We start from the raw sequence: 72,089 nt of genomic DNA on the forward strand, positions 1-72,089 counted from the left end.
GCATATCCAGACACTCCGGGATGATGATGGCATTGAAACAGAGGATGACACGCGTAAAGCTGAAATACTAAACACCTTTTTCCAAAGCTGTTTCACAGAGGAAGACCGCACTGCAGTTCCTTCTCTAAATCCTCGCACAAACGAAAAAATGGCTGACATCGAAATAAGTGTCCAAGGAATAGAAAAGCAACTGGAATCACTCAATAGAGGAAAGTCCACTGGACCTGACGGGATACCAATTCGATTCTACACAGAGTACGCGAAAGAACTTGCCCCCCTTCTAACAGCCGTGTACTGCAAGTCTCTAGAGGAACGGAGAGTTCCAAATGATTGGAAAAGAGCACAGATAGTCCCAGTCTTCAAGAAGGGTCGTCGAGCAGATGCGCAAAACTATAGACCTATATCTCTTACGTCGATCTCTTGTAGAATTTTAGAACATGTTTTTTGCTCACGTATCATGTCATTTCTGGAAACCCAGAATCTACTATGTAGGAATCAACATGGATTCCGGAAACAGCGATCGTGTGAGACCCAACTCGCCTTATTTGTTCATGAGACCCAGAAAATATTAGATACAGGCTCCCAGGTAGATGCTATTTTTCTTGACTTCCGGAAGGCGTTCGATACAGTTCCGCACTGTCGCCTGATAAACAAAGTAAGAGCCTACGGAATATCAGACCAGCTGTGTGGCTGGATTGAAGAGTTTTTAGCAAACAGAACACAGCATGTTGTTATCAATGGAGAGACGCCTACAGACGTTAAAGTAACCTCTGGCGTGCCACAGGGGAGTGTTATGGGACCATTGCTTTTCACAATATATATAAATGACTTAGTAGATAGGGTCGGAAGTTCCATGCGGCTTTTCGCGGATGATGCTGTAGTATACAGAGAAGTTGCAGCATTAGAAAATTGTAGCGAAATGCAGGAAGATCTGCAGCGGATAGGCACTTGGTGCAGGGAGTGGCAACTGACCCTTAACATAGACAAATGTAATGTATTGCGAATACATAGAAAGAAGGATCCTTTATTGTATGATTATATGATAGCGGAACAAACACTGGTAGCAGTTACTTCTGTAAAATATCTGGGAGTATGCGTGCGGAACGATTTGAAGTGGAATGATCATATAAAATTAATTGTTGGTAAGGCGGGTACCAGGTTGAGATTCATTGGGAGAGTGCTTAGAAAATGTAGTCCATCAACAAAGGAGGTGGCTTACAAAACACTCGTTCGACCTATACTTGAGTATTGCTCATCAGTGTGGGATCCGTACCAGATCGGTCTGACGGAGGAGATAGAGAAGATCCAAAGAAGAGCGGCGCGTTTCGTCACAGGGTTATTTGGTAACCGTGATAGCGTTACGGAGATGTTTAATAAACTCAAGTGGCAGACTCTGCAAGAGAGGCGCTCTGCATCGCGGTGTAGCTTGCTCGCCAGGTTTCGAGAGGGTGCGTTTCTGGATGAGGTATCGAATATATTGCTTCCCCCTACTTATACCTCCCGAGGAGATCACGAATGTAAAATTAGAGAGATTAGAGCGCGCACGGAGGCTTTCAGACAGTCGTTCTTCCCGCGAACCATACGCGACTGGAACAGGAAAGGGAGGTAATGACAGTGGCACGTAAAGTGCCCTCCGCCACACACCGTTGGGTGGCTTGCGGAGTATCAATGTAGATGTAGATGTAGATGTCTTCATTGGTAGCTCACTGTCATTAACAACAGAATCATTCGTTCTCGTGCCAACGGCCTTGCCTCGTTGAATAGGCCGATCCTCTCCAGATCAGCGAAGTTAAGCAACGTCGGGCGTGGCCAGTACTGGGATGAGAGACCGCCTGGGCACGCCACGTGGTGTTCGATGCTTCCCTTGTGCATTACGGCAAATGGAAGAAGAGGTTGTGGCGTAAAATCCCTGACTACCAGTTATTGTGCCAATGTTGTAGATTAAATTCCAAACCTCTCTGCAGTCTCATATGAGGTTCGTGCACGTGACACCGGTGGTGATGATTCATCCGTCGGATGGGGGCGTTAATCTCCGTGACCCCCTTGGTGCTATACGAGAGGCGTAGGCTATGTGTTGGCACCAATTTTCACCCTCTCCCTCGTCTCATCATCATCCAACACAAATACGATAACCACACACACACACACACACACACACACACACACACAGAGAGAGAGAGAGAGAGAGAGGGAGGGAGGGAGAGAGAGAGAGAGAGAGAGAGAGAGAGAGAGAGAGAGAGAGACATGCGCGTGCTTGCATCAGTCAACTATCGTTGCCAGATACACTTAAACACAGAACTCTCGCACTTCGTAAAGGATAGGTGCCACTGTGTGCGAATGAGAGGTAAAACTTTTCCAATTAGGCAGCTGAATCTGCCCTTCGGAGTGTCTCAGCCAACCATGCCTTACGATTTTTCTGTTTTTTTATCCATTATCGTCGACATTTAACTACTACAATATAAAGTTTCCGGTCATTTCTCATCCTATAAAGCTGAATATTAGTGAGAACTCAATACGTTTATACTTTATGGTAAATAGGTAACGCTGCACAGCGTCGGTACGAAAGAAAACGAAGCGTGTGCCTCACTTACTGTTCACGATTCATCACCAATGATATCCCATGGGGAACAGAAATTAAGTATTGGTCTACTGTTTTGGAGAAGTAATGACTTTACGGTGTAAGAGCCATTAATGACAAACAAATCAATTAAACATTTCATAGAAGAACTGGTAGCCTTATCTTGCTCCACAAGGTTATTGGTAGAATTACGCTATACATTTTCTACATACACATGGGCCGATGTTTCTTCGTCAGTGGTTGCAGAATGGGCTTTTCTTGGTGTTAATAATCTTCCCCCATTAAAGAAAGAGATGCCATGATGAGACTGATACACAAGTAATGAGTTCTTTTGCGTTTGTTTTAAATTATCTAATAAGATAATTAATTTTTTTATTATGGAACCATGAAAAATGTGTAAGGGAACATTTCTGGCGGAGTAGCAAACGGTGTACAAAATGCAGTGAGTAGAATACATGATTAAATCCGTAGGTGATTTGAGGGAATAGAGGGTACAAAATTTAGTACAGTAACATTTATATTTATTGATGATCCATCACCTAGGTAACTAAATGGGCCTTTTTTATTTACTTTGTTTTATTTTTTGGCCAAACTTTTTTGTTTTGCACAGAGCTGCCACCTATGACTAACAAGGATGGCCATCGAGTTGAACTGAGCTTTGATAACTGGCACAGGTACGCCATTCCACGCTGCTTCAACTGGTACGACAGTTTATCAGTAATAGAGACTGGCTTGCGGTGGTGTGTCTGTTTCTCGGCAACCCATGTTGATATTTTCAGTGGATGAGATACCCGGAGAAATGCTGTTCAGAGCAACAGTTGAATACCATTCGTATTTAGGTAGATCAAGACAACACGGACAATTTGAGGTCTTGCGTTATCTTGTTGGAAGATAATGTTGCGGAGACTTCGATGGCAGGGAACAGGCACCGGTCTCAGCAAGTAGGAAATGTAACGGCTGCTGTCCAAATTACCGGCCGTGCGATCGTTTTGTATACCATCACGCCAGGTGCTGCGCCAGTTCGATGGCGCCGAACGCAATCTAGCAACATTAATTCTCTCCAGACCCTTCGTACACGGTTACGTCCATAGCAAATTCTTAGTCAAAACCGGGACTCCTCGTAAAAGACAATGTGGTGCACCCTGTGTCTTGTATTGTCGCTGGGAGCACCGCTGTCGGCGAGACACTGTGCTAGCGCGTAAGAAAGGTCGCCGCGCTGACAGTTCGTGGTGATCAAGACATCATCGCACTGTCCTTGTGGATAGTTTCCTTGCTACAAACAAGCCCAATTCCTTAGTCGAGGTACGTGATGTGGCGGCTGTAGGATCCTGCATGGTGAAACGTGTGCTAGTCACGTAGAGCCGTTGAGGTGCTGCAGAGCTTTGAGTATGGCCCTGCTGCACTCATCGATTCTCCATGACAGTTGTGGGATCCCGACCGACGCGAGCACCAACATTGCCGAACGATAAACTTGACTTCCTATAGGCCTCGGTCCTGCCGCTATCGGATTCCGACACTTGCTAGTAGACGTTGCTCCTTCTTAAATAAGGCATAACACAATCTTCTTACGAGCAGCCTAAATCCACATACGATTTCTGAATGAGAAACCAAGTTCATAACCTTCCTTTATACACAGGACGTAGATAACCTTACTCTTTCTTACTTTTTGCAGTCATGCTGAAATGCTATTAATTTGCATATCCAAACACGTAATTCACCTCCTGTCAATTGGAGGTTTGTGGCATCCCGCAATTAGAGCGTTCAATTTCAGTGTTCAACAGTGAGCATTACTTGTTCCATGTATCTGCTATAGAGCTGTACGAAATAGGACAGAAATGTGCATAAGACTGTCGGTTTCCTGAATGAACTTCTATTTTGAAAAATACTTATAATATATTAATAACCCCAGACATATATTTAATCTGATAGTAAAACAAATGAGAACATCCCAGTTACAGGATTTGATTGTTATTAACTCGCTTTGGTTATCCAACCGATCTGTTTCCACCTTAAAGGCGCTCTGTTAGGCAATAGAAATGCGCCTCGAGCCATGGTCTTTCTGTTTAGTGTTTGTATTGAGCGTAATAAGATCATGAGTATCTTTTGGGCAGCCTAGACCATTTGACACAGGGCCAAACGTGGACTGCAAAAGTCTAGAAATGGCATGATCTGGAATATGAGGTTTATTAGATCAGGTAATACAAGTACGAAAGCCCTGAAAGCATACGTCCCAAATATATTTGCCACTTCGTCTTCGTTCGCAATAATTAGCTACAGAAATCTTTTAGCATATTTTTATTCGGCGTTAATTCGAATAAGCAATTCTAAGCGCTTCCTGTCAGGCAGCCTCGTCTGCAACTTTTTGAATCAACATATCGCACAGTGGCAAGGACAATGACACAACTAAAAAATGCAACAATTGAAATAAAATCGACTTGCAGAGCTCTGTGAACCTTATATTGAAATAGCATAAGCTTCTTTAAATTTCAGGTAATTACTGTTGGCAGTAAATTCCATTATATTCTATACAACAATAGTATGGGCATGCAGGTCTGTTCTGTCCTATGTGAGGTTTTATCAGGTTATTATTAATTAATTCACTGAGTTATGTCACTTTCCTTGCTTTTCTAAAAACTTTTTTTTGTTATGACCCATCATTTTGACACTCATCCACACCAAATAAAATTTATTCTGCTGCAATAGAATACTCCATTCGAACCTTCGTCTGGAAAAATTAGTGTTTAAGTTTGAACAAAAAATGAAAGACGTGTTGATATTTTTTGTAAGAAAAATATAAAATACAAAATTGTAATTTATGAAACTTAATATAATTTAATAAGGAACATCAATAATGTACAATTCAAGGGACGCAGTTTCAAAAATGGTTGGTTCAAATGGCTCTGAGCACTATGGGACTTAACTTCTGAGGTCATCAGACCCCTAAAACTTAGAACTACTTAAACCTAACTAACCTAAGGACATCACACACATCCATGCCCGAGGCAGGATTCGAACCTGCGACCGTAGCACTCGCGCGGTTCCGGACTGAGCGCCTAGAACCGCTCGGCCACCACGGCCGGCGGGACGCCGTTTACTAAAACTTAGAATCATAAATGGATTTTCTAATGTAGGGATACTTTTCACCGAGTAAAGGGATTCAATATGAACTTTTATTGTACCAGAAATTTCCAGTTTTTTCTTGTGCTCTGCAACGCACAAAATTTCGAAATATTTACAATTGCTGTAATTGTCAATACAGTGTCTGTCCCTTCAGACATATATGAATGTCTGAAGGATATAGTAATGTAAGATACAGACACTGAATAAACATGGGCAATGTACTAACCATTGATATTACAAATTACCTTGTACATGAGAATTGCCAAAACTCAGACTGTGCCGCTCTTCTTGAATTGCTCATGCCCATCTGCGAGTAGCAACGCTGAAGCGACTCTGTTCTTGCCGTGGCGAATCACGAAGTAGGCTACGATAAAACTGACACAACTTCTCTGAAGTGGACAAATTGAGAAATAGAAATGGGACATTTATCTTGCATGTTGGGACTCTGCACACGTATTGTTCAGTGACATAAACAAAAATTTCCGTTTTTTGATTTGTGTCACTTTTCTTCCAAGGATGCGATATGGCAAGCCATGAAGTCCGCAATCCGCTTCTCATTGAAACTAGCGCTGCATAGCGAGGCCATGCGGTTTCGCGATCCACCATTTATATGAATAATATACCCATTTCACGCCCCAAAAATATAAGGGATTAGGGTTTCGCAACAAGAATTTCCCATGAAAGATTTTGATACAGCTTTTGCTGAAGTGCGCCGGCCGTTGTGGCCGAGCGGTTCTAGACGCTTAAGTTCGGAACCGCACTGCTACTACGGTCGCAGGTTCGAATCCTGCCTCGGGCATGGATGTGTGTTATGCCCTTAAGTTAGTTAGATTTAAGTAGTTCTAAGTCTAGGGGACTGATGACCTCAGATGTTAAGTCCCATAGTGCTCAGAGCCATTTGAACCATTTTTAATGAAGTGCACTGAACGGCAAGAACATTATATTACTGTTACGGCCCATGTTCTGCAATAAACTTAACACTTCTTATTCTGGCCACCAGAAAAAAGAAAAACAAAAAACAAAACAAAACAAGACGAAGTGCTGGTTCTCGTGACATATTTCCTAAGCCTGAAAACGTTGGGCAGAAGCTGGACAGGCGTGCCTCGTTAAAGCTCCAATAGTCGCTGACAGTGATGAACTCTGGAAAATAGGCGACCCAGGAGTCGCGGTCAACGAACCTCCATGCCGCTGTGGTGATGGTTCCGATTATTGTTGCTTCTGGTTCACCAGTTCTGTTCTATCTGTAACAGTAGTCGAGGTACGACTGTTGCTGCTGATGTCATATATCTGCTATTGTTGCTACAGCCGTTACTGATGCTGTTTCTCTTTCTGAGACCTTTGCTGCAGCTGCAGCTGCAGCAGATGCTGTCCCCATACATGAAGAGCAACTCGTTGATATCTTGTGGTTTTGAGTACTGCTACTCAAACAAATTAGCCAATCTAACTTCCTTAACTTCCTTAACTGTTACGGCCATTGTTCTGCAATAAACTTAACACTTATTATTCTGGCCACCAGAAAAAAGAAAAACAAAAAACAAAACAAAACAAGACGAAGTGCTTCATATTTGCTCTAAATATTGTGAATTTTTACCCGTTGATTCAGTTGTTGCTGGTCGCGTCTGCTAATTTGAGAGATCGTGTTACGACCATTGGCTATTATTGTAGTGAAAGTTATGACCTCGAAAATACTAATAAAATTCACACTTCGACACTTATGAGAGTTGATTTTACTTAAACTGCATTTTTAATAGAAGTTAGTGAGTGAAATCTGTGACTACTTTAAAGACTATCGTTATCATCCGGAGTGTTTTAATAGATTTTTGGGAGATCGTGCTAGAACGAAACTTTCACTTTTTTCCGCACGGTACTGCTCACCTTGGTTATTGATTAAATAGCTCAGTATTTTCCAATAAACCACAGTGCCAGTACTTAAAACTGGGCCGGATACCAGTACAAACTCGCCTTGGTTATTTCCCTTCGGAAAATGAATAATAACGGTCGCCAGTCCTGAAGAGACAAGTTTTGCGAAAAGTTATTTTAAATAAACTTGTAATAGTTGTTGAATTTTCCTAGAAAGAAGTCAGTATTGCCCTTAGGGGTTAATGAAACTACCAAGATATCAGGTGTCAGTCACTTTTGCATTGAATTTAACAAAGCCTTTAAAATGGCAATGAAATTACTCGTTTTGACTATCCAAACTTAATGCCAAACTCTTCCTAATATTGCTGTCTCTACTATAACATTTAAAAATTGAAGGTCAAAATCTTTCCTTTAAAGGACAGTGCAGTTATGAGTATTGTACAGATTAGCTTTCACACTACCTTCATTTCCCGTATTAAACACAATTTTAGCAAAAATTATTTGTGTCCAACACTACAGTTAATAATAGACGACCATCATTATGAGCACGAACAACCCAATGTCGCACATTACTAACATCGATATATGCATCACCGTACGAAGCTTCCATTCATCTATGGATTTCAATTGGAGTCACGTTTTCTGCGGTTAGAAACTCGATTACAGCACGCTGTTTCTCACGCACCGACATAGTTACGTACACCGCAATGTTACACGCTACAGTTCGGAGCCCTCTAGGGGCACAGGGCTGCAACTTGCCTCAGGGAAGAGGGAAAGTCGAGCGTCTGATATGCATGACATGTATTATATTACTCGTTATTGTGAACAGAGTCAAAAATTCGGTGGCAACTTTTTTCAACACGCCCTCAAACAACGAGCGTATGTTCCAAAAAGGGCTAACGAACATGTTACATCCTCCTTCATGTAACTTGGGAAATGACCATCAGGATAAAATCAGTTAAATCCGAGGTTATATGTGAACAAACTCACAGTCGTTCTTCCAGCATACTTTACCCGAAAGGAACAGGAAAGTGAGGAAATGGCACTAGCAAACAATGTAATGTCCGCTACGCATCGAAAGGTACCTTATGAAGTGCAGATGGGGAAGGAGTTACTTTATGACAGCAGGAACTATACTGACGTGACCGTGTGTAACCATCCTGTTGTCTTAGTCTGTCCTGTGGTTCAACATTATGCACGAAACGCTATTTTTACCTCGTGCTCTTTTGTGCAAAGACCAATTCATCTTCATTTCAATGCAATACACGATATCCCAGGAGGAATAGGCAATATTCAGGGTTGTGACAGGAAAGGTCATTCGAAACGAAGAAGACTAGTAAACATGGGTTCCAAAATGGATATCTTAAGACCTACGAGCCCTTCTTCGTCGTCGATGCTGAGAAACAAAACTCATCCACTACTAGCTCTTTGCTTTCCCTACTTTCAGAAGTGGTAGTATGGACCAAAACAAGAAAAAAAATGTCCAGTAAGCATGGGATCTAAAGTGCATACATCAAGAGCTGTGAGTACATGTTCATTTTCGCTACTGTGTATCACCTGTCTTAGACAGAACAATTCATGCATTGTAGAGGCCATGTGTACTAGTCCTTTTTACTTCGAATGGTCGTTCCGGTAATATCCCTGAAAACAGCCCATTCTTTCTGGGACATCCGTATGAGATCTCGATAAACCTAAAACTGGTGTACAAAATTTAAAATTGATACAACAAATATATATTGAGTATGAAGACCTGCGTGGGCTAGGGACAGGTCATGCAAAAATTAAATCTTTCATCGCACGAAAAGAGTGGATGATTGAAGAGCTTCTTTCTTAGAATCCTAACAAAGGTCCTACGGCTGGATTTTGTTGCGGTGGTTATTGAAGCCCATATGCACCGTTTAGGTAAAAGAGTGTATTTCCATGAACATCTGTATATCTGTGAATTTATGCTTTGATATGAACTGACTGTTCATTCAATTCGTTTTATTACAATATTCAGTTATGCAGTTTTTTCCACCAGTGGTGTTTTTCTGATCTGCAACCCGTTCTGTTAGGTAGGTTACCATTTTTATTTCTACCTTGACTTTTAGCTTACTGGTTTTCTTTCTGTGAAGATAGATAACTTCTACACAGTCCAGGCAACAAAGTCAGGTTGACCATTCTTTCCGAAACTACATTGGTCGATGTACTGAAGGCACATGAAAAATACACACAATTTACGTTTTAAAGGGCGGATAAGCGTACATCATTTACTACACTCCTGGAAATTGAAATAAGAACACCGTGAATTCATTGTCCCAGGAAGGGGAAACTTTGTTGACACATTCCTGGGGTCAGATACATCACATGGTCACATTGACAGAACCACAGGCACATAGACACAGGCAACACAGCATGCACAATGTCGGCACTAGTACAGTGTACATCCACCTTTCGCAGCAATGCAGGCTGCTATTCTCCCATGGAGATGATCGTAGAGATGCTGGATGTAGTCCTGTGGAACGGCTTGCCATGCCATATCCACCTGGCGCCTCAGTTGGACCAGCGTTCGTGCTGGACGTGCAGTCCCAAACATGCTCAATGGGGGACAGATCCGGAGATCTTGCTGGTCAGGGTAGTTGACTTACACCTTCTAGAGCACGTTGGGTGGTACGGGATACATGCGGACGTGCATTGTCCTGTTGGAACAGCAAGTTCCCTTGCCGGTCTAGGAATGGTAGAACGATGGGTTCGATGACGATTTGGATGTACCGTGCACTATTCAGTGTCCCCTCGACGATCACCAGTGGTGTACGGCCAGTGTAGGAGATCGCTCCCCACACCATGATGCCGGGTGTTGGCCCTGTGTGCCTCGGTCGTATGCAGTCCTGATTCTGGCGCTCACCTGCACGGCGCCAAACACGCATACGACCATCATTGGCACCAAGGCAGAAGCGACTCTCATCGCTGAAGACGACACGTCTCCATTCGTCCCTCCATTCACGCCTGTCGCGACACCATTGGAGGCGGGCTGCACGATGTTGGGGCGTGAGCGGAAGACGGCCTAACGGTGTGCGGGACCGTAGCCCAGCTTCATGGAGACGGTTGCGAATGGTCCTCGCCGATATCCCAGGAGCAACAGTGTCCCTAATTTGCTGGGAAGTGGCGGTGCGGTCCCCTACGGCACTGCGTAGGATCCTACGGTCTTGGCGTGCATCCGTGCGTCGCTGCGGTCCGGTCCCAGGTCGACGGGCACGTGCACCTTCAGCCGACCACTGGCGACAACATCGATGTACTGTGGAGACCTCACGCCCCACGTGTTGAGCAATTCGGCGGTACGTCCACCCGGCCTCCCGCATGCCCACTATACGCCCTCGCTCAAAGTCCGTCAACTGCACATACGGTTCACGTCCACGCTGTCGCGGCATGCCACCAGTGTTAAAGACTGCGATGGAGCTCCGTATGCCACGGCAAACTGGCTGACACTGACGGTGGCGGTGCACAAATGCTGCGCAGCTAGCGCCATTCGACGGCCAACACCGCGGTTCCTGGTGTGTCCGCTGTGCCGTGCGTGTGATCATTGCTTGTACAGCCCTCTCGCAGTGTCCGGAGCAAGTATGGTGGGTCTGACACACCGGTGTCAATATGTTCTTTTTTCCAATTCCAGGAGGGTAGATGAGACGCCATACTTGTCAAATGCATCATTCCAAGCCAATAGAGAACGTCGAATCGCAAATGCCACTCCTTGTCATTTGCAACGTTTTAAACAGTCGTGCGAATGAAAATCAAATTTTAAAACCGATTTATTATCTTATTTCTTAAGACTACTGTATTTTTACTGTTGTACCCGCCTGTTTATTACAGACCAGTGATTGCTACAATACCAAATCATTTCTTACTACTTCCACAGTAGAACTGGCGATAGTCCCAGCTCTTCTTAGTTCATACGTGTGAGAAAGAACTGTGAAAGTAAACCAGTTTTTTCAATGAAACTTCGTGGCAGATTAAAGCTTTGTGCCGGACCGAGACTCGTATTCGGGATCTTGGCCTTTTGTGGGCAAGTGTTGTACCAACTGAGCTACCCAAGCACGACACAGGACCCGTCCTATGTCGTGCTTGGGTAGCGCAGTTGGTAGAACACTTGCCCGCAAAAGGCAAATTTCCCGAGTTCGAGTCTCGGTCCGGCACACACTTATAATCTGCTGGAAAGTTTCATATCTGTGCACACTCCGCTGCAGAGCGAAAATTTCATTGGACAGTTTTGTCGATGTTTTCTGGATCTGTTTATGCCAGTATGTGTGTCTCGGTTCATTATCATATTTGTCGATGTTGTTTCTCTACGTTACGACGGTCGAGCTTTTAGTACCGTTATTTTGTTTGTATGTTGAACGGAAAATAAATGACTGCGTTTCCTTCTGGGGATGAAAGGTTATAAATTAGTTGACTGGGATAGATATTTAATACGAGTTGAAGTGGCTGAGCTTCGTTCTTATGGTAAGTCTTGTTTCCCAGACAGGGAGATCAAGAATTTCAGAGCAAATGTGTGAGCTGTAAAGTATCCTGGAAATATGTGTTTGTATTATCCGTCTTATCATCGAGCGAGCAGAAACCTTTATATAAACGTTGTAATTAATAGTCGTATGTCTTCCTATTGGCGCGAGGTTGTTCCGGTGCGATGCCTGCTTGATTTGAATAAAAGGAGAAAGAAGATTCTAAAATCTAAATCTCTGCTAAAATTCATATTTCAAACTAAGATATGAACAGCTTTTTAGAAATCTAAAACTTGCAGTGCATGCACGTGTTATTCCAGAAGTTCTATGTATAACTTTTCTTACTGGTTTGTGATGGATAATCTTACCACAACAATTTCGATAGTGTAAAATATGGGAACAGTCTATACATTTAATACGGTTCATAAGTCAGTGAGCGGAAGTCTGTTTCTGAGTAGAAAAATTCAAAGAGCTATGACTGGTGCATCTAATTTTCTTAAGGCTAGCAAGTTCGTAGGCTTTACCCCTGGTATAATTTGTAATTGATTGTTGGTGATTCGTTGTTGTTGTGTTCGAATCTTCAACTTTTTGCGTTCTTGTTAGTGCTTTTAGACATAGCGATAAGCAGAACTTTTACGGTGATTTTGAGTGTCAGTTCTCATTTGTAGCTTATGTATTTTAATTCGTCTTGTAATAATCTCGTACTGTGTACCGCAGTTGACTCTTTCTGGTAAACCTTTCCGTTACTACAACACACAGCTGAAATATTGGTAATGGTAGCGTTATTTAAAACTTTCGGATATTCTATAAGATCTTAAACTGACCCAGAAGTAAAGCAGTTTCATGAAATGTATCAGCGCGTTTGCCATTCTTTGTTTTTGATGTGAGTCTTAAAGTGGGGGGGATTCTTTATATTCTCCTCTTTCTTGGAGTGATCACACGTTTACTACCGTTGCTGTCACCAGTGGGATCGGAACCTGCGTGAAATATTTGATGTTGACTTTCTTCAGAATAGGACAGGGTATAGAAAAGTAAGTAACATCTGTAATATCAACGATCCGTGAAATTCTCTTTATGGTCCATTCAGAGTTGGTTTTATGGATTTCACAGTGAATGTATAGCTTTCGACATCGGACCCGCATGGGTCATTGGCCGCCGTTTGCTGTTTCACCTTCAGCGAAACTCGCTTATTGATTTACTTTCTGTTTTTGTAAACACGAAAATTATATTCACTATGAAAGAAACCCTTCGTTGGAAACACAGCTGTTGCGTAACATAAAATTTCTCGTGAACTGCCGTATGTCAGTAAGTTGCTCTCACCATACTTCGGCACAGAGTCTTCTGCTATACATCTGAAGATGGCCGAAGACTGCGCCGAAATAGCGTGGCAAGCAGCAAGCTACTGACATCTGGTAGTTCACCCTAAATTTTATGGAACAGTCTATAGGCCGGGAAAGTTTTAAATTTCTCACTATTGTACTGATTATTTTCCGTCTTATTTGTTTTCCAAAAATTATAAAAATCTCAAGTTACATACATACAAATATGTACCATAATCACAATGATTAATGAGGATAGTAAATGAACAGAGGTATACAAGATCTTCATCATATTAACATCATACTTATCTTAAATCTGATCCGGGTACACATATGAAAACTTACATTATTGTTAACAAAAAATGCAGCACTGTGAAAGAAAGAAATTATTCAATTTAATAAGTTAATGAACAGTTTTCTGTCAATGGAGTTAATACTCGTTTCTATCGCCACTTCCAGTGAGGTGAGTTTGAAATCTTCTACTATCAGCTGTGAAAGATTTCAAATAGCTCCTGAGGAACACTCCAGATAGCTTCTGTCTAAGCTTTATGTACTGTTGTATTGGTTATTGGCTCAAATACATGAGCTCTACGAGCTAGCCGCCCACGACGAACTGACAAACATTTATCTTGCGCGGCGTGTCACACGAAATGGAAGATAACTGCTGTTAGGGTACCTACCATGCAGCAAAGACAAAGTTTCGGTGATAGTGACAGCAATACGGTGTGTAGTTGCATATGGAAACGATGGGTTGCTTACGTAACTACATGGATCTGAAAATGATTAACTTTGATCGATACTAATCAGGTCACAAAAATAAGAGGGCTATTCTGAAAGCAAGGTCCGATGGGCCGAGGAATGGAAACGACAGTGAAAATCCGATGCAGCTTTGCACAGATGTGTTGAACAGTGTCTCTAGTCTGCCTGTCGATAGCATCACGTCTATCTTTTCAGTTCTGAGCACACAGCGAACATGAAAAGTTGCCTAGGACAATAGTGTCTACCGCCAAGTATGACTGCCCGCTGCAAGGTTTCGCCTGACTTCAGGCAACCCCACATACGTAACTGTCACGCATTTCCTTGATCATGAAAATTCTTGGCCGCACATTGAAGGGGCAATGAGGATGACGCTGCAACAGTTTCGACGGGAATTTTTTGATCACCCACATACAGCCCGGACTTGTCTCCTTCTGAGGTTCACAACTGCCCTCATGAGCCACTGACTGTGAAGACAACGTTCTGTCACAGACAACGAACTGCAGACCAGCGCAGAGAAGTGGCGGAAAGCACAGACGGCTGCCTTCTGTGAAGAGGATGTCGCAAAGTTGGTAAAACGCTACGACAAATGTCTAAGTCGGAGCGGCGACTATGTAGAGAAGTAGCTGGAAAGTGCAGCAAACTGTTGCAAATAAAACACTTTTGATTTTCACTGAGGCTTCCATTTTGCGACCTATGGGACTTTACTTTCCGAACAGACCTCGTAAATGTTCACCTGAGGTGGCATAGTAAACGATAAATTCTAAACTTAAAAAGTCCTTGTTGTTGTTGTGGTCTTCAGTCCTGAGACTGGTTTGATGCAGCTCTCCATGCTACTCTATCCTGTGCAAGCTTCTTCATCTCCCAGTACCTACTGCAACCTACATCCTTCTGAATCTGTTTGGTGTATTCATCTCTTGGTCTCCCTCTACGATTTTTACCCTCCACGCTGCCCTCCAATACTAAATTGGTGATTCCTTGATGCCTCAGAACATGTCCTACCAACCGATCCCTTCTTCTAGTCAAGTTGTGCCACAAACTTCTCTTCTCCCCAATCCTATTCAATACCATCCCATTAGTTATGTGATCTACCCATCCAATCTTCAGCATTCTTCTGTAGCGCCACATTTCGAAAGCTTCTATTCTCTTCTTGTCTAAACTATTTATCGTCCATGTTTCACTTCCATACATGGCTACACTCCATACAAATACTTTCAGAAACGACTTCCTGACACTTAAATCTATACTCGATGTTAACAAATTTCTCTTCTTCAGAAAGGTTTTCCTTGCCATTGCCAGCCTACATTTTATATCCTCTCTACCTCTACCATCATCAGTTATTTTGCTCCCCAAATAGCAAAACTCCTTTACTACTTTCAGTGTCTCATTTCCTAAACTAATTTCCTCAGCATCACCCGACTTAATTCGACTACATTCCATTATCCTCGTTTTGCTTTTGTTGATGTTCCACACCCTGTGAACTCGTATTTTTTTCCGGAAATAAAGCTACAAGACCTGCCGTAGGGTGTATTAGGCTCCTCAAGTTTCCTGATATGAGGGTTATATAAATCCATAACAGTATTTTTCCTCCGTAATAACGCAGTCACAGCTTAGAACAGTCGACATCACCTACGACTGAAGACCATCGACGTAGGTGTTCCTTCGTAGAGTAGCTGATTAACTCTCTGTGAAAGTTGGTCTCTTTGGAACCTCATGCATATGTGGCAATGAGGGTACAGTTACTTTGGGAAGCTGGATTACTCGCATTTAACATGACGTCACATATACTGAAGAGCCTATAGCACGATTTTTGGTTTAGGTTTAGAGGTATCCAAAGGAGAGAAAAGTGTACCCATCACCAGAAGTGCAAAAGACGCCACCGAACTGCGTAGTAAACTCTGAAGTTCGTCTCAGTCAGTCGGATGAAAGGTGTATCATTTCATACTAACGACCCATTTCGTAAGCCACTGCTGGTTTTACTAGCCGTCCAGTTCTCCTCGTCCTCAGACACGACTCACACGACGCACAGTCGGAACATTATGCCCAATGTGGACTCTAGTTTTAGGATTCGTCAAACTATGTTCACTTAGGTCGATTACTCGACCCGTTTAATCAACTTCAGTTCATATAGTGCGCTTTGGATTCGACAGGGCAGTGTGAACTCCCATGTAAATTATTGCTGCTAGATACCGATACACAACTTCAAGCGCTCTTCTACACACATTTGCACAGTACACATGCTTCACACGTTAGTACAGAAGGTCCATCTTAGCTCACGAACAGGCTAATTCCAAGTATTTACGGGACAAACACTTCCATCATAGTGTTACATCTATTTCAATCAACAGTCCATAACAGACGTAGTATTTTTATCTCATAAAAAATGGTTCAAATGGCTCTGAGCACTATGGGACTTAACTTCTGAGGTCATCAGTCCCCTAGAACTTAGAACTACTGAAACCTAACCAACCTAAGGACATCACACACATCCATGCTCGAGGCAGGATTCGAACCTGAGACCGTAGCGGTCGTGCGGTTCCAGACTGTAGCGCCTAGAACCGCTCGGCCACTCCGGCCGGCTTATCTCATATAGATGTAGAATACTGACATAACAAATACTTAGCAAAGTAACCTGAACTTTCCTTGACGGATGTGAAGTGCATTTACAAGAACAGAGATGATTCTCAAGAGAGGAGTTCTCGGTTCTCTCACGTATATACTTGGTTTGTTGCTGAGAAAATTCGTTTGCTGGGGAATTAATCAAAGCAGCACATTGTACACTCTTCTGAAAGATATTTAGGCGTGAAATTAAATTTATGACTCCCTCGTGGAGTATAAACTACATTGATTTGCTTTAAGAGGTTAAAACTGTGTAAAACGGTGTGCGGGATAATAAGAAATTCTTTACCTCTAAGAATTTGGAGTCTTAAACGCGTGGCCCTAACTTTGAAAGACCTAATTTGTATTATGTTCTTGAGACGTACTTGGCACATGTCACTTCACTAGCATCATTACGAAAAGGAGTTATCTGGAATCAAAGAAAGAAATAATTATCTAAATAAAAATAATTTTTTAATAGACTATGTTTTTGAATCAGACTAAAAGTATAACATAATTTATCCTAGCTCCATACGGGTACATAAACCCAAACAGATAGTCCTGAAAATCTGTGATTGTGAGTTTTTAATTGCTTTGAAAATACTGGTAAGATTTAACACGAAATACGTGGGGCGCATGAGATACTTCATTGATCCATGAATAATTAGCCACCATAATATCACACTCAATACTAACTGATGCATTAACAGTTTACCTCCTTACTATTATATATTTTATTTGCTCTACGTTTTTCGTTTTACATCATATAAGTATTTTCATAGCTGTTAAAAATATTCAAACTCACAAATTTTCAAGAGTAACTATATGGGGTTAAGAACTATTACGGGGCTAGGAGAAGTTCTATTGTACTATTTAGTCTGATTTAAAAATGTGGTATTTCAAAAACTTATTTTTATTTGCATAATCATTTTCTGCTTTTTGCTTTCCGAGTGTGTGAAATTTTTCAGTGGATTTTAAACATGCTGGTGAGGTTATAGCAGACACATGTGTTAAATTTCAGTTTCTACATGTACTCATACGTACATACTCCGCAAGCCACCACATGGTGCGTTGTGGAGGGTACCTTCTACCACTGCTAGGTATTTCCTTTCCTGTTCCACTTGCAAACTGTGCGAGGCATAAATGTCTGTCAATTTGCCTCCGCACGGACCCTAATTTGTCTTATCTTATTTTAATGGTCCTTACGAGAAATCTACGTTGGCGGCAGTAGAATAGTTATGCAGTCAGCTTCAAATGACGGTTCTCTAAGTTCAAATGGTTCAAATGGCTCTGAGTACTATGGGACTCAACTGCTGAGGTCATTAGTCCCCTAGAACTTAGAACTAGTTAAACCTAACTAACCTAAGGACATCACACACATCCATGCCCGAGGCAGGATTCGAACCTGCGACCGTAGCGGTCTTGCGGTTCCAGACTGTAGCGCCTAGAACCGCACGGCCACTTCGGCCGGCCGGTTCTCTAAGTGTTCTCAATAATGTTCCGCAATAATGCGGTCGCAGGTTCGAAACCTGCCTCGGGCATGAATGTGTGTGATGTCCCTAGATTAGTTAGGTTTAAGTAGTTCTAAGTCTAGGGGACTGATGACCTCAGATGTTGAGTCCCATACTGCTTAGAGCCATTTGAACCATTTGAACATTCGCTTCCTCACTACCGTCCTTATGAGCTCGTTCTATTTTATATCGCTTTCTAGCATTACGCCCAGTTATTTAATCGACCTGTCTGTGTCAAACAGCCCACTACTAATGCTGTACTCGAAAATTACGCGACTGATTTTCCTGTTCATCTTCATTAACTTACATTTATCTACGTTTAGAGCTATCTTTCATTCATCACACCAGTTAGAAATTTTGTCTGAGTCATCTTGTATCATGCCATAGTCTGTCAATGACGACACCTTTGCGTACAGCATATCATCACCATCAGCAGCAGCAGGAAACAGTCTTAGATTGTTGCACACCCTATCTGTCAGATCATTCATGTAGGCTATGTAGGAAATAACAGCGATCATATTACGGTTCACTGGAGGCAATCCTGACTATACCCTTGAGTCTGCTGAACACTCGCCATCGACGACAGCGTAGTGGCTTCTATTACTTACGAAGTCCTCGAGGCACTCACATATCTATGTTTGTACCTTCGTTAACAGTCTGTCAACCTTGTCAAACGCTTTCCGGAAATCTAGGATAGTGGAATATGCTGCTAAGTTTGGTACGAGTGATGCTTTCTAAATCCGTGTTGATTTGTGGACACAAGCTCTTCTGTCTCAAGTTAATTTATTATATCCGAATCAGGATATGTTCAAGAGTTCTGCAGTAAACCGATATTGAGGATATTGGTCTGTAATTTTGTGGGTTTGTTCGTTTAACCTTCTTATATACAGGAGTAACATGCGATTTCTTCCAGTCGATTGAGACTCCGCTCTGGGCGAGGGATTCATAATAAATGCGAGCTTTGTAGGGGGCCAATACCGTAAAGTATTCTATATAGAACTGAATTAGGATTCTATCCGGACCTGGCGATTTATGTCTTCACCTCTTTCAACTTCTTCTCCACACCAGGGATTCCTACTACTGTGCACTCTTTACGGGAGCCTGTACGACGGCCAAACGACGATATGCTTGTACGATCGTCCTGTGTAAAGGATTCCTTAAACGCGAGATCTGAAACATCGGCTTTCCTTTTGCTGTCTTCCATTGCCACACCAGACTGGTCAGTGAGTGGCTGGATAGAAACCTCGATCCGCTTAGCGATTTTATATGGAACCAGAATTTCCTCAGGTTTTCGGCAAGATCATTTGCCATAGTATGACGGTGTGGTTGTATGCTTCACGTATCGAACATTTACAGACCCATGAATCTCTACTAACTTTTGTCTATCGTCATTTGCGCGTTCTTTTTTGAACCGACAATGCAACAGTCTCTCTTTCCTCGGAAATTTCGGAATATTGTTATTAAACCATGGTGGGTCCTTTCCGTCCTTAATCTACTTACTGGGCGCATACGTTTAATCTTTGTCCATAATTCTTCTACGGTCATCATATGGGAACTAAATGATCTCCATTCATTTTCTAAGTAGTATGCTAACAACTGCTTATCCGCTCATTCTAGTAAGAATAATCTCCTAGCCGTCTTCATGAGCCTATTAACATTAGTAACCATCGTCACTACGATATTGTGATCCGTCTACCCTATCTCTATACTGACACTGTCGATAAGGTCAGGCCTGTTTGTCGCAACAAAGTCTAAGACATCGCCGTTGCGTGTGGGCTTTCGAACTAACTGCTCAAGACAGTTTTCGGAAAACATGTTCAAAAGTACTTCACAAGACAGGCTGTCCATACCACCTGCAATGAGTCCAGAGCCGTCCCAATGTATACTCCTCGTTCGGTTAAATTTGCTCCAAACTAATATTGGTTAATGAGGGTATTTCCGCGCTACTGAGCTTAGAATTTCTTTGAATGATTCTGAAACCGTTACGATGGAATCGGATGGCCGGTAAAATGTTTGATAATTCAGTTGAGTTCAGCTGGATCTATTCCACGAATCCCCATAGCGACTCAACCTCGACCTCGATAGATACGATATTTTTGTCGACAATAATGAACACTACACATCCTATGGCATCTAATCCATCTTTTCGATACACTTTTATGCCTCGCTATATACTTCAGAGACTTCTTCTTCAGGTTTCAGCCAGATCTCGGTTCCGAGAATAGCTTGAGCGCAACAACTTGCCTGGTGGGCAGTAAATTCAGGAACTTTGTTAAGAGTACTTCGGCAATTTACTGCTGATATTTCGACTAACGTTTAAATCTAAAAAAAAGAAAAGAAAAAACATCTACACTCCTCTTCCCTCCTCTCTATCTATCCGTATCCTCTTCTCTCCTCTCAGTCTATCCATGTCCTCCTTCCCCCTCTCTGTCTGTTTCTCTTCACCTATCCCCTCTCTATCTGTTCGTCTCCTCTTCTGTCCTCTCAGTCTGTCCATGTCCTCCTTCGCCCTCTCTGTCTGTTTCTCTCCACCTATCCCCTCTCTATCTGACCGTCTCCTCTTCTGTCCTCTTAGTCTGTCCATGTCCTCCTTCCCCCTCTCTGTCCGTTTCTCTCCACCTATCCCCTCTCTATCTGTCCGTCTCCTCTTCTGCCCTCTCAGTCTGTCCACGTCCTCCTGTCTGTTTCTCTCCACCTATCCCCTCTCTATCTGTCCATCTCCTCTTCTGTCCTCTCAGACTGTCCATGTCCTCCTTCCTCCTCTCTGTCTTTCTCTCTCCACCTACTCCCTCTCTGTCTACCTCCTCCTTGCCCCCTCTTTGTCTGTCATCTCCTTCACTCCCCTCCCTGTTTGACCACAGTCTCCCCTCACCTCTATCTGTCTGCCGCCTCCCCCCCCCTTTTCTGTGTCCATCTCATACTCCCCCTCTCACTGTCTATCTACTCTTTGCCTCTCTGCTACCCAGCGTTGCCGATCTGTACGTATACCCCTGAAACTCAGTCTAATACTCCACAGAAAACATACTGGTCATGCAGGGCAGTCTACATGTAAGACATTACCAAACTTTTTCACACCCAGTCCCCCCTCCTACCGAAAAATCGACACAAAAAGCCAGTTAGTAGCGCATTGTCATCACGATCTGACATATGTTTTTAAATTTCATATCTATGGGGAAGTTAGGTTAGTATATAAATGAAAATTTGTATGAAACAGACAGACAAGAAAGTGATATCTTGATCATGCCTATCAGTATTTTGTTACTGGATGGCACATATAGAATGAGTTGCACGAGAAATATGAAATTCTAAGAGCTATGTTCTTCTTTATTAGTTTTATTCTGCATTAACTTTTACAAAACTTAAAGGTAAATTTAAATTGATTTACTTACAAGTAAGTAATTATTTTAGACACTGCATATAACAAAGCCTCTTTCCCTTAAAGTAGATAAAATGATATTATGGAAATACTTTATTACATCCAGAAAGCTCCACTTTTTCTGAAAAAACTCTATTTTTTATGTGGTTTAAAGCAGTAAAATCTGCAGGGTTAAACAAGGAGCAAAGGAAACCCGCTGCAAACATTTTGACTTTCTCAGTTTGGTGAAATTTTCTGCACCATCTGATAAAAAGTATTCAGACACCACTATGCAGCGTTGAATTGACCACTAGATGTTACCGTAGACAGACGCTACTATAAAAGGAGGTGGGCAATTTTGTGTTGTCAGTAGAGAAGCAGTAAGTTGAATGGGTCGGTCAGGAGTGCTCAGTGAGTTCGAAAGTTGAGTACTAATTGGATGTCACCATCCAAGATGCTACTCCAGCCAAGTGTAAAAATGAATGTGCGCAACGGAAAATACTGAACGCGAAACTCAGGATTTGACCCTGTCTGACTACCCACTGAAGCAGATCTTAGGATCTCTTAATTGTGATATTATTTCCTTCTTCTTGTTCTTTAACATATAAATTACAACATAAACATAAATGAATGGCTAAGGGAACTAGTAACCACAAAATAATAAATGTACGAGGGCAGTTCAATAAGTAATGCAACACATTTTTTTTCTCGCCCAATTTTGGTTGAAAAAACCGGAAATTTCTTGTGGAATATTTTCAAACATTCCCGCTTCGTCTCGTATAGTTTCATTGACTTCCGACAGGTGGCAGCGCTGTACGGAGCTGTTAAAATGGCGTCTGTAACGGATGTTCGTTGCAAACAACGGGCAGTGATCGAGTTTCTTTTGGCGGAAACCAGGGCATCTCAGATATTCATAGGCGCTTGCAGAATGTCTTCGGTGATCTGGCAGTGGACAAAAGCACGGTGAGTCGTTGGGCAAAGCGTGTGTCATCATCGCCGCAAGGTCAAGCAAGACTGTCTGATCTCCCGCGTGCGGGCCGGCCGTGCACAGCTGTGACCCCTGCAATGGCGGAGCGTGCGAACACACTCGTTCGAGATGATCGACGGATCACCATCAAACAACTCAGTGTTCAACTTGACATCTCTGTTGGTAGTGCTGTCACAATTGTTTACCAGTTGGGATATTCAAAGGTTTGTTCCCGCTGGGTCCCTCGTTGTCTAACCGAACACCATAAAGAGCAAAGGAGAACCATCTGTGCGGAATTGCTTGCTCGTCATGTGGCTGCTTGTCAAAGATTGTTACAGGCGATGAAACATGGGTTCATCACTTCGAACCTGAAACAAAACGGCAATCAATGGAGTGGCGCCACACCCACTCCCCTACCAAGAAAAAGTTTAAAGCCATACCCTCAGCCGGTAAAGTCATGGTTACAGTCTTCTGGGACGCTGAAGGGGTTATTCTGTTCGATGTCCTTCCCCATGGTCAAACGATCAACTCTGAAGTGTATTGTGCTACTCTTCAGAAATTGAAGAAACGACTTCAGCGTGTTCGTAGGCACAAAAATCTGAACGAACTTCTCCTTCTTCATGACAACGCAAGACCTCACACAAGTCTTCGCACCCGAGAGGAGCTCACAAAACTTCAGTGGACTGTTCTTCCTCATGCACCCTACAGCCCCGATCTCGCACCGTCGGATTTCCATATGTTTGGCCCAATGAGGGACGCAATCCGTGGGAGGCACTACGCGGATGATGAAGAAGTTATTGATGCAGTACGACGTTGGCTCCGACATCGACCAGTGGAATGGTACCGTGCAGGCATACAGGCCCTCATTTCAAGGTGGCGTAAGGCCGTAGCATTGAATAGAGATTACGTTGAAAAATAGCGTTGTGTAGCTAAAAGATTGGGGAATAACCTGGTGTATTTCAATGCTGAATAAAACAACCCCTGTTTCAGAAAAAAATGTGTTGCATTACTTATTGAACTGCCCTCGTAGTTTCTGCTTATACATTTATTGTAGATTAAATCCCCTTTTATATATTACAAATGTTTATATATCAATGTCCGGTGGACATAAATAGATACAAATGAGTTTCCTAACTAATATGATTGCGCAAATCAGCGCCCTTTTCTGGCTACGCGATCTAATATAAATAACGCGAGATGACTGACATCATCTACGTACCAAACACTAGAAGCCAATACTTTCGAAGATTATCTGCAGTGGTGTGTAACCTCAGTGGAAATAGAACTTATGTGATCACAGCTGTTCAGCTTTATAGCCCTAATATGCCAAAGCAATTAGCAATATCACCGTTTGTACTGCGTCCGGTGCGTCGGAATGATGGTTATCGTACACGTCTGCGACGATGGAAGACCTACAGCCACAAAATAAAAACTCTTTCAAACACTAGGACGGCAGAAGGCGGTCTTTTGACTAGTATAATCTAATATTGTCTTCTCCTCTCTGTGTTCTACAGACAAGAAACGCGAACTCCCAGCCACAAGGGCGGAATTCAGATAACGTCTGTACGTCAGTATAGACAGAAGAAGTGCTCTCAATATGCAACTGCGTTCTCAACGACGACTCCTAACTCGGAGGCGAAGTCCAGAATCGTATAAGTTCGCAATAGTACAGTGCCTAACCGTCTATCTATAAAATCTCCTGAGAGCAAAGACAGCAAGTCCGTCTGTACGAACGAACCGGAAGAGTTCTTTCACTCCACCACTGGCTTCCCAGCAAAGCTCGGCTCCCCTCCCTTGTAACTGCAGATGGCGAATCATATTCTCGAAACCACGGAATATTCTACCTCTCTACAGATTCTTCCGAACGCCGACCACCCATTTTTTAGTCTTTTGTCGTCCAACGCGGAAAGTTTGCGAGGAAATACCTATACTCATACAATGGTACGCTTCTCAGAATAAAAATCCTCGGAAATAACCCCCGTGCGTGGTTTCCGAGGTAATGCTTCCTTGTTCCTCTCTATTGCGTCCAAGATTTTCAGTTTCCGGTTATCCTTCCGGCATAGCTGCAATACTGGCCAGCCGCCACTCTATTGTGCTTCAGCGCTCAGATGCCCCTACCGTTCGGCTTGGGCTACTTCCCCTGTTAAGCAGGACCAACACACCTGCTAGGGCTTATCCACCCAGGGCCTGCGTTACGCCTGCCGCTTCATTTCCACTGGCGTTCCAACCTCTACTAGTATAGGCAACCACTCATTACGCCGTTTAGATAATAAAGACACTCCACCACCTTTCATCCAATATGAGTTAACAACTATTTACAAAGTGTACATGACAATGTCAGTCACTTTAAATATTCATGTATACGACGTATAACCTATCAAATGATACCTAATTCCGGTTATAAATCACGGCAAAGTATGTAGATGAGTGCTTGTAAGGTGCCAAATTATAGGTACCTTACAACCTGAGAAAAAACTCCATTAAAATCATCTCAATTAACGGTGCACAAATTGACTGTTGATTATGTGATTGTAAAATGGAAACGGGAAGAAACAACCACAGATAAACCAAGAACAGCTAGGCGTGATGTACTGAAGGGCAGGAGCTGTCGAACGTTGCGGAAGTTCGTTGTACATAATCGCATGAAATAAGCGGAAGGAATCATTCGTCAGATCCAATGTTCCACTAACATCCCAGCAAACAGAATGACTGTGCCTAGGGAGTTAAAAAGAATGGGGTACAACGTTCAAACAGCAAACCTTTCTCTAGCTAATGTTAAGCGACGCATGAAGTGGTGTAAAGAGTGATGCCACTGGGCAGTGGATCATTAGAAACAAGTAACTTGGAGTCATGAATCATGCTATACCCTGTGCAGTCCGTTGTAAGGGTTTGGGATTGGTAAATGCCTGGAGAACTTTCACTATCTGCCATCATCTACAGCGCCAACAGTGAATTACGGGTGAGGTTGTTCTACGGTATCTGAGCGTTTTTCGTGGTTAGGTTCAGGTTCCCTTATTGCGCTGAAGAAAACACTGAATTCGGAAGTAAGTAAGGGAACAGTTTGGGGCTATGATTGTATCAGCATGGCAATGCACCCTGACGTAAACCGGTACCTGTGAGGCAATGGCTTTAACCTAAACTCAATGTGACACCTTTGGGATGGGTTAAACGTCGACTTCACCCCAGGCCCCGCTTCGAACATCTCTGGTTTCGGATGTTGAGGAAGAATAGGCAGCCATTTCTCCACAGACGTACAGACAACTCATCTTAAGTCTCGCAAATAGAGTTACCTCGTTATAAGGAAGAAACCATGACAATCCCCATATTCATTTCCAGTGATACATGTTCCAATGGGTTTGTTCAAATAGAGCAGATAAAAAATAAATTACGATGGACAAACAAAAGTTGGGGGGGGGGGGGGCTTCTTTTGCGCTCAGATAGGCTGGCTTGCCGCAGTCAGTTGACAGTTGAAGCCACTGAATCTGACTCGTTTAAAGCGGAGAGTTAGTGCCCTATCACTTCGTCTGCTTCCCACTGCCAACTCAGATCAGAAGTCACTTGCTGGAGACAGAAAAAAAAATGTTAAATACAACCGCATGTGAACGCATGCGTCACGTTCTCGATAATTTGTGTATCCAGTGAGAACAGCTCCGCCCCTCTGCTGTACCTATCGATCAATGTGAGGCAGTTTGTAGTTACGTACAACTAAGAGTCGTCCAACCAAGTCCAGTTTGATATGTCAGAAACTTGACGGATAATATCACAATTAATTAATGAAGCCCATACTTGACACCTTACTTTACTTTTCTGACAGGAAATGCAGGTCTGAGTCTACTTGCGGCAGCCGCGTACTCCTGACCACAGTAATTGCTGCGTTGCTAGCACGTATTCCCAGATGGCTGAGTCTGTTCAGAGTCGAAAACCCGTCGTCGGAGAAGGGCGGGCTCATGCGGCCGGCGTCTGCCTGCTGACTCGTCGCAGTATATCAACTCCTCGGTGCCTGCCAGTGGCATGGACGCAAGTGCAGGGCCGTCTCGCCTTTCAGCGAGTCCTTTAACTCCTCGTCGTCATTTTGTGCTGCTGCCAGCTCTTTGTAATCCACCGGTGCGGAAATGCTTTGCACTCTAGACAAAGCGTCGGCGGAGACGTTTTTTCGAACCACTTATATGCCTACTGCCTGTCATAAATTGCGAAATAAAATTTATTTGTTTGATTTGCACGGGGGCCAGTTATTTTGTGGCTACGAATAAGCGAATGCCAGTGACCGATGGCGTGCATATGCAGCGAATGGATGCTCTTCTGTCATGAATCGAAAGCTATCCAGCCTACCTGAGTGCAGAAGACACTACCGAAACGGAGGTCACCAACGGGTGAAGAACAGCCGCCACGCCGCAGGCACCGGCTACAATGCCATCCAGAGCAGTGCCGTCCATCCATCTGCAGTGACCTGGCAACACTAGCCGATCGCAAACACACTTCACACAACGACTTCAAAGAACGATGTGAATAAGGTGGGACGAGGAATGGAGAATAAGAACCAGTAACAAAGGAAATATCATAAAGCGAAAAGCGATTCCTACAAGTGTTGGTATATGAGGCGTACGCTGGTATGAGAATTTTATTCAAACATTGCACGAACGAAGTTCAGTCACTATTATTTTTTTAAAAAAAGCACTTACATCACCTGAGACTGATCGGAAACCCTGTTTGTACCGTAGGAGAAGAAGAAGGCGTGAATCACATAATATTAATATGTCTCGAAAAGACAGAAAGAACGGATTGTACACTAAATCAGCTGAGAGCTATGGGGTGGAAAGGCGCTCACTGCGTCACCAGTTTTTGAACAACGTACATTAGGATGTATATATACACTCATACAGACTGTCCCAGTAGAAACTGCCGATACTCAGGGATATGACAGAAACGATTATTCGAAGAAATAAGTCTAGTAAACATGGATTCTAGAATGCAGACCGTAAAGGGTATGAACACCTGTTCATCTTCGGTATTGTGAAACTAATCTCTTTTATTGCAAGCTCTCTGCTTTCCCTATTTTCAGCGGTGGTAATATGGACCAAAAATAGAAATAATGTCCAGAAAAAAATGGGCTCTAAAGTGCAAACTTTAAGAGCTATCACCACTTGCTCACGTTCGCTACTGCGAAACACATCTCTGCGACTGAACAAATATTCATAGGTCTTATGGCATGCAGTTTAGATCCCATGATCACTAGGCAATTTTTTCTTGCTTTGGTCCATATAACTCCACTGAAAATGTGGGAAGAAAAGAGTTTGCGCTAGAAGAGATATATCTTACAGTATCGAAGGTGAGGGTGTGCTCATAGCTCTTAATGTCTGTGTTTTGGAGCCCTTGGTCACTAGACTGTCTTGCATCGAATGATCGTTCCAGTCATATACCTGAATATTGGCCATTCCTCCTGAAGCACCCTGTACTCACAGCTCTCAAGCAGTTAGGAGTGCCCGTATAATGAACCATAGGAAAATTAAGATCCCGCTGTTGTAAGTGAATTTATTTTAAATTTTGTACATCGATAAGCATAGCGTATGCATACAAGTTTTATAATAACTATACCTCTTCTACTATAAATGGATTTAAATGTTATACATAGAAAATAGTCAAAACTGCCAGTTGTTACTAATATGTATAAATTATTGTTGGCTGTATCGTCATCGAACCAAACGCCAATAAATTAAAAAAAAAATCAGCCGACCCACAGGCATCCTGCCGCAACACAAAAGTAAGGTTCTGTTTGGATCCGGCAGAGATCGCAGAGGCCAACTTAGTTTTTTTTTTAAGCACTCTTATTTCTTTTCCTTTTTCTTGTGGAAGTGTGTTTAGCGACCTCAGCTCGCAAGTCCCGTATCCCTCGCCAAAGTCATGAATGACCAACGCCAGAAGGACCGCGCTCACCAGCGGGCGCTACACAGGTATCAGCAGAGGGGGCGATGTCATAAGTGCATTACATGTAACAACTAGTGGGGAAATTATTGTGCGTTAATAATTTATTCAGCTCGTTTTCACCACGAATCAATAAAAAGATTTATCATTAGCTGAACTGTACCACTCACTACGAACCTACAAACCTGTTCCTCCTAAATGAAATTGCGTCCTTTTAACGACTGTGTCAGCATTCTCGGTGGTCTTGCCAATAATTTTATCCTGCCTCGAATGACCAACAATTACAGACCAAGAAATAGAGTTGCTGTCTACCAAAACTACGATTCCGTAGTTTCGGTACAGCAAATAAATGATGTAGTAAATGGTAGGGAAAGAAACACGAAAATGTAGGAGAGAAACTGGGAAGGGACGACTACTCTCTCTCTCTCTCTTTTTTTTTTTTTTTTTTTTTTTGCACGTGATTACAACCGCACATCATTCAGTGTTAGTCCATTACGTATTTTATATCTCTACAGAACACACAATATAAATTGCATTTTATAAGTAATAAGAATTAGTTGCTCACGTAACTTCTGCACTTATAAGCAAACAAAGCAGTGACTCTTAATGCAAGCATAGTTTACATGCACAAACATATATAATTACTGCTGTTATTTTGTACTCAATAGAAGATTCTTCATCATTACAAAATGCAATATATTCCTGTTATTACTGTGAAATTTGTATATAAATAACAGAAACATGTTTCATATAAGTTCCACGAAGTATCAAAGGAATGTTTGCTATAATTTTCTTTTGCGGTTTTTTATTTTACTTTTTTGTTGGGGAAATTACTTTTCTAGCGCTATAAGACAAATCTGTAATACTTTCTTTGTTTTTATTACAGCATCCCTCTGTTTCACGTTACAAATCAACAATATTCGAATAAAACCTGAATTAAACATTTAAAATTTCAATTTTGCTGTAAATACTCTTTACGTTTATGTAACAGACAGGAGGATAGCTATGCAGAACAAAAATGTTCTGTAGGTTACCCGGCCCTCTATACAGGGTGAATCACCTAAAACTTGCACCGCAAATATTGCGAAAATGGAAAGTGCTATTAATGTGCGATTTTCGCAGAATGGATTGGTAGTCAGTGTCTCGTATTATTAGCCATTCAACAGATTTTAATAATATTTGGAAAGTGTATTTTTTGTGCAAACATACTCTGTTTTAAATGCAACTATGCTTATTGACACTAACAAACTAAAAGTAGGGCAAATTAAAATGTCTGCGGTTTTTGTTGCAGGAGTCTAGTGCTCGTCATTTCCGAGATACTGTATTTTGAAAAATTTCCACACAGACACTTGTTTGTGCCATTCAGCCTGCGTACTTGTTATGTACGAAGTTGCTATGTTTGCTACTGTGTGCTTGTGTGTTCCTTCAGTGTATTGCGACTTGCTAGTCGGTGTGTGACAGTCCAAGCAGTAGGTCGTGAGTGGACGATGGGATTTACCAATGCAGAAAAAGCTGACAAGCTGATGGTGTACGGAGAGTGTAGCAAGAATGCAGTTTGTTCTTGTACGGTGTATGCGGCTAGATAGCCCAACAGACGTCAATCAACGCGTCAGTTATTTATCAAACTCTTTATTCAGTTACGTGAAAGTGGTAGTGCAACACCTAACCTATGTAACGAAGAAACAGGTGATGATAGAAGAGGGGAAAATTAATGGTCTTGCTGCTCTTTCAGTTTATCCGCACATCAGCTCTCGTTAAATATCGAGGAAGTGACACAAGTCAAGCAAGTGTCCTACGCATTCCTACGCGTACATCGACATTGGTTCCATCACTATCATATATCTCTCCATCAAGAGCTGCATGGAAACGATAATGAGAATTGTGTTAGCATCCGTACATGAACATTAAGACAGGCTACTCAAGATATATCATATATCTTTTTTTGTCATGAAGCCGCATTTAACAATCATGGCCTGGCAAACCCGGCAGAACATGCACCATGTTCTGTTGACAGTCCCCGTTGGCTTCGTCAGGTGGAACGTCAGAGTCCATAGAATGTAAACATGTCGTGTCCGTTAGTGAACTATCAGCTTATAGGCCAGTTTTTCGTAGAGGGAACACTCAAGCGCACAACTATCGCAGCATCTTAACAAACACAGACCATCTTCCATTGATGCCAGAACACATTCCTCTGCAGACTAGGAGGAACCTGTGGTACCAACATGTGGCTGTCCAGCCCATAGCGCACGAATTACTACAGAATGTCTTTACGAATTACTTCCAAATCGTTGGAGTGGACGCAGAGGACCTGTACCTCGGCCTGCCCGTTCCCCACATTTGACACCTGTAGACTATTTCTGTGTTGAAATCTGAAAGACGGTGTCTACAAGGACATACCAGATTGGAAGCCTGTATTGCTGCTGCCGGTGATCATTGTGAACAACATATGATAACCAGATGTCTCGTTACTGGTCAGAGTTCGCATAACTAGTATACTCACAAGCTCTTTAGTGTGTGCTACCACAGGTATTGCACAAGTGCCAATGTGTGAACTTTTCAAAATTCGATATCTCGGAAACGACGAGCACTAGACTCCTGTAACAAACACCACTGACATTCTGATGTACCCTACTTTTAGTTTGTTGATGTCAATTGGCATTGCTCTATTTAAAAAGTGTATGTTTGTACAAAAAATAAACTTAAGTGTTATTAAAATCTGTTAATTGGCTAACAATACGAGACACTGATTACCAATCAAATGGTTCAAATGGCTCTGAGCACTATGGGACTTAACAACTATGGTCATCAGTCCCCTACAACTTAGAACTACTTAAACCTAACTAACCTAAGGACATCACAGAGCACCCAGTCATCATGGATTACCAATCCATTCTCGCGAAAACCGTACGTCAATAGCACTTTCCATTTTCGCAATATTTTCGGTGCAAGTTTTAGGTGATTTACCCTGTACATCCTCACTCAATTTTTTATGGTCCGCCGCTTCCAGTTCTTACGGGAATCTAGTAAGGCACTGATCGCATACGTAAAGAAAGTGTCCGTTATGAGATAACGTCCGATATGCAAAACACCTGACGTACAGGTAACACCGATACGACGTTAACTGAACAATGCTACTAGGAAAACTACCGTAGTCTATGCTTACTTATGATAGCCTACGGCAGTTTGCCGGCCGGGGTGACCGAGCGGTTCTAGGCGCTACAGTCTGGAACCGCGCGACCGCTACGGTCGCAGGTTCGAATCCTGCCTCGGGCATGGATGTGTGTGATGTCCTTAGGTTAGTTATCTTTAAGTAGTTCTAAGTTCTAGGGGACTGATGACCTCAGAAGTTAAGTCCCATAGTGCTCAGAGCCATTTTGAACCTACGGTAGTTTTACAACTCCACCAAGAAAACATTACGAAAGCGGCAGTAACCTAAGAAAACTGAGGGCGATTTCCACGAAAGGATCGAGTGAAGTGGCGCAGTGTTTATGACTCGAGAATCGCTTGGGGTGGGCGGCGGTTCAAATCCGCGTGCGACCGTGGAGATCTAAGTTTCCCGTCATTTCCTAAATCGCTTAGAACAAACTGCGGGATGATTCCTCTGATAAGGACTCGGCCGGTTTCCTTATCCATCGTCGTCCAGTGTCTCTAATCAATTCGTCGTCGATGGGTGCAGAACCCTATATTTTCTTCCTTCCTTTCTTCCCACAAAGATGAGTATGTTGCTTCTAGACTGAAGTTGCACAAAACGCCTTTACCGCACATAGAAGGCTGCTCCAGGCGTAGAATCAGGACGGCAGACAGCTTACTCGAATGGTGTGGAGGCCGTAATCCAACAGAAGTGGTCAGGTGTTTAAATTTTCAATCTTCCTTTGTTCACGTACAGCGCAACAATTTCTAATCACGTATTCGGGAGCAAAAAGGGTCAGCCAAGGGTAGTTAAAGGCTATGACGTGCACGGATAACTGACACTAATGTCTACAGCTTCTTTTTTAAAAAGGACGTCACGCTTCCGGTGACCGAAGAGATAATTTATTTCACAACTGTAAGTGCAGCTTTAAGGCCATTATGAAGTACCACTGCAAAAGCTAACAAACAGAAAAAGAAATAAAGCGCCGATAATATGTACTGTATAGAATTGCACGAACGTGTTGTGTATACAGTAATAAATTCCAAGGATGGCATATTGGAGGATCTGAAAGTCTGACATATGAAGAAGCAAAATGTAAGTGATGTGCTGTTTTTGTCTTCGTTGTACCGTGCTATTGTATACATGGCACGTTCCTGCAATTCTATACATACACTCTGTGCATAATTTTTTGTATTTATTAGCTTTTACAGTACAACTTGCTAATGACCTTAAGGCTGTAACTGCAATTGCGAAATAAATAATCTCTACAGTCAGCAGCCAATATGATGCTCTTTTAAAAATTCTACCTGACTGATCCCCAACCATGAAAAGCTAATCATTTACAACTTTTCATTCGCAACAATCCGTTATTGTCCAGCAGTATTCCGCTTCTCGTCTACCGTGAAATGACTGCTTCCATCTGGTTACCATTTCCTGTTATGATGCCACCAGAAATGTCCGAACGGAGCGCACTAGTGAGAACTGCGCATGCGCCAATCAGCATTACATGGCGTATCATAAACGAGTTGCCCGTTTCCTCTGACTGTTGTCCGATTTGCTGCTATAATAGTACCAGGGAACACCGGATGGAGCGCATTAGTCGGAACTCCGGTTTACTCGTCAGTAAGCGGTATGTGCTGGCCATTTCCACGTCACAATTTCACGTAGAAAGACTTAGAGATAATCATCTTGCTGGTGTTGGAGGCTTCCGTTTAATTTTTTCCCGTGTTTGTGAATTAAATTCTTTCTACACACCACAAATTATTCTCTTTGTCCAAAGGAAGTAGTATTTTTCAGAAATAACTGAATTCCTTAGGACTACTTTACAGATGACGAACTATAAAACGGTAAAGAACATAAAGGCAAGCCGATTTGAGAAATCCACTTTAACAAGTAATTTAATTTCATCTGATTTCGCCGGCCGATGTGGCCGAGCGCTTCTAGGCGCTTCATTCTGGAAGCGCGCGACCGCTACTGTTGCAGGTTCGAATCCTGCCTCGGGCATGGATGTGTGTGATGTCCTTAGGTTAGTTAGCTTTAAGTAGTTCTAAGTTCTAGGGGACTGATGACCTCAGATGTTAAGTCCCATAGTGCTCAGAGCCATTTGAACCATTTTTGAACCATCTGATTTCATCCATTAGAAATAGTTTGTGAAAGCCAGAGACTTTGAAAACAAAGGTTTGTTTATAAATTACTTTCCTGCCGCCAGCCATGATATAAACAAAAGAAAATCGTGACTGGTAGCAGAATAGTTATATAGAAACAAACCCAATGTAGTTTCAGATGAGCGATTGAAACAAAATAAATAAAATGCACGCATTATAGCTCTTAGGTCTAAAGTGAAAAAGAGAATCATTAACTTGTATAATATTTCACATAGGTGTCGAAACATGTTAGGACAAACAGTATAAGAAATACGAAATACGTTGTGTTTTGCAGAAAGCGTAGTTTAACCCCGAACCCCCCCCCCCCCCCACCCGACGAGGAAAATAAAAATTACTTAGTGGTTTGTGCGTGCACCTAAAGTTATACCAGTTCACACGCAGATGAGACATTTTGGTCAGTGAGGGGGTTTCACTGTTCTCGCTGTCCGTCCCCGTTAGCTGAGTGGTCAGCGCGGCGGAATGCCACGCCAAGCGGCCCGGTTTCGATTCCCGGCTGGGGCAGGAGATTTTCTCCACTCAGAGACTGGGTGTTGTGTTGTTCTCATCATCATTTCATCGCCATTTCCGACGCGCAAGTCGTCCAATGTGGCGTCGAATGCAATAAGCACTTGCCCTCCGCGGCCGAACTTCCCCGAATGGGGGACTCCCAGCCCACAATGCCGTACGTTCATTTCATTTCATTGTTCTCGTTTCATTTGCTTTGTTGTCTATCACAAAAGTAATTTCCGCTTTCTGAATTAAATTATCAACTTTTCTCTTGTATGGAGGAGTCCCCAGCGGCGGGATCGACTTTTAGAAACCATGTATACGTTTATGTAGGTTAATGTCCCAGGTATTACTCACTGCAGCCATTCATCCTAGTGGGCCCTCATCTGTAAGTAATTAGCAAAATAATTCAGAAATTTGCGTGATACGCAATAGCGTTTAAGTTGCGTGACATAGATTGGTTGTGTGATATGAAAGATAGCTACAGGATTCGTTTGTAAGAGGTTGTGGGTTCGAATTTTGTTACGTGCATTATTTTATTTTTTATTTTTAAATCGTTATCGATTTGACTTTCATCCTCATTTTTATTCATTTTTTGATTTAAATGTAATTTTTCCATTTCCATTCTTTTGTCACATCATCTTAATCATAATATCAACTTCTTCGTTTGTTCTCATTTTCCTTCCCATCATTCTTCTTCCATTTGAAATCTCTGTTAGTTTTTTTAATAAATTTTATGTCTTGGTAACGATTTAATTTCTTTTGTTTCATAATCGTATTTTTTTAGTTCAGTTTATTGCATTCATTGTATTTATTACCCATTTTGCTCAAGTTTCGTTTTACTTATGAACCCTTCTTTCGTTTAAATCTTCGTCTATGCTATTTTGTTTATAGTGCTGTAGGAATTTAGGGTATGTTTTAAATGTTGGTTGATTCAAATGGCTCTGAGCACTTTGGGACTTAACTTCTGAGGTCATCAGTCCCCTAGAACTTAGAAGTACTTAAACCTAACTAACCTAAAGACATCACACACATCCATGCCCGAGGCAGGATTCGAACCTGCGATCGTAGCGGTCGCGCAGTTCCAGACTGCAGCGCTTAGAACCGCTCGGCCACTCCGGCCGGCCTGTTTTAAATGTTATTGTACAGTCATTATAAATAGATTATTTCGTCTTTTGTTTTTCAACAGGTAGATCGGAATTTTCAAATAATAGTATAATAGATAAATATAATTAAGTTTACATCCACAAAAGTTCCAAGTGGAAAAAGAATGACATAAAGGAAAAATGAAACAAAAGAAATGTTCATACGGTGATTAAAGTTAAGTGACAAAGAAGTAGAAATAATAAAATTACATTTAAACCAATCATCTAAATATAATAATGATAAAATTCATTGCGATAATGATTTAAAAATAGTACAAATTACAGCAACAGATGAGACTCGAACCCAAAACCTCCTGCATTAAGAAGCCCTTACCTTATTCATTATACAACACAATCAGTCTACGCACTACAATTTCTTAACAGTGTTGAGTATCTCGCAAAATTCCGAAACTTATTTTGTCTATTACTCGCAAACGAGGGCCCACCAGGGTTAATGGCTGCAGGGTGCGATACCTGGCATTTTAGCCGACATCACAATATATTTGGTTCGGAAAAGTCGATCCCACTGCTAGGAACTTCTCCTTGTTAGTTTAAAACCAATCGAAAGTGACAAACGCTTCCATGCCCTTCTAACAGTTTTACTCTCATAGGCAACAAATTTCGCAATGTGCTACGGCACACCAAGTCAGATTTATTCAGAATTCAAAGCTTTGAAGTTAGACATGATCTGGTTTCAATTCAATGAAAAGATAACAGTCCCTGCATTTCTAATACCAATGAAGCACACACAGACACGAACATTGCTGAAAGTTAAACGTCGGACAAAAAATTAGACACCCCCAGGAGACAGCTAATACCTTGTAACACCGCCTCCAGCTTTTGGCCTGCATTCGGCAAGAAAGACAGTGTGCGAGTTTATCCAGATGAAATATCGAAATAAAGCCACTCGTTGACGTTTATAACACGCATAGCTACCAAATTGCAGCGATGTTGACTGCTACGGTTCTCCCGCTGTTCTAAATAATCTCAGACATTATCTATACGATTAAAATCGGTTTTTATAACATGTGAGTCGAGGTACGGAAAGGTCCCTGGGTGTTCTTCAAACAAGGCACGTATGCGTGGAGCCCAGTGAACACGTCTGCTGTCATCTTAGAAAACGGAAGTGACCGCACCATACTCATCATGAAGATCTAGAAATAAGAGTAATGATGAAATAAATATCCTGGTTCATGTTCACGGCAACCTAAACAAACAATTTCAAGTCAGGATACGAATAATAACCTCAAAATATCACAGAACCGTCTCCATCCTGAAGTACACCCCCACACACAACTGGTTAAACGATTCGTTGGGCCGTATGAGCACTGGTCACCTTGGGTCATTTGAAAAGAGGAAAAATCGCGATTCGTCGGACCACACTACACGTCTCCAGTCAGCCACTGTTCTGTTCATGTGTTGTATGACCTATTGAAGATTTGCGGCTTATGTACCACACTTCGCTATCGAATTTTATGTGATACCGGACGCCATATGTCCTTCGCATTCAGTTCCGTTCTCAATGTTCATTCGGAAGCAGCATCACCGGTATGCTCAGCCATCTAAAATGGCAGACGCTGCAAGAGAGGCTTTCTGCATCACGCTATAGTCTACTGTTGAAGTTTTGAGAGCGTACATTCCTAGAAGAGTCAACCAGTGTATAGCTTCCTACCACGTATACCTCGTGAAAAGACCACAAAGATAAAATTAGAGAGATTAGAGCCCACACAGAGGCTTAGCTGCAATCGTTCTTCCTGCGAACCATACGCGACTGGAGCAGGAAGAGGGAGAAGTGACATAGGTACGCAAAGTACCCTCGGCCACACACCGTAAAGTAGCTAGTGGAGTATGGATGTAGATGTAGATATAGAGACGGGCTGAGGTGGACATACATTCAATGGAAGTAGCAACTCCTGGCAGGTTTGAAATCGATTGTCATTTACAAAGTGTGATACCTGCTTCCCATTCGTGTTGGGTAGGATCTCTTTATGACGACTATCCTTACGTCCTGTTGCATGGCTGCAAGTGGTACAACATTTCTTGTACACAAGTTGGGCAGTGAGGAGTGATGCATCAACAACCGCGTAACTTCATTGGTGATATGCTGATGGGCACGTCCCAGACCAATAGTCCCTTTCTGCCATCTTGTCACATCTGTTATTCGATGGATCTTGCTGCACTGATCCGTACGTCGGACAAGTACACACACGCCATTTCACTGACGTCTCTTACATCACCAGTAAAGTGTCACGTGACCGCCTGGTACCACTTCTACACCATCTACAGCGTTCCAAAGCTTCCTGTGTGTTCTTTTAAGGGGGTGATTGACATTTTGCCCGGTGAGCTTATTGTACGTGGTGTGTTAAAAATATAGCATGAAACCTTCACCTGCAGCCACCACTCTGTCTCTAATGTAATGCGTCTATAGGGATGATATTTTTCATACATATGTACGTCCCTTTTCTCGTGCAATAGATGACGATTTCCTCGTACAAAACGAAACTTGTCGGCTACACCTATTTTCTTGTGGATGAATATGTTCAACAGAAAGCAGTTAGGGCCTTGGAATTGTAATGGTTCCTCCCATCTTTCTGCCTACGCCTTTAGCATATTCAGAGCAACGAAACAATAAAAATGGCATTCACTTTTTGGACCTCATAGCAATATTACTGTGACTGCTGTCTTGTAAATTTAGGTAATCACACTCAAGTGTCACTTAGGTGCTAAGGTTTGTATGGTTGGCATCAGCGATATATGAAGAGCTTAACGGCCCCAACAGATCTGCATATCTTAACGTTCCGCCTGGAGCTTCGTCGGGTTTCTTTGTAAATGCCCCCAAGCGGTTTTTTATTATTACCCTCAAGGCAGGAATACTAGACCTCCGAAGATGGCGTCATAGATCATAGCGAAAATCTTATAGCTGGAGACCTGCTGGACCATGCTGTATCAGTCTAGTAAGGTCTGTGCCATGCATCCCACTGTTTGGTAAACTCTGACCATATTCGAGATGTAAGTTAGAGATGTAAGTGATTCAGAGGGATTTTTTAGTGCGTATTTCAGCAGTCATGTCTTGTTAACGATTAGTGATATTCATTTCTCATTGGCCTACACACCCTTTGCTTGCCTTGAGTGATTGTAGGTACCACATATAAACTTCGGCACGGTACATATCAATACCGTAACACACCAGAGAATAAACATACTGGGAGATCTTGTAAAATGTGTCTGATTTACTGCATATACAACAGTTATTCCAGATGAAATTGGTAAACTGAGAAACTCATCTCGCACAAGTCACGGTATAGACCAGTTGAGTTCAATCTTTTTAGGGTTCAGATCTACTACAGGCAACTTATACCATTTATACATCTACTGACTTAAAAATTTATAAAGATTTGAGCACAACACAATAACGTAGTCAAAATGAACCGTTTTAATTATACAAAATACATAAAATATAATTTTCTCTTCGTCAAAAGTTGTTGGGCTACTACTCAATTTTCAAGATGTTACACATGTGAAAATATTAAAATGTTTTCAGTTTGAAGACTCGTTTGATGCAGCTTTCCAAGGTACTCTGTGCAAGCCTCATCATCCCCGAGTAACTACTGCAACCTATATTCTTCTGAATCCATTTTCTTTACTTATCGCTCCGTCTCCCTCTACGAGTTTTACCCCCCCCCCCCACCCCCCCACCACCAACCCCCACCCCCCACGCTTCCCTCCAGTACTAAACTGGTGATCCGTTGATGACTCAGAATGTCCGACCGATACATTCTTCTAGTCAGATTGTGCCACAAATTTCTTTTCTCCCCAATTTTATTCAATACCTCCTCATTAGTTGCAGATCTACCCATCTAATCTTCAGCATTCTTCTGTAGCTTTATTCTCTTGCTGTCTAAACTGTTTATCGTCCATGTTTCGCTTCGATACATGGCTACACTTCATATAAATACCTTCAGAAAAGACATGCTGACAGTTATATCTATAATTAACGTTGACAAATTTATCTCCTTCAGAAACGCCTTTCGTGCCACTGTCAGTATACATTTTATATTCTCTCTACTTGAACCATCATCAGTTATTTTGCTGCCCAAATAGCAAAACTCATTTACTACTTTAAGTGTCTCATTTTCTAACCTAATTCCCTCAGTATCATCTGATTCAATTCGACTGGTTTCCATTATCCTCATTTTGCTTTTGTTGACGTTCATCTTAAAGTGAAAATACGTGTAATTTGGACCACATTAAGTTCACCATCGATAAATCCTGACTGAGTGAGCCCTAGCCTAGAAATATATTTTCTTGGGTAATGTTCACATAGATAAACCAGTTCATTAATATAAATTTTATTACTTTATGAAACTATTCTAGTGACAATAAAAAACAGTAGAAATTCAGTATCGTGTAATTCGGATCTCATTCGTGTAATCTGGACCACGCAGTCGTGTAAACTGGACATGAAACTAACCTGTCCATACATAATAAATACAGAAAAGTCAAATAGAAAACGTAACAAGCCAATATCAGATGATTACCGAGAACATCGATCACAAAAATAGAAACTGTCATTTGTTAATTCAGCATAGTTTTTGTGCGAGCATCCTTTGCATTTATCACACTGAATCTAGTCATCCTGGAATGATTCTTCTCAAATAAGACAGGAATTCTCATTACCATTTGAAGACCCTGTTACTTCAATCATCGTTTTCGTTTCCGCAAACAGCCGCGCTACGTCTCGATGAGTGCGTCATTACCAGCGTTGTCTTATGAGGAGTTCCAGTTAGAATTATTCTAGATGCTTTACCACGCTTACTAAGTTTCCATCTTGAACCATCTACACTGGTTGATGGGAGAGGACTAATTTTGTTTGATTGAACGTAGTCATGATATGCATTCGACGTGTCTGGGGAGTCTGAGGATGTGTGCAGTGGGTGTATGGTTGAATGAGAGAGTCTGGACGTTTCATTCTCCTTTTAGGTACATACTGGTTGGTGGCAGATGAGGGAGCAAAGTTGCCTATAGTATAAACATGTCTGCACTGGCCATAACTCTCTTACTCAGAAACCAATGATCGCTGTTTCCATAGTCGCCGCCCTAGAGAACGCTTCTCCCACTAAGAACGCTATGAGCTCTGTTGTCTGTCGTCTCCCCGGATTTTCACTTATTTTTGTTACGATCGCTGACCCAAAGTACGTATTAAGTGGTTTGAAGAAAGCCGCACCCAAAGGCTGCATGCGGCGTGTGCAGTGGGATGGCAGCGATAACATGATTATCCCATTTTTTCGAGCAGTTTGTATGACGGCTAGACTTTGGGTGTGGCTACTGTGTTCATCAAGTATCAACAAGACTTTTGTTTATGGAGAAGGCTTGACAGCAGACACAAAGTGCTCTATCCATCGGCGGAAAACGCCCGCATTCATCCATCCCTTTTCTTGGCAATAAAATATTGCCATAGGAGGTGCTTCAAATGAAAGAGACTCCTTTATTCTCTTCCTAGGATAGATGAGCTTCGCTGGCACGTAGGCTCCTGACACTCAAACAGCGTAGCCCCTGTCACGTTTTGTCCTCGTTCACAACTTGTGATAGCTCCTATTTGATATGTTCCTTTATTAGCAAGCACCTTTTAAGGACGTTGCATAATTACATGCGAATTTTCATCTATGTTGAATATTCTTGTGCTTGTGATTTTACGTTCATTCACAATCTTCTCCAACAAATCAAAAACCTTATGGACTACTGCCTTGTTGAAGCCGGATGCCCTACCGTGGGGTATTACTTCCGGTTGTCGCAAGCTCATTTCGGGGTGCCGCCTCACAAAACCGTAGTACCATTCCTGAACAACGGATCTTTGGTCTCTGTTGAACCGTGCTTTGATTTTATTTGTCTCTGCTGTTTTGAAAGCTTTGTCTCATTACATCCCTCCTAGTCACACTGAAAGAACAAAAACTACAGTTGAGAAGGTAAACAAGGCAGCAATTTCAGTGAAGTTTAATTTAGCTTTGCATTAATTTAATTCTATTACTTGTACAGTTTTGTAAACATTTAGTAAGATAATTGAAATTACGCATTCATTAACTGTGCTTCCCAAGTGTAGCAGATGCTGAACAAGGTCATTTTCGACTGCAGAGGACAAATCCATTAAACGACCAATACGAAGGTCAGATGCTGTGATCTTTTTGCCGGAAAAGTATTCCTTGAATGTCGTTTTGAGAATAATGTACATCATTGCCGAATCGTTAACACCTTCGCTGTTGCTCACTGCTGTTAAGACCAACGATAAGTCGTCACATTTCCGTTTATTATATTTTCTTTTCTTTTTTCTGGCTTCCCTGGTGATCGTCTGGAAAACTTTACAAGGGGATAAGCTGGTGTGTCATTTGGTTTTTTTTCTTTATTGTGATTTCATTCGCCTGCCCCATATCGGCAGGGGAGGCCTTTCAGGGGCACAATCCGCCGCTCTTCAGCCGAGTGACATGACAGCTAATACAAGAAGAAAATGATACAAAGAAAGGTGATAAAAATCTGGGACATAAAAATACAGTATGGGGAGATAATGAAGGTAAAAATACACTGGCATGGAGACGTTCATGATGGCATAGTTAAAAAAGTCGACATAAAGTGTAAAAATACAGTTGGCGATTCGTAGAGCATAAAAAAGACATTGAAGTCACACACAGAGGTTAAAATCTGGCCACAGTATTAAAAAACAATCCAGAACAAGACATTTTCAACCCACTTGGAGAGATGAAGCGCACACGATGAAGAATAAAACTGCCACAAAGCACCTGCTTGGGGAGAGGCCTGAGAGGATGGAAAAGGAGGGGAGATGAAGGTGCAGCAGGGGAGGGGGAGGGATGAAAAGAGTAGGGGCATTAGGGTGTGCACCAAAAGGCAGGAGACAGGTAGGATGGGAGATGAAGAGTGGAGATAAGCAGGAGGAAGTGCAGAGACACTGAAGTGGAGCACAGGAGAGGGAGGGGTGTAAGAGGGGAGAGCCACTAAGGGGAAGGGAGGGGGAGGAGAGGGAATCCTGAGGAGGGGGCAGGAGGAAGGTCGGGTTAGAGTTGGTAGGAAGGGTAGACGTCAGGGCGAAGCCCATCATCCAGGAGGGTAGATGCTGGAAGTTGCATTGGGAAAGGAGGTGGAGGGTGTGGATATGGAGAGAGGGTGGGACACAACGGTAAAGGCGTAGCAACGGGCTGGAGGTGGAAAGGAATGGAGACATGAGGAGGTGAGGGGGATCAAGACAGTGGACAATATATAGGGTGCGGATGTGTTCAAGGAAAAGGAGAAGGTGGGGGAAGGGGATGAGATTGTAGAGGATGCGTGTGGGGGATGGAGGGCAGATGCGGAAGGCAAGGCAGAGTGCATGGATTTGGAGGATTTGGAGGGCTTTATAGAACCTGGGAGGGGTAGAAATCCAAGCAATGCTGGTGTAACAAAGGATGGGGTGGATCAAGAATTTGTAGGTGTGAAGGATAGTGGAAGGATGCAGACCCCATGTCCGGCCAGACAGCAGTTTCAGGAGACGGAGTCTGTTATGAGCTTTCTGTTGGCTGGTAAGGAGATGGGGAGTCCAGGTAAGGTGGCGGTTGAGGGTGAGGGCAAGGTATTTGAGGGCAGGGGTGAGGGGGATAGGATGGCCTTAACTGGTGAGGTAGAAATCATGGAGACGCAGAAAGAGTGGGTGGTGCGGCCTATGATGATCGTTTGGGTCTTGGAGGGGACGATATGGAGGAACCACTGGTTGCACCAAGCAGTGAATTGGTCAAGGTGGGTTTGAATGGTACGTAGAGACTGTTGAAGGATAGGATAAAGAGCTACGGAAGGCGGTGTTATCAGCAAATTGAGGAGATGAGCAGGCGGGGGAGGTTTGGCCATATCAGCAGCGTACAGGAGATAGTGAAGAGGAGAAAGGACAGTGCCTTGGGGCATGCCGGCAGAGGGATAGAAAGTACGGGAGTTGGAATCGTGGATAGTCACATAGAAGGGACGATGGGAGAGGAAGGAAGCAACGAGATGGATGAAGTTGATAGGGAGAGAATAGGTCTGGAGTTTGAACAGGAGCCCAGGATCCCAGACATGGTCGTAGGCATTCTGGTGGTCAAGGGCAACAAAGATAGTGGAGCGACAGGAGTTAAGTTGGAGGGAAAGAAGATTGATAAGATTAAGGAGCAAGTCGTCAGCTGAGAAGGAAGGCCGGAAGCCACACTAGGTAGGGGGAAGGAGATGGTGCTGGTTAAGGTGGTGGTGAATATGGTGAGAGAAAATGCTCTGAAAGACCTTACTGAACATGAAGGTGAGGCAGATGGGACGATAGAAAGAGGTATCAGAGGGTGGTTTGTTGGGTTTAGGGAACAGCAGGACACAGCAAGTCTTCCACACATCGGGGTAAAATACAGTGGAGAGGAGGGCATTGTACAGGGTAGCAACGACAGCCAGGAAGGACCGGGGGGGATTGCTTGAGGTGGCAGTGTGGGTGACGCCATCATGACCAGGGGCAGTGTTGCGTGACGAGCGGAGGATGAGTGTGATGTTGTGTGCAGTGATGGGAGTGTTGATGTCTGAGGGGGGTAACTGCTCCAAGTACTGGAAGCTAGGGGCGAGTGGTGGGACAGAGGTATCAGTGTGGTGAAGGATGGTGGGGAAGAGGGAGTAATCAAAATGGGGTTTGTCAGGAATGAAGAAGACCTCGGAGAGGTGGGAAGCAAAATGGTTAGCCTTACTGAGGTTGTCAGTAAAGGGTCGATCATCATGGAGGATAGGGTAATGTGGGGTGGGATGGCTACCAGTAAGGCAGTGGAAGGCTGACCAGTACTTGGAGGAGTTGACAGGGAGGGTGGAGTCTTGCGTCAGTCCCAGCATTTCTTTGCTGTAAGGAGGTTCCGGATGTGTCGCTGTAATTGCCAGTGGTGGATGAGTGTATCTCAGTCACAGGTGCAGAGGAGAGAGCGGTAGAGTCTGAGGGATTCATGCAGAAGAATGACAGCCTGTGGAGGAAGCATAGGGCGGTGAGGGTGGATGAGTTTGGTAGGGACATGGTTCTCCACAGCCTCAGTGATGGTCGTCTGAAGGAAGGGAGAGGCATGAGTGATGTCATCAGAACGGTGAAAGGTGAAGGGGTGGCTTTCGACCTGTAAGGCGATGGATTCCCAGCAGACATCTCAGTCGATACGGCCGTAGTCAAGGACGGACTTTGGAGGGGTAACTGTGTGGGTGGCTGCATGGGGGCCACAGGCAGAGGAGACGATGAGAAGGACAAGGAGATGGTCACTACCAATGGGATTGAGGATGTCCACAGCGATGCGACCAAGAAGGTTGGGGGAAGCGAGGATAACATCGAGGGTGGAGTTACTTTTAGGATGGGAGCGTTGTGGGAAAGGATCAAGGTCACCATGGAGGGTGGCAAGGAACTGATGCCACCACCGAAGGTTGGCAGGGTCACAGCTGTGGATGTTGAGGTCGGCGGCAATCACATAGGTGGAGATGGTACAGTCAACATGGAAGCTGCGGAGTGGATATAGATAGTGGCACAAGTGATGGTGAGGGAGGGTAAAAAGATGCTGAGGAGAAGGTGTTTAGTTGGGTCATTGAGGAGGGGTTGTGGCCGGAAAAGGAGCTGCTTGAGGTGGACTATAGCGACCCCACCTCACGGTGAGGGGAAGGGGATTGTCGGTGCGGTGATGGAGATAGGGGGAGTTGCGGACAGCATGGTGAGGTTGGAGGAAGGTCTCATTAAGGATGAAGGAGTCAACCTGGGGCTGGGATAGGATATGAATGAAGAGTGTAATTTCGAACAGTGGGCCAAATTAAACACGTCAGTGTGGTCCAAATTACACAAGGGAGAACAGCACAACGAAAGTAGAAATAGCATTACACAACAACATATTTTAAATATAATAGTGATATTACTTACCTTACAGTTTCATCAAAACCAGCCAAAGTTATTTTGTGGTTTGAGCTAATAAAGTGGACAATACACTACACTATTGCTGGTCACAATTTATAAGTAACACGTGCCTCGAGAACACACCACTCTCTCAGTCCAGTTGTTTCTACTCAAGTGGCGGCAGACGGGGGTGGCATATGTTTTGCACGGCCGGTCACAGAAGTGTCTGAGAGGTGGTACCTTTTATCGTGCTTGTACCGAATTAAAGAATAGTCCCAATTACACGTTGGACCAGATTACAAGGACTTCCCCTGCCCTCCTTTCAAGACACTGTCTATTCTGTTCAACTGCTCATCCAGGTCCTTTGCTGTCTCTGGCAGAATTACAATGTCATCGGCAAACCTTAAAGTTTTTATTTCTTCTCCCTGGACTTTATTCCCACTCCAAATTTTTCTTTGGTTTCCTTTACTGATTGTTCATTGTACAGATTGAATAATACCAGGGACAGGCTACAACACTGTCTCGCTCCCTGCTCCACTACTGCCTCCCTTACATACCCCTCGACTCTTTATAACAGCCGTCTGGTTTTTGTATAGTTGTAAATAGCCTTTCGCTCCTTGTATTTTACCCCTGTCCCTTTAGAACTTGAAAGAGAGTATCCCAGGTTTGCCGTTCCTTAGGCCATCTTCTATGAGAAATCATAGGGTCAGTAAACCTTACACAGACCGAAAGTTAAGAACCAGTCAGTTTATTTCTACACTTAGATTTCACTATTTTCACCGTTGAAAAAACTGGCTCACATAGATAAGTGGATCCAAAGAAACATATGATGCCACTTTTACAATATTATGGTAGGTTTTTACACTCAGTAATTACCAAAAGTTAATTTCATTGTGTTCTGATTTTAAGGAATTGTCATTTTCAAATCGAATTATTTACTCTTCATGTTCAGTCTCGCAACAAGAGTAACCAGTACTCATTTTACGTGACATATGTTCCACATCCACTTTGTCGAAAGGTCGAGCTTTGAAAGCTACAACAGGGTTCCACAGCCTTGAAATCTGAAAATCAGTTCTGTTCTTACAACTCACAGTAGAAATGGTACGTTTTCCAGTGTTTAGCTGCATTTACTTTTCACAAACACGTAACTTCACCATTCAAGAGGACACACTGTTGTTTGGCGCCAGCGTAGAAAAAGGTGAAATGCAAATGGAGAAGAAAGAGGCGGAGACAGTGTTGCCAGATTTACCACCTAGAAATACCGTGTGAAACACTAGTTGTCACAAAATTGGCATTTTACAAAAACTGCTCATTTAAACAGATTTCGGATAAAGATTGCGCTGAAAAAATATTGCGATATCTACCACGTTCGAACTCGTAATATTGTGGAGTATGAAGCGTATAGGATACAGCTAAAATAATACATTTTGTTTGTATATTCCAAGAATACCAACCTTGTAATGTTGAATTTTACGGAAAAAAGGAGGATTGGCTTTAAAGACCCGTCCACATCGAAGTCAATAGAAACGGAACACAGTCATGGATTGTGTCAAGGATGGGGAAGGAAATCAGCCGTGCACTTTCAAAGGAACCGTCCTGGCATTTGCCTGGAACGATTTAGGGAGATCACGGAAAAGCTAAATCCAGGTAGCCTGGCATGTGCTAACCACTGCGCCACCTCGCTCGCTGTGAATTTTTATGGGTGATAGAAAGAAATTTCACTTATTTACCTGCGGCACCGAAGTGGCGTATTATAGTTGGTGCAGTTAACGGTGACTGTGCATTGTGCGTTGTACACTGTGTCATTGTGCAGTACGTGTCATATATTGATTTAATTTTCGTCGACTTTCACTCTTAGAATGGGATTACTGGAGGTAATCGGGGCAATGGAAGACGGAACGCCCTATGCGCATGGCGAATATCTTTAAACTTCAAACATAAAAATATACACGGTTAACACGAAATCAAATTTCTCAAATCATTTTTCATCTGCGTAGTTTTCTCGGGAGTCTTCGACAATATATGAGACAGGATGAAGAGTTTTTGGAGTACTTAGGCCTGCGAGCAGAGTTAAAGAGGATAAAGCGTGCTTGAGAAATGGCACGTCCTTTGAGTGGAGGATGATTGAAGAGCGCGCGCCTCTTTAGCAGGATTTGCGGTGAGCCTGCAGAGCCCCGCTACAATGTTCGGCTTAGCGATAAGATCCCGCGCAAACTTTCGCCCTCATTAAGTAACGCAAACGACAAAAGCATGGGGGCCCGCCATCTATGAGAGATATCTGCTGGAGAGACAGCTATTTAAAACCATCGCCATGGCACCCTTTCTCTGACTGTCTCGTTACCAACCGTTGAGTTGTTATTTACCTCTCCAACGCCTCAGTTTCAGCCTCAGAACGTGTGCGTCATTACAGATCGCTACGTGAGCTGTAAGCTCTTTCGTCGTTCCTTCTTTTTTCTGCTCTGCCCACGGTGTTATTAACTGGGCTTTTCCCTGGAGAAAGCGCTCACCGCCTATCTCAGTTACAGGCATGCTGCGTTCATAAATTAATTTTTCTCGTGTTCTCTTTGTGAAGTCTGAAATTCTCTCCTCTTTCAGTAGTACACTATAAGGACGTCGCCGTTTCCTTTCATGGTTTTTCTGTGTACCAGTAATGGTTGAACTGCACTGTACTGTTTGTTATTTTAAAGCGTTCGTTTTTCGACAGACACATCTATTCGTTTCATCCATGAAGTAATCTTTACTTCGTTAAAATTAACAGCTTGACACATCCTGTCTAACTTATTCCGCATCCATAGCTGAGTGGCCAGCGTAGATTGCTGCCATGCGGATGATTCGGGTTCGATTCCCCGTACTGTCAATCAATTTTCCTTGGTAGAAGAACAAGTATAACGTGCAGTCACCCTCGTTATGTCAATTCAGGAGCTACTTGAACGAGAAATAGCGGCTCCACTATCCGGGAAGACTGTAAAATGGCTGGGATAGCGGTGTGCTGACCACATATCCCCCCATACCGCATCCGCATGGCACCGCAGGGCAAAAATGACACGTCGGCCAGTCAACATACCCTGAACCTTCAAGGTCTTTACACGGAGCTCTTAACTGATCATTGTGAAGACATTTTTGCTAATTCTTAACCTTTGAAACATCTGAAAAGAAAGGTGTAGGGTTTTACGTACGCTTTCTCTCATTCAGTAATACGGAGATTTATGTTTGCTTTACGCTGATTGTATTTATTCATAAATTATATCTGTATAAAATCTCGTGTCAGTCATTGTACTTCAATTATTAGACGTATAACACTATTCTCTCAGCGTAAAGACTATTCAGGCACGAATATTGCTCCTCCGTTCACAGTGATACAAGATCCCATTTTCAAACGCAATAGAAAGAGAAGCACTGCTCAGAATGAAGTCAAATCTGAACAGCATCTTATTGACGAAAGGGAAATGTCATGGGTAAATGAAATGAAAATGTAACCAATAGATTTAACTGTAAGCGTATTTACGTAAAAGGGGTCTGCTGCTAATGATAGATGAATCGCAACACGACGGCTATGGTGTGAGTTGCACATTGCACCATTCATACTGCTCGACGTGGGTGACTACACAAGTTCGACAGTCACCAGTTGTGACACTGTTTTTAGGTAAGGCCGTTCACCACGTCAAGGTCGTACCACATCGGAAAAAAAGGGTTTTTTAATAGTCCTGAAGGCAAAAACCCCTTAAAAATCAAAATTACATCGGGTTTTAATTTACCTAGTGCCAAATACCGCATAAAAACTAAATGACATTGGTTTCTATTTGTCTTGAAACGCGAGCAAGACATGTTCAATATGCCGTCCAACATTTTCTGCGACAAATTGGAATCGAGGAACAGCATGTTCCACAACAGTCACATGGAGGTCGTGTTCAGAATGCGTTGCGCAATGCGTGGCTTCAGTTCAACTACGTTCGTAATTGGAGCACTGAACACGCATTTTAGATAGCCCCATAGCCGGAAGTCACACGGATCAAGATCAGGTGATTTGGACGACGAGGCTGTAGGGAAATGACCATTTTCGAAATGCCTCTGTAGCAGCCGCTTCACTGGCTGTGCAATGTAGAGAGGAGCCCGACCTTGCATAAAAATGATCGTATCCACATATCCGCGCAGTTGAAGAGTTGAAATGACGATGGTGCGCAAAAGATTCTCGTAGCGTTTACCAATGACAGTACAGGTAACAGGACCCGCAGGACTCATCTTCTCGAATAAATACGGCTCAGCGATAAGCGATGTCGTCAACCCTCACCGCACAGTCACCTTTGCAGTATGCAGTGGTACCAGTTGATGTGCTGTGGATTTTCCGTTGCCCATATTCTTCAATTCTGCATATTGGCCTATCCTTGGAGATGAAAACGGGCCTCGTCTCTCCACAGAATGTTCCATGGACATTCATTGTCCAGTTCCACGCGAGCAAGAAATTCCAGAAGGGAGGTTTGTCTTGCTGGCAGATCTACAGGAAGCAACTGTTGAACATGAGTGATTTTGTATGGATAGCAAAGTAGGACGTTTCGTAGGATTTTATTCAGGCATGTCCAACGTTCAGGTGAATCCCCGTGCACTGCGTGTTTCCACACCACAGCTCGACCCCTCCTGCAATGGCATGGCCACATCTTCGACAAACATTGGATCAGCCGCCTTCTGCCGTTGGCATATCGTGCTTCAAAAGGTCCTGTCTTCCTGAATTTTTAATCATTTTCCCCAGACCCTTATCAGACATCAATGTTTTTATTCATACCTCTGAGTGTTCGGCACTTCTTTAGGACGCGCAGTGACCATTCTTGTAAAAGAGCTTTACCAGCAGCTCGCGATCTTTCGTGGAGACATTCATGTTGTGAGAGCACGGAAACTCAGGGACATCCGTGTGCCGCTCGTCTGTCGGCGTGCAGATTCTGACGCTTGGAATTTTTTTCATCAGGTTTCACCCTGAGTCGATAACATGGTGTTCAAATTTGATTTATTCTGAGTATTGGTTAACTTTCTACAACGTTTTGAAGCTGATAGTATAATGATGGACACCCTATATATCTTTATGACGCAACAATGGCAAAAATTCTAGTTATGTTATATGATATTATATGACAAGAACAAGTCTTATGAGGAAACGCCAAACTGCAACACTTTAAGATGCGTGTAGCTTCAAATTCATTTCCTTTTCCTTTTTTTCCCACATTTGAAGAAATTGGATGATGATTCTCTCACAACATTTTTCTCGGAATATGAGAACTAATATTTCCTAGACTTTTTCATCAAAAAACAACAGTGCAATACTTTTGAATATTTGAATATAACTCTCTCATGTAGTAAAGTAATTTGTAATGATTGGTGGCCGACCGGAGTGACCGAGCGGTTCTAGGCGCTACAGTCTGAATCCACGTGACCGCTACGGTCGCAGGTTCGAATCCTGCCTCGGGCATGGATGTTTGTGATGTCCTTAGGTTAGTTAGGTTTAAGTAGTTCTAGGGGACTAATGACCTCGGAAGTTAAGTCCCATAGTGGTTAGAGCCAATGATACATTTAAGGTTAATCAGTTTTATTTAGACCCCATAGACCCCAGAAGTACTTCAGCGTAGATTACAGACGTATTTGATAAATAATTTCTATTTTTTATGTATCATTTATGTGAACAGAAGCTCATCAGTTGGTATACCAGCTACTGATCATACATAAAAGTTCAATTGCAAAACATCATGCATTGTTAGCCCCAGGAATTTATGAGGCGTATCAGGTTCAAAAATCACCTAGTCAAATCTGGGTATCTTCAGTCAGCAACCAATTTGTATGAAAGAGGAATTTTAAGTTTCATGTCATATCTATCTGAGGCTCGTTAGAGAATGAAATATAGACGGCCACTGCTTCGTTGAAGAAACTGTGCCACCGCCCAAAATGTTCCAAGACTGACTTTATTCCTGGTGTGTAAGCGGCTTCTACATAGTAACTATGGCAAAAAGGAAACACATATTCCATAACAATTACTAGTTATGTACGTGCTAATATATCTTAAGTACAAATTATAAAAGATTAAGGATGTTATTTTTTGGACTTGGCTTTTTTAGCCATAATGTTTCATGACGTTACATATTTATAGGAGCATGACAAATATTACACATTTCATCTGCTTTTTAACAGAAAATAATAAAGAAGTTACGAGCCTACGCGTAAATAGTAAAAGTTTCTTGCTATTTTTCTCGCGTTTTCACTGTTGTGGGTTATCGTCGTGTATCTAGAGTTTTAATATTTAACATAAGTAAAAAATAAATTAGAAAAATCCCATGCTGTTAGAAAATCTAAGCACAGCTATACAATATCAACTGTTCTAGCTTTTCTATTTCCAAAGTTCTTCATAATGTTGTATCTACGTTATCTAAAATATTGCCTTCTATCGATACTACGGCCAAGTTAGACAATGTTTCATCACTCATTGTTGAGTGCAAATAACTTATTATTAATTTTAATTTTGAAAAGAATCTTTCTGTGCTTATCACTCTTATTGGCACCGTTATTGAAATTCGTAATGGAATTGTGAGATTATGGCATATGTCTGTAAAATTATTTAAAAATATGAATACTAGAATTTTGGTACGTCATTCGTAAGTCTTTAAAAAGGGACTGACATGACATAATATTTTCGTACAGATCATTAGCATCTATTTCTGACGAACCATCGTTCACATGAAGACTCTCCTTTAAATTGTTACGATTAATCATAAGCTGGTTTTCATCTTGAACATCGCTGATCTTAAACAAAAAACTAAATACGTTGTTGTATCTAAATAACACATCAAATCTTTCTTTTAGTGACGTTAGAGCCTGGTTTGAAATATAAAAGTAGACATTAATCTTTAAAGAAGTTTTCAAGTCCATTTGAGGTTTCTGGGCTTCATGTTCATAACCGAAAGTTTTCGGAGTTTTTCAGCGCCTTAGCGGTGTTAAGTTCCAACACAGTTTCTGTTTCGAATTTTGCAGCAATTTTTTGGCATTATTTACTGCTGTTTCAAACTTATCGTCAATTCAAAACTGATGAAAAAGTTTTTATTTAAAAAAAAATAAAGTCTGCTAAAGCATCTGAACCGACCTGCATATTCACACTAATTGACTGAAGAATTTTACTAACCAAGTTTACCTCCGTCACTACATAATGCCATAAATAAATTAGGCAAATAAATAAAAACATACATATTTTTGTGATAAACATTGCTTATCATGTTTTTTTTTTCATCAAAAGAAGAAATGACACTTATTTCGTATGAAGCATCTTAAATCTCTGGTGAATTATTATGCAACGGTGCTAGGGCATCTATTTTACTTGTCTGTCTTATACCTGACAATGGTTTTAAAGTTTAAATAATAATGTATTTTTTAATAATCCCAAGTTTTTGTGGACGATAAAATATAATTGTACAACTCTTGCGCTGTACTGAATAAAAAGTGTAGTGCAGTAATTTAAATTAGCGGCGTCGTTAACTAGTAAATTTTAGCTATGGGCGACACATGCTACATGAAAAAACCCCGGATCTAGCTCTAATAATCGCTTTCGCAAACCATTGTTTTTATCACGCAAGTTTAAACCATTGTCGTAGCCTTGCTCCCTTTAATTATTCATATGCAAGTTATGTTTTGTTTGCTCTTCTATAATAAAAGAAGTCAAACTGGACAAAAGCTAAGAATCGCTCTCTTATTTACAACCGTTGTGTTTGTTGAAATTAACGAATCTATTAATATTACTAATTTGTTGCACGAGTGAATAATGGTGAGTGCAGTCAAACAAAACTGAAAAATATTTATTAGTTCGGCACAAATTTCAAATATGACTATGAATTTGGGTTGCAAGTGCAGAGATTATTTCATTTCGGAAATTGTAAATATATCGTAAGTTCCTATGAGACCAAACTGCTGAGATCATCGGTCCCTAGGCTTACACACTACTTAATCCAACTCAAACTAGCTTACGCTAAGGACAACACACACACTCATGCCCGAGGGAGGACTGGAACCTCCGAAGGGGGAAGCCGCTCGAACCGTGGCAAGGCGCCCTAACCGGTGGGCTACCCCGCACGGCCATTTCATTTTGGATTTTGTCTCCTACATATGTCGGCATATTCGTGAGATATACGTCATTCATCACGCGTCTTATGTCTTCTGTAATACTTGGATAGAATTTTTCTAACCTTTCAGTTCAATTCAGAAAATTGCCATTTTCCGGTTATATAATTCTTCGCTCTTTCCACCAAACGCCATTTTCTGTGAAATAAAAAAATTGAATTACATATATAATTCCTTTAATAACATTGTACCAGCGCTCTTTTTCAGCGTCTACAAGAATTTGATGCGCGCTGCCGACAGTTCAAATGCCTCTGAGCACTATGGGACTTAACTTCAGACGTCATGAGTCCCCTAGTACTTAGAACTACTTAAACCTAACTAACCTAAGGATATCACACACATCCATGCCCGAGGCAGGATTCGAACCTGCGACCGCAGCGGTCGCGCGGTTCCAGACTGTAGCGCCTAGAACCGCTCGGCCACCCCGGCTGGCCCTGCCGACAATTGTTTTGTTTTTTAAAGACTTACTGAGCGCAATCAGTTTCTTTTCTAATTACTGAAGTGTACAACATTTTTCTTGTCGCTGTTTAAATATAAAGCTAAATGCTGCCAGTCGCAGATTCCCTTGCAAAATTTGTTCAGGTTTGTTTCGAAAAGCTTGCAACATAAGCAGGAAACAGCATTTTTCGAATATGCATAGAGTAGGCATTCTCCGTGAGACTTCTCACCGTTCCCTAAATGCCTTTCATAACCTTCAATTTGAAGGGTCACATAGATAATCATGATTCCTGATTTGTTTGGGTCGGTTTTCTATGAAATACCGCACCACTTCAGAATTTAAAACGGCAGGCCAAAGTCCAGATCATCTTTAGAATTGCTTAGTATCTTTCTTGCTAACCTTTGAGACATCAATTGTATGCTTATTCAAGCCGCAGACATCATTTCAACGCCGTCGACTTCTAACTTCACCAGTACTCAGGAAGTCCGGAATAATAAAAAAACTCTCTTTACTTTTCAAATAATTCAGTGTGCTGAAATTAATAGGACGAGAAAAGCGTGGTGAAGTACCAAGTGGCACAAAATATTCTGGTACAATTTACGAAAAAACACTGTAGCTCCTGTTTGAAATTTAATGCAGCGATATAAATTATGTGTTAGATCTATTAGTAGTGAGTATTTTAAGAAAGACAAAAAGAAAACGGAAAGTCGTGTCAGCAATCAGCCACGTATGAGTCACCAATCAGAGTTGATATAGTGGCAAAAACGCTCGAGTCGCATTTGAGAGACCCCGGTTCAGTCCCTGGATCAGATACCAAATTGGATATTTCTTCATTTGCTCTACCATTTTAAGCAAATGTCGGGATGAGTCAATGAAACGGCTACGCACACTCCCTTCTGTTCAAATTAACAGAAGTCCTTTTCTAATGACCTTAGTTGTCGGCCGGACGTAAAAATTCCTTTATTCCTTCATTCGGTATGCGTGAAATGGATAGTTCCTATTATACTCCATTGTATCTTTTAAAAATTCATGTGCAAGAAATTAGCTCTCAGAATGAAACAGAGCATTGTTTATTCTCTAAAATGACATGGTATTAGTAAGCGAACCGGGTAGGACACACGACTTGTATTTGCAGTTCGGAATATAAATCGTTATTTCTCAAAGTTCTCAGTGTATTTTAATGAAAAATTTACTATACATGATAAATACCATAAGCAACATTTGTGTAAATGTTCGTGGTTCTAGATTTCCAAATTCAAAATATAAAACTAATTAGTTAATAAATACTAAGTACAAAAGCTATTTCTCTTTAGGTACCATTTTCTAAAAAAGTACAGTATAAGTATCATTTTTATGAAACTTTGCATGTAGTTTTTATGGTACGCTCCCAAGAAGTGTGGGAAGAATGGTGTGTTTAGCTCATATAGTTCACCCGCTGTAATATTTATTATTCGGTAAAGAAACAATTTGCCAACGGCCTTGCCGCAGTGGTAACACCGCCGAATTAAGCGCCGTCGGGGTGGGCTAGCGCTTGGATGGGTAACCATCCGGTCGCTGTTGGGAAGCGGGGTGCACTCAGCCCTTGTGAGGCAACCTGAGGAGCTACTTGACTGACAAGTAGCGACTCCGGTCTCGTAAACTGGCATACGGCCAGGAGAGTGGTGTGCTGATCACATGCCCCTCCATATCCGCATGTTGTGACGTCTGTGGGCTGAGGACGGCACGACGGCCGGTCGGTACCGTTGGCCCCTCATGGCCTGTTCGGGAGGAGTTTAGCTTTTTGAAGAAATTGTTTGAGAGTTTTATACGGTTTTTCTCTCACAAACGGCTTATAATACCTAAAATATGAACTTTGGTATTAGGCATTAGAATACGCGACAAGGCGTATAGGATAGTTTTTAAGCGTTACAGTGTCTTACTAGGAGTGGAGGTGAGAGAACGTAGAAGCGCAAATGATTAGGTGTCTCTTACTGATCATTCCAAACTGACAGACGCGCGTTACAGACCAAGCGCTATGGACTAAAAACAGACGGTAACATAGATTTTTAAATGTCCAGTGTTGAGCCGATCATGAAAGTATGGTTCCCGTCTGTTGCAAAGAACGTGAAATTGAATCAAGGTTGTTGTACAACGTAATAAGTAGGAGGTTCAAAAATGGTTCAAATGGCTCTGAGCACTATGGGACTTAACAGCTATGGTCATCAGTCCCCTAGAACTTAGAACTACTTAAACCTAACCAACCTAAGGACAGCACACAACACCCAGCCATCACGAGGCAGAGAAAATCCCTGACCCCGCCGGGAATCGAACCCGGGAACCCGGGCGTGGGAAGCGAGAACGCTACCGCACGACCACGAGATGCGGGCAAGTAGGAGGTAAACGGCCGTTGGTGAACGCTGCGGTAGGTAACAATCAGAAACAGAAGGTAGACGACTTGAAATGCTCCGTACGGGGACGACGTGAGGAGCCGGGTTCAGGGGGTTTTGCATCCCCGTGCGGTAATTTCAAGCGTCCTTTCTTCCCTCCTCACATCCACAGATACAACTTTATAGTATTTTATTTGCATTATCATCCCTCAAAGACGCCTTACTGCCGGCCGGGGTGGCCGAGCGGTTCTAGGCACTACAGTCTGGAATCGAGCGACCGCTACGGTCGCAGGTTCCAATCCTGCCTCGGGCATGGATGTGTCTGATGTCCTTAGGTTAGTTAGGTTTGAGTAGTTCTAAGTTCTAGGGGACTGATGACCTCAGAAGTTAAGTCCCATAGTGCTCAGAGCCATCTGAACCATTTGAACGCCTTACTTTCACATGTTCTGTTGTCTTACTCTGTTTTTTTTTCTTAAGTGTTTGTAGTGTAAGGCATTTCGAGTAGCCAAAATTATTATGTGCACCAGTATAAAGCTATACGGACGTGACACTTTAATGATACATCCAACAGTGGACTTGCACAGGAAAGTGGGCTACGTTTGGTGGTGAATTTCATCGTCTTGTTTGATTCTTGATAAATTTGAAAAAGAGAGTTTCGAAGACGTTGAGACTGTTTTCGATGATTTACTTCACTAAAGTTTCGATTGATAGATTAAATATGGAATTCAGCTCGTTGAAATCTTCAATGGACGCAATGGCACAACAGTCTGACACAACGCTATCATTATAATAATTATAGCACATTTTTTAGTTATTTCTGAAGAAATAGACAGAAAACCTCTTTGCAGTAGTGCTCTTCATACGAAGAATGCGAAGATAGAACTGCTGTGTATAATGTGTATTTTCCAAAAATGAATTTTGGATGGTATAATGTGACAGATATTTCGAACTTTTTGAAACCAGAATTCTAATCCGATCAATATAGAGCCCTCCTCTTTAAAATCTGGCAACCACGGTAAAGATACCTGCAATTGTGATTATTGTAGTTAAAATGTTGTACGTTATGAAGATACTAATTCTTCAGTGGGGGAATGAATGGGTAGTACTTCTGCGAAGAAATATGCTCCGGCTAACGACTCCTAAAGGCATCGGGCTGTCGCCGAGTGTGGGGACTTGAGATAGGGAATTATTTGTCCAAGGTTACTACATATGTTTTGTCGGTTTCTGATACAATGCTACCATGAGGCCTAACGGCCCAGCAGCTATAATGTAAATTGCACACATAGTAACAATGTTTTGTGACAGCGGTTTATAGGTCGTTCGCATTCAGGTGTATTACTTACACTACTGCTCATTAATTTCAATACACCCTGGTATTTCAGATTTACAACACAAATAAAAAGTTATTTCTCACACAATATAATTATATTAACTTCCAAATATATAATACAATCACAATCATTATATTTTAGTTTCATCAAATTATCCCCCTTTGGATTTAATGACTGCCTCACAAACTCGAGGCATGCGGTCAGTTAGTTTTTGTAGGTATCGAGGTATCGTGACTAGCTTAAGAAACAGTGGTTGTTTAATCTAATTTTGGTGGTTAGGAGCCGAGATCTAAAATGTGCGGTGCAAGTGAAACACGTTCAATTGAAAGTGGTTTTCACATAACAAAATATCGTGAATTAAGTTACACGCAAACATAGTTAAATCAAAGCTATGCGTGCTGTAAACGTGAGAAACAGATGACCAGAGCCTCCAGTGTCGGAACCATTTCGGAACCCTTCGTGCCGATTGCTCTGAAACTCGAGATAGTTTCTTTACAGCTGGCTACACTGGAGTCTACATTACAACTTTCATTGAATTTCATATTTATTCTTACAAAGAACCTCATTTGAGGGTTACTGTCTCAATTCATCAGTCATCCCTAGCACATGCAGCTCATTGCTTCAAATGGCTCTAAGCACTACGGGACTTAACATCTGAGGTCATCAGTCCCATAGACTAAGAACTACTTAAACCTAACTAACCGAAAGACATAACACACATCCTTTTCCGAGGCAGGATACGAAACTCATTGCCTCTAACATTGCCTCTAACATGCATGGACACAAATGAATGTCACTACCATGTGAAATTTATAGCACAACAGCCGATCAGTGCAAGGCGCATACACCCGTTGTTTATCAGCACTGGAAGACAAACAAGAAAGCATTTTCAACAAACGGATGATCATCTTCTCCTGTCGCTCACTGAAAGAAATGGGGTTGAATTCTCGTCTCAGTCCCGAGCTCCTTCCGCTTTCAATTTTTCACTTTGTCGCTCCTAACTAGATTGTAGTGACCACCACTGTTCATTTTTCTGACGATACGTAACGAGACGTATACCGAAATCACCGTGGTATAATAGTATTTTTTTTAAATTGTAAAAGCGTTGAAGGGAAGATGTCTGATTACCCTGGGAGAGCTGGGGTGAAGGGGGGAACTACATGGGCGCCTGCGACCTGTAAGTAAAGATTTGCATGAGGAGATGCTGACGTAATCCATGCTTGGCGCTGACAACCCACATTAGGGCACTGTTCGACGCCAAGCATGTCTTGCAGCGACCGACAGCTGTGGTACAGGTTTCACACGGAAATAACATAAATTTGTGAACACGTATTACAGAGATGTCCCTATTCAGATACGGTACTCATTAGTAGGAAGTAACACAACACTACACAACAGCGGTCGCGCGGTTCCGAACTGTAGCGACTAGAACCACTCGGCCAAAAGTGCAGAAATTCAGTGAAAGAGTCAACGACGTAACCGAAATAAAGAGCCAACGTAACGCACGATTTTTATGACAGCTTCACATAGCTCTGTGAACGTTCTGTACTTTTATTCAAGTTGGGATATACTATGTGAAAAATTTGAGGCATTAAAATTCGTCTTAACTTTTCTCAATTTTTCATTATTCCCTTCCCGAAACTTTCTAGACTGACGGAGTATATTACTTTTCGCCTGAAATTTCAAGGTTGCTCCTCCTGTACACTAACGCAGTATCTTTACACTCCGCCACCCACTCTGTCAGTGAATTTTCATTTAACAATGTGGTCCCATGTTTATAGTCGGTATTAATATACGAGTAGTTCAATCGAAATATTGCCGGCCAGTGTGGCCGAGCGGTTCTAGGCGCTTTAGTCCGGAACCGCGCGACCGCTACGGTGGCAGGTTCGAATCCTGCCTCGGGCATGGATGTATGTAATGTCCTTATGGTTAGTTAGGTTTAAGTAGTTCTAAATTATAGGGGACTGATGACCTTAGAAGTTAAGTCCCATAGTGCTCAGAGCCATTTGAACCTCAATCGAAATATTGTTTTTATGTGTAAAAAATCGCTCTTTGTTGTTTGCATTATGTTATATACTTGAATTCATGGCTCTTCTGAAACAGCGAGACTTAACATTTTTAATATATTCACGAGACCTATACTAAAGTTAAATCTCCATATGTTACAACTGTATGCATTGATAACACCACAAAGAAATCGATATACACTAATATACGTAAGTTAAGTGATTTTAGAGGTATGTGAAAAAAACATTACATCATGATGACACTGTGCACAAAACTGGTTGGGTCAACACGGAAATACATTGTTGAGGACATGACAGTGCGAGATAACAGTATGCGTGCAACAGAACATGTGAGGGAAGTCGTAGATATAGCAGTACTGATTGCGTGTCATGTGCATTTGGAATATACGAGGGTGGTTTGAAAAGTTCTCGGAATCACCAGGAGAGGTCAGAGCTAGCGCAACGAGTTGTTCACGTGATATTCATTGGACTGTTACCTGTAAACACGAGTCACGTCGCTGCTCTTGGGAGAGAACTAAGACACTGACGTGGCTCTGTTGTTGTTCCCGAGCAACGTTTTGCGGAGATGGAAAAAATCGAGATTCGAGCAGCGATTAAGTGCTTCGTAAAGAAAGGTATGAAGGCAAAGGACATTCATGCTGATTTCCAAAAAACACTGGGAAACTCTGCTCCTCCATTTTCAACTGTTTCCAAGTGGACAAATGAATTTAAGTTTGGTCGGGAGAGCTTAGATGATGATCCGCGCAGTGGCCGGCCAAGGTGTGTCACTACTCAACAAATCATTGCGTAAGTGCACAAAATGGTCATGCAGGATCGCCGTTTGACAGTGAGTGATATTGCTCATGATTGCCAGATGTCATCTGAAAGGGTATATTACATTTTAATTGAAGAATGATAAATCAAAAAATTATCTGCAAGATGGATGCCGCGACTCTGGGGGCTGGATCAAAATCGCATGGGAATGGACATATAGGAACAACGTTTGGCCCGTTTTAGGAGAAACGAACAAGATGATTTGAGCCGGTTTGTAACCACAGATGAAACTACTGTACCCCAGAGACAAAAAATAGTCAAAGCAGAGGAAACATGCTGGTTCTCCGCCACCAAAAAAAGCAAAGACAATTCCTTCGGCGGGAAAGGACGTGGCATCAGTGTTCTGGGATGCGAAGGGGATTCTGTTCGTAGATTATCTCCCCACTGGAAAAACAATTACTGGAGAATACTATGGTAACCTCCTGGGCAAATTGCAACAAAAGACCAGGTTTAGCAAGGAAGAAAGTCATCTTCCATCAAGACAATGCGCCCCCGCACACATGTGCCATCGCTATGGTAAATTACACGAACTAAGATACGAATTGTTGCCACAGGCGGCTTCTTCACCTGATATGGCTCTGTCAGACTTCCATCTCTTCCCAAAACAGCTTTTTTTTTTTTTTTTTTTTTTTTTTTTTTTGGCAGACGAAGATTCACTTCAAACGAAGAATTGATAGCCGTAGTTGACAAATATTTAAATATTTTGCAGGCCTGAATGAAACTAATTTTCGAGGTGGGATCAAGGTACTAGAACATCGTTGGACCAAGTGCATTAATTTCCAAGGAGACTACATTGAAAAATAAAAAACAAATTTTCAGTTTTCTATTCCGTTCCGAGAACTTTTCAAACGTCGTACATACGAGTTGTTCATTGGTAGAATAGCGGCCAGCCTCAGTCAGCACAAGGTAAACCGTAGCTAGCAAGGTTGTTGTCAGCATGATTCCAGGTGAAAGGAGACAGATATGACAGATCGAGAAAGGTCAATGAAGCGCTACAACCCAACAACACTGTCTTTATCTTCCCTTAAATGCCTGACGATGACCCACATGCACAGCAACTATCTTGGCTCGAGATCACGCAACAGTCCCTGCGGTCGGATTTCAGAGGGTTCACAGTACATTCAACTCCCCTGGGACACGTACGACCTAGATAATACCGTCGAAGGAAACCGAAAAGGCTGTGTCAATATCGTTATTTTGAGCGGATTAATGTTAGGAGTCCGTCCAAAAAGTTCTTAGACTAATTTTATTAATATAATATACGGGACTTTAGAGCATAACGACAATGGGAGCTTGATCTAACAGCTGTAAAAAGTAGATGTGAATTCGACCAATCAGTTCTGAGCAGGCAGTGTTACGTAGGTAACATGCAGCCGTAGTACTGTTGTGCCACAAATCTCAATGGAGCAATATCTCTAAATCAAGTGCCAAATATCAGAATGTTTCGGAGGAGAAAAAAAATGTACGCAAAGCTTGTCCCGCACACCCTGGCTCCCGAACAACAAATGTCGACACCTGGACGCCTACCGCGACTTGACTGAAATGAGAAACGCCGGCAGATCTTTTCTGGAAAAAATCATAACAGATGACGTGAATTCATGTTACCAATACGAAGCTACCAAAAAGCGACAAAGTGCAGAATGGGTCTCTAATGTTTAACCAGGACCGAAGAGGGTGCGAATGTGATACGCAGGTAGTCCATCAAGACTTAAAAAGCTGTGAATGTGACACGCGAGTTGAACAACGTTCCAAAGAAAGATTTTTCTGACAGTTTCGTGGCCGGCCGGAGTGGCCGAGCGGTTAAAGGCGCTACAGTCTCGAACCGCACGACTGCTACGGTCGCAGGTTCGAATCCTGCCTCGGGCATGGATGTGTGTGATGTCCTTAGGTTAGTTAGGCTTTAGTAGTTCTAAATTCTAGGGGACTTATGACCACAGCAGTTGAGTCCCATAGTGCTCAGAGCCATTTGAACCATTTTGAACAGTTTCGTGTGGTTGCATCAATCAGAGACACTAAAGCCACCATCTTAACTTTTCTCTATTCCCTATTAATGCAGTATCGAAACTTTTTTGGATTGACGGGTATGTTTGCCGGGGTTACTCTGATGGCTACAGTCTACAGGTTTCTATCCTGAAAGAGCATGTTTGATATATGTGATACCTATGGAAATGGGTTCCATATGACAAATTAAAACATGTGAGCAGACACGAGTGGTGTTGCAAATGAGAACCGGCAACATAAGGTCGTCATATGTCTCCAGCCCCTATCACATAATTAGGAATGTCTGAACTTGCTTTGTACACTATAGACCAATGGCATGGACTATTGTTTAGTTACAAATAACACCTTTTTTTCAGAAATGCTGAACTGCTTAATTCACAGTATAGGGAGCAGTTGCGCATACTGTACTCAAGATCAAAAAAATTTGGCGTCATCCCAGTTCCCAGAACCCCTGAAGATAGACGTTGACTGTGGATATTGTTTCACAGATACAGTCCCTTTTACTGTTCAGAGATTTCACTAAATCCTCCCAAAGATGTAAACAACGACGCATGAGCAGCGCCTATTGGACGGAGGAGGTCCTACAGCCGATCAGTTAGTCATTCCACCAGGAAGGAGGTACACGGCTTGTGTTGTCTGTAGTTCAACCATGCCTAGACGGTCAACACAACGGTTCGATTGCGTCCGCATTGTTACTTTGTGCCAGGAAGGGCTCTTAACAAGGGAATTTCCAGGCGTCTCGGATTGAACGAAAGCGATGTTGTTTGGACATGGAGGAGATACATAGAGACGGGCACTGTCGATGACATGCCCCGCTCAGGCCGCCCAAGGGCTGCTACTGCAGTGGATGACCGCTACCTACGGATTATGGCTCGGAGGAATCCTACCAGCAACGCCACCATGTTGAATAATGCTTTTCGTGTAGTCACAGGACGTCGTGTTATGACTCAAACTGGGCACAATTGGCTGCTTGATGCGCAACATCACTCCCGGCATCCCTGGCGAGGTCCATCTTTGCAACCACGACACCATGCAGCGAGGTACAGATGGGTCCAACAACACGCCGGATGAACCGTTCAGGATCGACATCACGTTCTCTTCACCGATGTGTGTAGCATATGCCTTCAACCAGAAAACCAGTGTGCACTCCGTGTGGATACCGGGGGGGGGGGGGGAGTCATTCCAAATGTGGAAAGGGTCCTTCCGGATGCCATGAAGGGTACGGGGTGCACCCATCTGCAGGTGGTCGCTCATGTCGGCACCAATGATGTGTGTCGCTATGGATCGGAGGAAATCCTCTCTGGCTGCCGGCGGCTTTCTGATTTGGTGAAGACTGCCAGTCTCGCTAGCGGGATGAAAGCAGAGCTCACCATCTGCAGCATCGTCGACAGGACTGACTGCAGACCTTTGGTACAGAGTCGAGTGGAGGGTCTGAATCAGATGCTGAGACGGTTCTGCGACCGTGTGGGCTGCAGATTCCTCGACTTGCGCCATAGGGTGGTGGGGTTTCGGGTTCCGCTGGATAGGCCAGGAGTCCACTACACGCAACGAGCGGATACACGGGTAGTAGGGGTTGTGTGGCGTGGGCTGGGGTTTTTTTTTATGTTAGATGGCCTTGGGCAAGTACAGAAAGGGCAACAGCCTCAACGGGTGTGGGGCAAAGTCAGGACATGGGGGGACCAAGCAGCAATCGGTATTGTAATTGTAAACTGTCGAAGCTGCGTTGGTAAAGTACCGGAACTTCAAGCGCTGATAGAAAGCACCGAAGCTGAAATCGTTATAGGTACAGAAAGCTGGCTGAAGCCAGAGATAAATTCTGCCGAAATTTTTACAAAGGTACAGACGGTGTTTAGAAAGGATAGATTGAATGCAACCGGTGGTGGAGTGTTCGTCGCTGTTAGTAGTAGTTTATCCTGTAGTGAAGTGGAAGTGGATAGTTCCTGTGAATTATTATGGGTGGAGGTTACACTCAACAACCGATCTAGGTTAATAATTGTCTCCTTTTACCGACCTCCCGACTCAGCAACATTAGTGGCACAACAACTGAGAGAAAATTTGGAATACATTTCACATAAATTTTCTCAGCATGTTATAGTCTTAGGTGGAGATTTCAATTTGCCAGATATAGACTGGGACACTCAGATGTTTAGGACGGGTGGTAGGGACAGAGCATCGAGTGCCATTATACTGAGTGCACTATCCGAAAATTACCTCGAGCAATTAAACAGAGAACCGACTCGTGGAGATAACATCTTGGACCTACTGATAACAAACAGACCCGAACTTTTCGACTCTGTATGTGCAGAACAGGGAATCAGTGATCATGAGGCCGTTGCAGCATCCCTGAATATGGAAGTTAATAGGAATATAAAAAAGGGAGGAAGGTTTATCTGTTTAGCAAGAGTAATAGAAGGCAGGTTTCAGACTACCTAACAGAACAAAACGAAAATTTATGTTCCGACACTGACAATGTTGAGTGTTTATGGAAAAAGTTCAAGGCAATCGTAAAATGCGTTTTAGACAGGTACGTGCTGAGTAAAACTGTGAGGGACGGGAAAAACCCACCGTGGTACAACAACAAAGTTAGGAAACTACTGCGAAAGCAAAGAGAGCTTCACTCCAAGTTCAAACGCAGCCAAAACCTCTCAGACAAACAGAAGCTAAACGATGTCAAAGTTAGCATAAGGAGGGCTATGCGTGAAGCGTTCAGTGAATTCGAAAGTAAAATTCTATGTACCGACTTGACAGAAAATCCTAGGAAGTTCTGGTCTTACGTTAAATCAGTAAGTGGCTCGAAACGGCATATCCTGACACTCCGGGATGATGATGGCATTGAAACAGAGGATGGCACGCGTAAAGCTGAAATACTAAACACCTTTTTCCAAAGCTGTTTCACAGAGGAAGACCGCACTGCAGTTCCTTCTCTAAATCCTCGCACAAACGAAAAAATGGCTGACATCGAAATAAGTGTCCAAGGAATAGAAAAGCAACTGGAATCACTCAACAGAGGAAAGTCCACTAGACCTGACGGGATACCAATTCGACTCTACACAGAGTACGCGAAAGAACTTGCCCACTTCTAACAGCCGTGTACCGCAAGTCTCTAGAGGAACGGAAGGTTCCAAATGATTGGAAAAGAGCACAGGTAGTCCCAGTCTTGAAGAAGAGTCGTCGAGCAGATGCGCAAAACTATAGACCTATATCTCTGACGTCGATCTGTTGTAGAATTTTAGAACATGTTTTTTGCTCGAGTATCATGTCGTTTTTGGAAACCCAGAATCTACTATGTTTGAATCAACATGGATTCCGGAAACAGCGATCGTGTGAGACCCAACTCGCTTTATTTGTTCATGAGACCCAGAAAATATTAGATACAGGCTCCCAGGTAGATGCTATTTTTCTTGACTTCCGGAAGGCGTTCGATACAGTTCCGCACTGTCGCCTGATAAACAAAGTAAGAGCCTACGGAATATCAGACCAGCTGTGTGGCTGGATTGAAGAGTTTTTAGCAAACAGAACACAGCATGTTGTTATCAATGGAGAGACGCCTACAGACGTTAAAGTAACCTCTGGCGTGCCACAGGGGAGTGTTATGGGACCATTGCTTTTCACAATATATATAAATGACCTAGTAGATAGTGTCGGAAGTTCGATGCGGCTTTTCGCGGATGATGCTGTAGTATACAGAGAAGTTGCAGCATTAGAAAATTGTAGCGAAATGCAGGAAGATCTGCAGCGGATAGGCACTTGGTGCAGGGAGTGGCAACTGACCCTTAACATAGACAAATGTAATGTATTGCGAATACATAGAAAGAAGGATCCTATATTGTATGATTATATGATAGCGGAACAAACACTGGTAGCAGTTACTTCTGCAAGATATCTGGGAGTATGAGTGCGCAACGATTTGAAGTGGAATGATCATATAAAATTAATTGTTGGTAAGGCGGGTACCAGGTTGAGATTCATTGGGAGAGTCCTTAGAAAATATAGTCCATCAACAAAGGAGGTGGCCTACAAAACACTCGTTCGACGTATACTTGAGTATTGCTCATCAGTGTGGGATCCGTACCAGATCGGGTTGACGGAGGAGATAGAGAAGATCCAAAGAAGAGCGGCGCGTTTCGTCACAGGGTTATTTGGTAACCGTGATAGCGTTACGGAGATGTTTAGCAAACTCAAGTGGCAGACTCTGCAAGAGAGGCGCTCTGCATCGCGGTGTAGCTTGCTCGCCAGGTTTCGAGAGGGTGCGTTTCTGGATGAGGTATCGAACATATTGCTTCCCCCTACTTATACCTCCCGAGGAGATCATGAATGTAAAATTAGAGAGATTACAGCGCGCACGGAGGCTTTCAGACAGTCGTTCTTCCCGCGAACCATACGCGACTGGAACAGGAAAGGGCGGTAATGACAGTGGCACGTAAAGTGCCATCCGCCACACACCGTTGGGTGGCTTGCGGAGTATAAATGTAGATGTAGATGTAGAATGGCATGGACTATTGTTTAGTTACAAATAACACCTTTTTTTCAGAGATGCTGAACTGCTTAATTCACAGTATAGGGAGCAGTTGCGCATACTGTACTCAAGATGAAAAAAATTTGGCGTCGTCCCAGTTCCCAGAACCCCTGAAGATAGACGTTGACTGTGGATATTGTTTCACAGATACAGTCCCTTTTACTGTTCAGAGATTTCACTAAATCCTCCCAAAGATGTAAACAACAACGCATGAGCAGCGCCTATTAGACGGAGAAGGTCCTACAGCCGATCAGTTAGTCATTCCACCAGGAAGGAGGTACACGGCTCGTGTTGTCTGTAGTTCAACCATGCCTAGACGGTCAACACAACGGATCGATTGCGTCCGCATTGTTACTTTGTGCCAGGAAGGGCTCTTAACAAGGGAATTTCCAGGCGTCTCGGAGTGAACGAAAGCGATGTTGTTTGGACATGGAGGAGATACATAGAGACGGGCACTGTCGATGACATGCCCCGCTCAGGTCTGTGCTTACCCACAGCCCTCAGTCAGTTTTTTGGAATTCTCTGTTTCTGCCTCACTGTGTTAAGTTTTGCGACATAAATATGTCGTATTTTAGTGCTTACGTTACAAACATAGCTCATATAATTTTGAGGATCAAGAACATCCATTAACTTATGAATGCAAGTGGTTAAAGGTATTGCGTTTTTCAGGACGAGTATCTTCGAACATGAATACTACTTAGAAAGCACGTAAATAATCGGAGTTGCCTTCAAATCATGATGAGAAACCTACGACGTCCCAATGTTCAGCATTGTAATAGGAAGCATATATTTTAGCCTGACTAAAATCTTAACCAAATCACAGAGGCGACACAATAGTTTTCTATTTATAACACGTCATCATTGTTGAAAACATCTTCTGCAGTAACTGTGGCGTTGTTGTAACTAATATTATAATGGCGTTTTTCATTTAAAATATTGTTGCTTTTTTTTTACAGAAACCATTTATTGTTAAAGTTAGTTGCTCATTTATTATCTGCATGCTCTGCGAATCACTATTAAGTGAGCCGGATGGGATATGTTTTATTTTACCATGTTTTAAGGTGTCTACTCGTTGCTGCGTCCGAAGACTGACAGCTGTACGAATTGCTATTTTATCGGCACAATCTGTGGGGGATCGGTACGTAGGGGGCAGGGGGATGGAATGAAGAATATTCGTAGTTTCTGCCCTGAAAGATGGTTTTTAAGTTTACTCAGCTGGTTTTCGCGAGATATTTGGCGTTTCTTTTAGTGTTTGCAGATACAGTTGTTTCAACATTACTGTTACACTTGTCCCTGGTCAATCACACTTATAATCTTTCGCACAGTCCTTCAAGGTAAACACTCAAAGTCACCTGTAAATCTGATCTGGTGTAAGTCTCATGCACTTGACCAGTATTCAAGTATCAATTTTTACTGTAGAAAAAGTTTCCTATTGTCTTATCAATGAAGCGTAGCCTACCACTCGCTTAAATCACACCTGAGCCGATGTTACCGTTCCATTTCTTCCTATTTGTTGCGTTCATCTCTGTAGTCTAGTGATTCGACTGATGTCAGTCATTGCTGATGCAGTTTTTTCAAGCATCAGTCATTCCGTGCTTCTGTCATAACAAGTTTAGTGATGTAAACTTTGAAACAAGAACCTATAATTCTACGCTGAAAATGGCAGACGCGGTACTCCGCTATAGGTTAGTCAAGGTTGTTAATCGACAAGGATATTTCAAATGAAAAACAGTTAAACGAGTTATTCCAGTGACTTTTAAACATGGAATCTTTCGCAATAAGCACAAGATATTGTAGCAAATTTCGCATAGTTAGGGTAGGAGTTGGAGATGACGACCTAGTGGGGAAAAAAATAAGTATTTGAATTACATTGTCCAGTCACCTTTTACAGCCCGGATCGCTGCGAGACGTTCAGGAAGAGTGTCAATGAGATTCCAGAAAGTGCCTAAAGGGACATGGAGCCACGGCGAATCCGGCGTCGTGGCCAGCTGCGCTAGGTTCCTCGGATGAGCGTCCATGGTTCAAACAGCCCGATCGCGGTGATCCCACAGATTCTCGACTGGGTTTAAATCAGGGGAGACTTGTGGCAGAGGAGTACGGTAAACTCATCCTTGTGCTATTGTATTAGAATCACGCAAGTACACTACGAGTTTTGTGACATTGTGCTGCTGGGAGATGCAATTGTGCCAAGGAAAAACAAATTCCATGTAGGGGTGCACATGGCCCCTAAGAATAGTTGCATTCTTGTGTTGATCCATTGAGACTTCCAGAATGACGTGTTTACCCAGAAAATTCCATGAAAACATTCCTCCGCCGGACCGGATCGTCCCAGCAATTTTTGTAGCGCGTTAGCTTTCAGAGGTTTCACACTGTACAAGCCAATAGTCATCTGTCCAATGGAGCATAAACCGTGATTCATCTGAAAAGGCCACCGATAGCCACTGAATGGGCGCCCAGTTGTGGTACCGGCGCGCTAATTTCAGCCTTCGTCGTCGATGAACACCAGTCAGTGTGGATGCAGGAACCAGGAGCCTTCTGTGGAGGACCATAGGCAGAAACGTTCGCTGAACAGTCATTGAGCAGACACTGTTGGTAACCTCTTGGTTCATTCGGATGGTTAGTTGGTCAACACTTGCACGTCTATTTGCCCGTACCCATTTCCGCAGCCGTCGTTCACCCCTATCATCTATAGTTGCCCTACAGTTGCCTCGGTGCCGGTTTTGGGTAACGCCATTTTTTTTCCTTTATTGGATTTCGATTGCCCCTCAGAGGGGGGAGGGGTGGGGGCGTGTTGGCAGCAGCGTAATATGCCGCTCTGCAGCCTACAGAAAAGTTATATACAAAATTAGGAGATATCATAAAAATAAAAACAGGCGATATAACGGCGACTGATTAAAACTGGAACAAGGCGAAAAATTGTGAAGAGAATGTAAAAACAAAGGGTCTGTGATGCTCATTAAAACACATAGTAAATAGAGAGGCACAATTAAAAAATATGGCGACAGTCTGGTTTCTGTTCACAACAGTTTAGAGACACACCTAGCGACAGTATGGCGACCATTCGCAACCATGACAGGGGACGCACAACACTGAACACACACTTAAAACAGTATTGTAGAGGAGACACAGTGGCAGGTGGGGAGGGGGGGGGGCGGATATCCAGGTGGGACTGGAGTAACAGAAGATGGGACGGATTAAGGATTTGTAGGTGTGGAGGATGGTACAGGGGTTAAACCCACATTTCCGGCCAGAGAGGAGTTTAAGGAGATGGAGGTAGTCGTGGGCTTTGGATTGGATAGAGCGGACATGAGGGATCCAGGTGAGGTGACGGTCAATGGTGAGTCCAAGGTCGGTGAGGGTGAGGGAGTGGCGGGCAGGACGAAAGCAGATGGTAAGCGGAAAGTCAAGGAGCCGGAAGGAGCGAGTGGTACGAAGTACGATGATTGCCTGGGTCTTGGAAGGATTGATTTTGAGAAGCCACTGATTACAGCATGTGGCAAGAAGGTCAAGGTGATTCTGGAAGGCGGTGTCATCGGCATACTGCAGGAGGTGGACTGGAGGGCGGGGGAGAGGGGTGGAGGGTTGGGGCATATCTGTCATGTACAGGAGGTGGAGGAGAGGGGAGAGGCCAGAGCTCTGGGCACACCCGGGGAGAGTTAGAAGGTGTGGGAATCGGCGTTATGGATGGTAACGTAAGTGGGGTGGCGGGAGAGCAAGGAGGCAATCAGACATACATAGTTGATAGGAAGGGTCTGGAGTTTAAACAGGAGACTGGGATGCTATAAACGGTCATAGCCCTTTTAGAGGTCTAGGGAGACAAAAATGGCGGAGCGCTGGGAGTTAAGCTGGAGGGAGAGGAGACGAGTGAGATGGAGGAGTTGGTCATTGGCAGAGAAGGAATGTCGAAAGCCACATTGGGTGTTGGGGAGGAGGTGGTGTCGGTGGAGGTGGTGGTGGATGTGCCAGGTACAGATAGATTCCAAGAGATGGTGAACACTGTGGTGAGACATATAGGGCGATAGGAAGAAGCATCAGATGGAGACCTGTTGGGTTTGGAGAACGTCAGGATATGGAAGGTTTACCGCAGGTCAGGGTAGAAGCCAGTGACAAGGGTTACGTTGTAGACGGCGGCAAGGACTCCAAGGAAGGAGGGAGGGCAGTGTTTGAGATGGTGGGAGGTAACACAGTCGTGGCCAGGAGCAGGGTTGCATTTAGTGCGGAGTGTGAGGCTGATGTCCCGTGTAGTGATGGGAGTGTTAAGTCCTGATGGTGGTGTGTGGAACAAGTACTGGAAGCTGGGAGGAAGGGAAGGAGTGGAGGTATCCACATGTTCAATCACATTGGGGAAGAGGGAATAATCAAATTGCGGATCATCTGGAACGGAAAAGACGTCAGATTGGTAGGAGGCAAAGTGGTTGGCCTTACTGAGGTTGTCAGCAAAGGGGTTGTCATCAAGGAGGAGAGGGTACTGCAGGGTAGGGCGGTTCCCAATAAGGCAGTGGAAAAAAGACCAGTACTTAAAAGAGTGTATCGGGAGTGTGGTGCTGAGTTGTGTGCATGTCTGTCGCCAGGCACGGCGTTTCTTTGCAGTAAGCGTTTTGCAGATGAGTCGTCGTAATTGCCAATGAGTGTGTCCCAGTCACAAGTGCCGAGGAAGGATTGGTAAAGGCAATGGCATTCGCGAAGGAGGCAGGGACAGGCGGTGAGGGTGGATGGCTTTGGTAGGGATATGGGTGGTGACAGCGTCAGAACAGGTCCAATGGAGAAAGGCAGCAGTTTGGGAGATGTCTTTGGGAGAGTGGAGGGTAGGGTCGTGGCGTTCGACCTGGGTGCGTATGGAGTCCCAGTAGGCATCCCAGTTGGCACGGGGGCAGTTGTGGACAAGTTTAGGAGAAATGTCTGGGTGGTGAATGGGGTGGGGATGGCGACCATCAGAGAGAGTGAGGAGGACGGGAGCATGGCCACTGCCAATTAGGTCAAGGACATCTGCAGTGACGCGCCCAAGGAGGTTGCGAGAGGCTAGGATCACGTCGGGAGTGGTGTTGGATTCGGGTCGGGTGTGATCGGCGAGGGGTACCAGGTCTCCCTAGAGGGTGGTGGTAAACTGATGCCACCACTGGAGTGTGGCAGGAGCATAGGCTGTGGATACTGAGGTCTGCGGCAGTCATGTAAGTGGAGAAGGTG

Source organism: Schistocerca americana, chromosome X, assembly GCF_021461395.2.
Source record: "Schistocerca americana isolate TAMUIC-IGC-003095 chromosome X, iqSchAmer2.1, whole genome shotgun sequence".
In the NCBI taxonomy this organism is placed as follows: domain Eukaryota; kingdom Metazoa; phylum Arthropoda; class Insecta; order Orthoptera; family Acrididae; genus Schistocerca; species Schistocerca americana.